The sequence below is a fragment of the Adiantum capillus-veneris genome, chromosome 27 (genome assembly GCF_014529385.1).
Source record: "Adiantum capillus-veneris isolate H3 chromosome 27, ASM1452938v2, whole genome shotgun sequence".
Taxonomy (NCBI): Eukaryota; Viridiplantae; Streptophyta; class Polypodiopsida; order Polypodiales; family Pteridaceae; genus Adiantum; species Adiantum capillus-veneris.
In genome coordinates, this window is record NC_140957.1 from 64,182,035 (window position 1) to 64,254,123 (window position 72,089).

At 42.6% G+C, this 72,089-nt stretch overlaps 2 protein-coding genes and 1 pseudogene across 2 annotated transcripts; all 3 read right to left on the reverse strand.

Moving 5' to 3' along the window:
* Nucleotides 1-5,437: 5,437 nt before the first annotated feature.
* LOC147422105 (uncharacterized) lies at nucleotides 5,438-30,601 on the reverse strand. The gene is made up of 5 exons (XM_086503252.1): nucleotides 30,470-30,601; nucleotides 30,181-30,382; nucleotides 29,254-29,402; nucleotides 28,939-29,113; nucleotides 5,438-5,831 (listed from the first exon to the last, which is right to left on the reverse strand). Exons 2-5 carry the CDS (start codon nucleotides 30,347-30,349, stop codon nucleotides 5,584-5,586), a joined length of 741 nt encoding a protein of 246 aa, XP_086359378.1. The 5' UTR covers nucleotides 30,350-30,382; nucleotides 30,470-30,601; the 3' UTR covers nucleotides 5,438-5,583.
* On the reverse strand, nucleotides 13,035-16,136 carry LOC147422106 (uncharacterized). The gene has a single exon (XM_086503199.1). The coding sequence runs from the start codon at nucleotides 15,578-15,580 to the stop codon at nucleotides 13,343-13,345; it is 2,238 nt and encodes a 745-aa protein (XP_086359325.1). The 5' UTR covers nucleotides 15,581-16,136; the 3' UTR covers nucleotides 13,035-13,342.
* Nucleotides 30,602-44,231: 13,630 nt separating the features above from the next.
* On the reverse strand, nucleotides 44,232-45,558 carry LOC147422107 (uncharacterized; annotated as a pseudogene).
* Nucleotides 45,559-72,089: the final 26,531 nt, after the last annotated feature.

The window sequence follows — 72,089 nt, forward strand, 5'->3', positions numbered from 1 at the left end:
ATTTTGACAATACTTAATTTCATGTGAGATTTCATAAATTTAGTAAAAATTATAACTTTAATTGGCTAGATTCTAAATCACACCCTAACAACCGCTTCAAAGCATTCTCAAGTACACTCTTACATTGGGTACTCAAACACTACTTCCTAACTAGTGCGTTGTTTATAAACTACATTGAATCTTTCCAACTTGTACTTAGCATTGCCATTTCCTCTAGATCTAAAAACATACACATAATTCTTGAACCATCCAAATGAAAGCTAATGCACTTTTAACAATCTCCATTGGTACAACAAATGTTTGAGAATAGCCTCATCAACAACTGCTAGTGTTGGACTACGAGTCCTTTCTTTGGAGGACTAAAAATACATCTAGTATCAATCATAATAACATCCTTCCCAACTCCAAAATAGATGCTCTTGAAGTCTTTGCAGAGCCTATAAGGCACATGGATGATAACAGCCTTTTGGCTTCTTGAAATATCACCTTGCACCTGCAAGCAATTTTAAGAGGCAAGATGGGAGCACCAAAGGAAGGTGGTGGAAGGATCAAGGGATGGCATGGGAAAGGCATTTGAGGACCTCAAGGACGTCCGCAACATTTGCGTAGGTGTTTGACAGCAAAGCATTGCCAACATTTGGCTTCGGCTACTACGCATGAAGGAGGAGGAGGCGGAGGAAGTGATAGTTGCTAGGGGGACGAGGAAGAGTGCTAACACCCACTAGGAAAATCTGTACACCATCTAGTAGAGATGGAGGTGATCATGATGTAGATGTGTCATATCTCTTAACATTTTATAATGTGCTCATGAGTATTGGTATAAAGGTGAGCGAGAGTGCTGCGAGACCTCTTGCTCAATTTTCTAGGGGTGAATGGTAACCTTACATAATGTAACTTGATCGCCTCTAGGCCTCCGCTTGACTCTTCATGCATATTGTCTCTCTCTACTTCTCTCCCTTCTGTGCAAGGTCCACTAGAAAGCAAAGTTACAAGATTGGGCTATGGTCACACTAGGCTTAGTTATCATTAATCTTGGCATATAACTAAGACTCATTCATGGTCATGAGAGGGAATGGAAGGGGTAAAGTAGAACTATGATGCCTGATGCTTCGTAACTATGCCAATTTTGGCATAGTTGCAACTGAGTAACCTATTAGGAGCATTCAATGATTGGAAAAAAAAAACTCAAAAATTTTAAAAAGTTGCTCGCCCAAAAGATGAATTCAATCATGCCACGTGTTGCGTGATGATGGCCCCTAGTTGTCGATAGTTTGCTCCCTCCCAAGATCGACAACCTACTATCAATCGACAATATCCATCCCCACTCATAGCAAGCCTCCGTTGCCGATCGTCCAATATCCATCCCCCACTCGTAGTGAACCGCCAGTTGTAGGTCGTCACCACTAACAATGTCCCAAGTAACCATGCAAAGGACTTTTGCTACCCTCCATTAATGAGGAAAGGCTTAGTAATGCATAGTTATCTCAATTGATAAGTATGCCTAGCATGACCATAGCGTTATATATGTAATCTTTTGAGAAGCCATGACCCCTCAAATCAGTCCGGGGTGACGCTGATTGATTTGGGGGGTTTTTTAAAAACAATTTTGAGCAAGTAGTATGTCCCTACGATTTTGGAAAAGGAAATTGGAGGAGAATCTTGGGAGATCCGCACGCTAAACTGCATGTAGAACTCTCTCTCTCTCTCTCTCTCTCTCTCTCTCTCTCTCTCTATGCAAGGGGTCTGTCTTTCTTCGTAGGGCTCTGCACGCTGAGGTCATGTGTAGCAGTGGGGTGGAGATGGGCTGTGATGGGCAGGGCTTGGCATGGTCAAGTTCGATCTCATGGGATTACCATTGCATAACCAAGCTGCCCAACAGGCGCAGAGGTGCAAATAGTTGGCCGTGCAGGAGCACACACATGAGACAAAGGGCTTCAACCTAGAAATTGTGGGGTGCAACAGGGTTGGGCAACACAGGGCAGATTGAGAACAAGGGCAACGCAACGCACGATAGATAGAGGGCAATGGCAAGTGTAGGGAAAGAGCAGTTCGAGGGAGACAAAGATCACACCAACGCAGGTCGAGGGAGACAAAGATCACACCAACGCACGCCAGCGGAGCAGTGGTAGAAGAAAAGTGAGGGGAAGAGAATTATTAGATTTTTTAAAGAGTGAGCCAGTCTGTCCCAAGTATATATGTCCCAAATATATGGCAAATTCTTTTTATTGTTGTTTTGAACAGAATCGAGGGCGATCTTAGTGCAAGCATCAGAGACTCTCTGCAATTGTAGCCTGCGTGCGTCTCTCTCTCTCTCTCTCTCTCTCTCTCTCTCTCTCTCTCTCTCTCTCTCACACACACACACACACACATCGATATTACCCCCATGCATGGACCCACAAAAAACAGAGGGTGTTGCACTTCTGGCTGGCGTTGGCCTCGCTATCTCTGGTCTTGCAAAGCTCTCTCTCTCTCTCTCTCTCTCTCTCTCTACACACACATATACACACACACACACACACACACACAAAGCTTGCACCTAATTAGAGTTGAAGAAACGGGGGGGACCCTCCATATGCATGCAGATGCAGGTGAAGAAGAACCGTGCTCTCTCTCTCTCTCTCTCTCTCTCTCTCTCTCTCTCTTTATTGAGAAAAAGAGGTTATTCGCTTCCATTGCAGCTAGTCAAGAAATGCGCATACCCCTCCCATTGTAGGAGCGCCATGCTCTCTGAGCGACAAATCACAGAGATGTTGTGCGGCTGTTACTGGACAGAAGCACTAGCAGTGTTCGGGAAAAATGTGTGTCAGCATAATATCGTGCCGTTTTCGATTTCAAAAATGCCGCAAAAGGAGAAATTTTGCCCTAGCATAGAGAAAAATAGTGTAAAAACAGAAAAAATAACCTAACTTTTAAAAAATTTCTCTTGGCAAATTCAAAAAAAAGGAAATTTGTATGGTTAAAAAAATGGTTTTTCTCGACCATCATCGCAAAGAGCAGAGGCAGAGAGAGAGAGAGAGAGAGAGAGAGAGAGAGAGAGAGAGTGCATGCGGCTTGCCAGGGGCTGGCCTTGCACAGTGCACCCCTCGTCTAGCTGACGCAATGCACACTGTGCAAAAAAATCCACCGCCCTCTCGTTTGGCCCACGTGCCATGTTCTTTGAAGGTGAGAAAATCTCAACCTTTTTTAAACAATAGTGTAAGTTGATGTAAAAACCTTCAAATTTAGTCAATTACCTCTCTTGTTTCTCATACGTAGATTTGCCAAGTTTCTGAAAAAAGTATTTTTTTTAAGCATTGGTGCCATGTCCAGTGGTGCCCATGTCTCTAGAAGACAGAGCATCACCTAATATTCAACCTCAAGTCAATATCCACTTTTGCTATTCCACTCACTTTTTGCTCTAGAAGACAAAGCATCTCTTAAGATTCTCATTAATCGACCTCAATCCAAAATGCACTCTCCACCTTTCACCATGTCCTACTAAATTGACACAAAGCTAGCATCTATCTTGTGATCCCCCCGCCTCCCCCTTCCCCGTTGCTCATCTCCACATCTGCTATTGAAGCAGCTCTCCTCCCCCCAGGTTTGTCCTACGTACAACATTTGCTATATATCAAGCAAGACAGAGATAGCACTGCTCACTTCATGAGATGGTGGGACAAAGACCACCCAATACACATCACGATGTCATCCGTCCCCCCTCTCGATGTCTGTTAGTGCAACGGATAGTGATTATTTCGTTGCTACTCTCATTATCAACCACACAATGGATTTGTCAAGTGCGACATGTAAACCGCCTCTTCTGTCGTCTACAAACCTGAGAGAGAGAGAGAGAGAGAGAGAGAGAGAGAGAGAGAGAGAGAGAGAGAGAGTACAACAATAAGAAGAGTTGACATAGACCAAGACCCAATATCTTCCCACATGTGAAAGACCAAGGTAGGTGGACACGTCTAAATACCTCTAGAATTTGTGAACGAGTTTCCCGAGCAAGGATGGAAAGTTTAGTTTCACGAGAGGAAATGGAAGAGGTAAAGTAGAACTATGCTCGCCCAATGGTCGCATGCTCATTCATACAGGGGTCTTGCTCTTGTTTTTTACTCGCTCGAGAAACCTTGCTCGGTTAATGGTAAGACTCGAATGGAGGAGTTTACATTAAGCAAAGGATGCACTTCATTTTTTGAGTTCTCACAGAGTTGTTATGATGTTCACATCCAAGAAGAGCCTAATTGCATATGTCCTGATTTTTTATAATAACTATTTTGTTAGTGTTGTTTATGTAATCTTTTTGGATATGGTAATTATTGCCCTTTTGATAGGTCCACCACCTACGCTTTGGTCATTGGCCACCCACAACATTACCTTGAATTTAGCTTCAAAAATTTATTTGTTAGGACTATCACAAGAGCATGATAGTTCTGTTTTGAGGTTGGCCCTCGTATTAGTGCCCTTTATGTAATCTTTTTGGATATTGTATTAGTTGTTAGTAGGTTTCCGTACACTATGGCATTATGCAACTTTGTCCACTATCCACTTCATCTTCACTCATACGTCCATTTCTTAGTAAGTGTTAGTTGTTGTGACTCAACCTAAATATCAATGTATAACTTTGACAAAAATATAGGAGTGGCAAAATACTCAAAAAAAAAAAAAAAAACAGTTTCCATTGCAAAAGCACGGAAACAAAAGCTCACAAATAAAATGCACTCTTATGCTAGCAGCTTGTTGAGAATCATGCAATCTCTAACCAACTCACATGGATGACTTCATATACATATAGTTGAAAGCCATGGAGTGTTCGTACAGTAGAAACATACAATCTTTCCTCTTGAGGTTGTGCATGGACAATCTCTTTAGAGCCATATGCCCCATTCTTGGCTAATTACTCTACGGATAGTACCTTGTTTGTTTGGTGCCAAAAAACTTGAGTTGATCCTCAATGTCTTTTATAATTATTCTTTTGACTTGTTTGAAAGTCTGTAGGAGCCAGTAAACTAATATCACCAAGCTCCTTCACACTCAATATGATAGATCATGTCTTGACTTTTTGGTGGCTTGCGTAGCATAAGCTCCACAAAAAAGTAATTTTCGCACTAAAGGTGTGCACTTGACTTCTAAGTGATGTGAGCAAGATGACATGTAAAGGAAATTGTGAGTAAGAATAGCACCTTGCGGTGGTAGATGGTGGGGGGTTCACAATAAAAAGCTTTGTCGGATTCATAAAGGCCTTCAATTCAACCAAAATGAGGGATTATTCTCCAATTCATGTGAATTCTTTGATTACATTTACCTCCAATGTTTGAGAAAAATCATTTTCATAACCATACACAATTCCTTTTCATGCTTTTTTAAAGAGGAAATTTTAGAATTTTGAGCTATCATCTCACTGTTATACTATTGTCCTTGAATTTCAAGCAACACATTTCTTAAATTTGAGCTAATTTCTCACATTTTTACACTATTTTTCTCAAATTTTCCTTTTCCTCTTGCTCTTGACCAAAATTATGAATTTCCAAACGGCACGTTTGTAAGATGACACACTTATCCGGAACATTACTTTACCTTGATTCCAATGTGTTAGCCAAGTTTTCAACCTTGACCTTCAACTTTTGCAATGGAAGCATTAATGATATCATTAGCCAAAGAGCTGGAATTTTTCACCTCCAAGAAAGGTAATTCATGACTAGTTTCTTTATCCACCTTGGTATAAGTTCCACAAAATGGTAAATTGGCATGCCAAAGACCCTCATACCTAGAACACTTATCACTATAAAAGAGAGTACCCTTTCCCTCTTTCATGTCATCCTTGAAGGAACCTTCATAACGGTCCCTATTAACTGCAAAAACAATGAAGGAATAATGTAGACATAGCATAAGCTGCCTAAGAGTATTAGCTAGCGCTCTCTCTCTCTCTCTCTCTCAAAAAAAGTGGTGGTAATACTGTGACAAAGAGACCTCTTGGGATGCTCAAAGGCCTATCACCCAAAGGATGTACAAAACAGGAGTATAATGTGAGTGCTATGTATAGTGGCATGTATGAAGAATGAAAAATAAACCACTAGGAAGGTGCGCAATGCCATGTGATGTGCCCATAATCTCTCTCTCTCTCTCTCTCTCTCTCTCTCAGTCATAGACACACACACACACACTATTTAAGTGATTCAACAATTTAAGTCAGAAAAGTCTTTGAAGCTGGCTCCCTTTTTTCAAGTTACTTTTTAAGTTTTCACAAAGTACCCAAAGTGGATTGTAAACCCGGATGTATCTCAACGGTCCTACAGTCAAATTTTGCCTCTACAGGACATTCATATGGCTCTCTCTCTCTCTCTCTCTCTCTCTCTCTCTCTCTCTCTCTCGTAATTCAAGCTAGATTGTGAATCGACATATTTGATTGGTCTTTACGGTTGTTAGGCCTCTACAGGACGGTTCATATGACTCTCTCTCTCTCTCTCTCTCTCTCTCTCTCTCTCTCTCTCTCTCTAGGGCTTGCACCTAAACTTTAAAGAAAAATGCCGGTTCCAAAATACAGTCGAAGCAAAACTACAAACAAAACATGAACCCTTAAGATAAACACGAGGAACATAGCTAAGGGGGAAAAACCTAAGGACCAGTACAAGAATGAGGAATATATGTACACAGGGCTGAGGCAGGAAGCCGAGAGAGGAAATTTAAAATAGCAGCACAAAAACCTGCCCGGACAACTTCAGCCACTAAGTGGTGGGGTAAAGAGTAACAACAACAATACTCCCACGAGGGTCCGGGCCATGAGTAAAAACAACACTTTTCAAACTTTCAATACTCCCCCTGCAAATAACCACGAGGGTCCGGGCCATGAGTATGAATGAGCAAGCATTCTCAAACATCATTTCTCAGTACTCCACCCGGGAGTAAAATCACCAATCATTGAAACCAGTACTAAAACCAGAGTCGAGCATTTCAAATCGGCACCAAGACGGGTTTAAAACAGATACCAAACAAGTTCTCTAACAGATTCTCAGACAAAATTTAAACTTAAAAAGCAATCTCGACATCAATCGAGCTCGAAAAGTCGACTGACTTCCCATCCTAAAACCTGCACCACAAATTAGGGTTAAGTTCCTTCCATAAGGTCGTAGCCGCCCGCAGCATGATCCACAAACTCTTTGAATAGTGGAAACAAGCTTCGACAAGCAATGTTCCTGTGGCGGTGATGGTAGTCCCAAGACCTGGCAATCACACTGGACCTCCAAGGTTTTTAGCTAGAAAAGAGACACCTACTGAGAGATGTCGAGAAATTTCAAGTTATAATCTGCTAGGGTTTCGATGGCAAGCATTTCAGGATACCCCACTATGCCAGAAGTTGCACTCCGAAGGAAGATGTCAGAACCAAATAACTTCGGGCAAATATTTTCTTGAAAGCTTGCCAAGTCCTTGGAGTGTGCGGCTTGGTAGCTAAAGACTTCCACCACTGCATGGCACTGCCTCTGAGAAAAACAGCAACTCCAAATAAATCTTGGATCCTTCTCTTGCAAGTGAACTTTTTGGCTTATGCCCTATAAGACATGAGCGATGACGATGCGCGATGAAGTAAGGGTGGGAGTGGCTAATAAGTCCGGGGTCGGGGCCCAAAGATACTTCAAATAAAATTCCAATAGTCTCTGGTTTGCTCTGTCTGCTCTTTTGTAGGACCGGTATGCTTTCAAAAAGGCACACGCTTGATGCTCTGATACCACTATCACAAGACGGGCACCACGTGCCAACAGAAAAGAACAGATTGAACAGATTTTTAGCACTTCAATAACAACTGAACTAAAAGAGAGAGACGACACGCGATACGGAGTGGCGAAATTCCATCTTTAGAGAGTATTGGCCCCAAACCTTGGCGCCCCTTTCGGTATTTCTTTATATTGCATCATCAAAGTACAAGCCCGGACTCCATCCTCTACACCTTCGTCCAGAAGCATACCAAAGAATGAGCCCATGGCCTCATATTTAAAGGCCTTAGGCCCAAAAGCAATTTACATGAAAAGCTTCAAACTCAAAAGCAATTGGTCCAAAAACATGAGCTCAAAAAGCTACCAACATAAATCACGGAAATCCGTACAACTACCACATCAGCAATCAACGCAAAACGCGGAAATCCGTACAATTTGCCACTTCATCATGTCAACGCAAATTGCGGAGATCCATATAGTCTGCCACGTCAGCAAGCTAGCGTGATCTAGGCTTTCTGTACAGGTCTGCCACATCATCAACTGCCTGCTTCTGCTTCTTAGGGTTTAGGCCCTTTGGGCAGGACCTACAAGTTGGCTCCATTCTTCAGAGCTTGCCACGTCAGCAGTTGTGACAAAAACACCCTACTGTCTAGAAAATTCAGAATTGCATGTATACAATAACACTCCAAAATTCACTGTTTCAATGGGCAAAAGTGCTCTGGCACTATACACAATATGCATAAGTGATAGTACCAAAAAAGAGAAGTCAAAAATTTGCTAAGAACTTGGCAAAATTGTGATGACCAAGCTGATTTAGATGCACAATCAGCAAAGCAAATGTGTCCAGAAACTCTCACTACCCTTTGTATCACCGAAGCACTACATGCATCCACCGAGAGTAAAATACTATGCTCTCAGCAATACACTGCAAAAAATTCACCAATGCAGTAATAAGTGTTCTGGGAGTCGTAAAGTACACTGCAGGAGCGATTACATATAAAATCCTCGCTTAGGAGTACTCCCATTTGATGGAGGAATATAATCTGCCAGAGCCTACTGTAATACTCGTTATATGGCTGAAAACTGTCACAACAACAAAAACTTGTTGCAACGTGTCTTTGACTTCTAGGAAAACCCTAATGCCCACAAGTGATGAGGAACACCTCCAAGCTGAAAAATACAGCATGGAAGAACCTGCTGCAGCAATTCCAGCCAACTTTGTCGCGAGAAATTTCGCTTTGAAACCGGTTGAAAGGGCGGAAACGCATGCAAAACACCTACCACAAGGTGTGGAGGTTGGAGGATATGAAGGAGGTAAGAAGGAGCACACATGCACAAGAGAAGTTGAAAGTGTACTTCTTTTGAACACCCAAACTTTAAGATGTCCTTCATATATTTTAAGTTAGAGTACAGTGTGTACACATTGTGTCGGGCATATTAACACGGAACGGGTGGAACGGCCCCTTCCCGTATTGAAACGGCGTTCCAACCAGCTCAGGGTGCCGAAACGGTGCCAAGAACAGAAAAACGTTCCAGAACCAGAACGTAACAGCGGAACGGCCGGAATGGGCAGCCAGAACGACTGGAACGGGCGGGCAGATTAAAAAAAAGTAGCCTTTTTTCAATTTTGAATTTTCAGCCGTTTCCGATCGTGAGAGAGAGTGAGAGAGGTGGCCGTTTGGGGGAGGTTTCAAACCTCTCAAGAGTCACACTTTTTCTTTGAAAGCTATCCATATGGCTCAAGCGGAATGGGCAGCCATCAATATGGCACAACTTACAAGCTTCATTGGGGGGAAGGTGGGTATCCTTCCCATCCTCTCCTAGATAATCCAAACCCTCTCCCTCAAGGTTCCAGCACCCGTTCCCAGTCCCCTTTTCCGGGGTCCCCCTCGTTTTGAAAACGTTCCCGAGGCCCCCGTTCCGTTTAACTTTGGTGACAAGCCATTTAATGGTCAAACACACAAATAATGAATAAATAAGCCTATACACTAGTCTAGACTATGGGATATAGTACAGGAGAGCCAGTAGGCCTTTATCCCCAACCGTATGGTCTCCCAATGTAGCCATGCTAGTCAGCAAGAATAGCCTCATCAATATCTCTCTCTCTCTCTCTCTCTCTCTAGAAAAGCAACTCCCTTCCCTCTGTCTGGTTCCTCTTTGCTATTTCAATGATTACTGTGAAAAAGCGGCTCTATTCTTGCTGTTAGCTTGACTGTGCAGATGCTACATGCTATAAAAGCAAACCCACTTCAAGGTCAATCTTTGATAGCCGAGTCCTTGAGGAGAATCAAGATGCTGCAACAGATTTCAGCCGAGAAGAAGTTGATCCCAAGTCCACATATGGCTGCACCAAGTGTACCCGATGTTGCCATGATCAAGTAGAAAAGTTGTGTCGTTAAGAAGAGTCTACGAGAATCGAATCCATCACACCAAGTGGCTTTTTCTCTGTTTTCAGCCAAAGACATTGTAGAAAGAGCTGATTTAGGAGAAGGATCTTGCAAACAGTGACCACGCCTTTCCGGTGTGTAGGATCGGAGGAGAAGATTCTCTCTACATAGTTCTCGTTCAAACAAATTCTTTCCAAGTTCTTATTTGTTTGCATGTGTTCTCCCTTTGCACGAGGGAGGAGCAAAAGTAGGCAAGAGCCTCCGCTCAAGAAAAGCGCTCTAAGGGAACAGAGCTAGATCAGCCCAAAGGCTTGCCTTACCCTAAAGACTCAAACATGCTGTACGCTCTCAAGTTCAGAAATGGAATAAAGATTCCCGAGGATGGACTTCATGCACAAGACAAAAGAGTAGAGGCTATGGTCTCTGCCAGAGAGGACTCTTGAGTATACAGTTGAGATAGAACTATAGGGTTGCCTTGCACCAAGACTTGATTTAGCTATCAACGCTTAAGAGCATCCGCTTTCGAGCATTCGGAGCAAAGAACGGAGGTCCTCAGATTATAAAACAAAGGCTTCAGAGATCATCGAGTAGAGAGATCAGAATGGAGTGTGAGAATCATCCTCCACCTCTCGATTCATGTATTTGTATAGACCTTTTATAAAAATATAAAAAAAAGGAGTGGGGCTTGGTACCCTTTCGTAATACATAATCAAAAATACAAGCCCAAAGGCATTATATCAACCCGTAGGCATGCAAGGATAACTAATCTGATAATGAAAAAACCCATCGATATTCAATGATTACAAACCATAGGGGAAAAAACTACCAGTGTTGCTAAGTTACAAAAGATGGCTGATACAACAAAAGCTAGGAGCAGGGGAGTAAGGGAAGAAAGTAGAAGAGAGCTTGTATAGACCTTCTCCCCATTAATGAAAGATACTTGCAAGTGGGAGGAACCAATGGTCAAGTACAATGTCAATCTTCTCTCTCTCTCTCTCTCTCTCTCTCTCTCTCTCTCTCTCTCTCTCTCTCTCTCTATCTTCCTATTCTAATTTGGCTTCATGATAAAGTCTATTTGTGTGAGTTTATTGATATTGTTATCTGCACCCGTTTCTGAGCATATGTAACAATCTGCTATTGTGGCAAAGTATCAAGTGCAACGGAATTGAATGGTGAAGATCTAGGGTTTACACTTCCACAAATTTTTACTTCTTTCCTTGAGTTAATGACTGCAACTTAGCATGATGATGGTTCATTTTCTTTACTTAAAGAGAGGGAATGAGAGAGAGAGGTAGAGATGTAGAGAGAGAGAGAGAGAGAGAGAGAGAGAGAGAGAGAGGAGAATGACACCCCGGGGGTCCCAACCAACCTTCTCAAGGGCCCCCCACACCGTTGTCGATATGGTATTTGCTTTTGATTGCGTAAATGTAATGTACACACGTGCAATACCTCAAGTGTGCACACCTATTGGTCAAACGGGAAATGTCGCCATTGTAACTCTGCAAGATGAAGCGCTGATTTGATGCACATTTGGATCCGTCTCGATAAGGGGTTGTTGATTGCCACCAAGGGGTAGATCTGGGGTTGTTTTGCACTCTCGATGAGAGAGGAATGAAGGGCTGAAAGCTGGTTGCAAAAACGCAGCCAATCTGTCACGGAAAGCAAGGCTACACAGATCTTGATGATGCCAATGATCAAGAGCAATGGGAGCACTCGATGAGGCGAGGGAATGGCTGAGAAGAGGCTCAATAGGCTGCCGAAGTACTGGACCGCATCTGGATGGTTGCGTTACTAGATCTCACGCATCTCCGGCGAGGAAATGGGCTGAAAAATGAAAACGCTGGCTGATCTTCCAGGATTTGGGATCGCTAGGCTGATCTGCAGCTTGAAAATCGCCAGGGCTCAAGGGCTGATCTACTCCCAAAACGTTAGGCTGCTAGTTGCAAAAACACTAGGCTGGTCTGCTCTCTGCAAAATGCTTGGGCTAATTTGGGCGCTACTACAACCAAATGAGATCGCTAGCTCTGCTCCTCCCATCATAGGTAAGCTTTACTGGTTATAAACTCCTTAAGCCTTAGCTAGGGAAACTCCCAGGCAAATCTGAGAGAAGAGAGACCCCAGTTACATATTTGAAGGCCCATGGCCTCCCCAAAAGCAGTACATGAAAAGCTTCAGTTCTAAAAGCATCCAAGCCCAAAGGCTAGCGCTGCCCAGCAGCCAGTGCAATTTACCGAAAATCCGCACGCTGCCATATGAGCAGTCAGCGCAATTCGCGGGTTGTCCGTACAGCACTACCACGTCAGCATCCCTTTGCAATCTCTTTTTTTTATTATGTTTATGTGTCTCCAAGGCCCCATCGGACAGGTACCCTATAAGTTGGAACAACTTATAATCTTTTAAATCTGTCAGATTCCAGGTGGACATGCAACGTCATCGTTTTCTGACATACTCCCCTCTTGAAAAAATAGTAATCGCCCTCGATTACGCCTACAAAATCAAACATAAGACAAAAACCAGTTTAGTAGACACTGACTCTAGACAAACACATATCCAACACTTGCACAAAGACGACAGTCACTGAACATTCAAATCAAATCACATAAAGTCCATCCAGATATCGTATCATGATCTATTTGCAACGTGTTTAGCAATCGCATCTAGATCTATCCCAGATCTCAATGATGTTTGACTCAAAGTTACTTGGAACGGGAACGGGGAACGGGAACGGGGGGCTTCGAAACGGTACCGGAACGTATAGGCGGGGACCAGAACGGGAACGCCGGAACGGTCCACCAAAAAACGCTGAAATTAGCCTCAAAACAGCCTATAAGTTAGGAAACAACTATAAGCCAAGCTTCTAACACCTACTTGGACAATTAGAATCATGTTCAAGCATGTTTTAAGTTTCAACATGTTGCTTGTGCGCGATGCGCGTTAGTGGTTGCGGATGTAAATTCAATTTACCGGGGTTGTAGACACCTCATAACATACTAAGTGCATCACAAATAACATTATCTAGGAAGTGCAAAGATTGAAGAGCTCAATAAAGTTGAATAGACAGAAAGACGGATTAAAAACTTAAAAGACTATGACTATATAGTATAAATTCAAGTGTGGCTTATAAGGCCAGCCAAGGCACTACAAAAAGGTAAGCACTGAGAAAAGATAAGAGTCGAGGCTCAAGAGTAAAGACTAGCCACTATGGACTCAAGAGCTCAATACATAGATGCCAAAATGCCATAATGGAAACATGTCAAGGGCCAAGGCTCAAGGACCAGTGGCAGAAGAGCCAGCCTGCCAATCTGTAGTGGTGTCATGGAGATCATGGATGTCATCCCAATCCTCATCCCCAACAGGCTCGTCCGCATCATCCACTTCATGTAAAACCTCTGTAGATCCACCCTCCCCAAGTATCTCCGCCTCTGCCTCCATCTCCCACTCTAGAAAGGGATCTGATACTTTGGATGCCGACTTGCAAAGCATACGCAAGTTTGCACTCACAAATACAAGATCATTTGCTTTCTCCACTGCAAGTCGGTTTCTCTTCCTGGATGCAACGTGGCTATAAACACTCCACAATTGCTCCAAGCAAGAGGAGCTAACCGCTTGGCTGAGGATGCGGATAGCTAGTCTCTGAAGCTCTGGCCCATCTGAGCCATAGTCCTGCCACCACAAAACTGAGGAGATCTTGGTGCGATCAACTTGGGCATCGGCAAGCCCAAATGATCCTCGCATATCCCTGTACATAGCAAGTTGATCCTTGATTTTGCGGCGCTCTTCTCGATCAGGGTGAAACATGGTCAAGATCTCGTTCCATTGCTTGGTCACCTCCCCATCATGCTCCTGTCCTGCACCTTGAAACTCTGGATCCAGCACAAAAGCCGCACCATGGAAAGGGGAAGCATAGGCGTCCCATCTGCTCTGACAAAGCAAGCTAATCTCCTCAAACCTATCTGCATTTGGCTCAAGTGTTTGGAGGGCCTCCACCATGCGATCCATGGCCTCATAAACCTTGCCAATGCAAGGTTGCATGCCATCAACTACTCGAAGCAAGTGGAGTACCGGATGTACCATTTGGTCTATAGTCTTCAGTGACTCCCAAAACTGGGGATCCTCTGACTTGCTTGCACATAAGATCCCTGCGACTGAACCTGCGTAGGATGAGGAAGTATACTCCGTACTGATGAGGGTCTGCCGCACTGCACTCTGACATTCGCATAGGCGATGAACCATTAGGTAGTTGTAGGCAAAGCGGGTCTCGCAATACTTCAAGAGAACCTTACCTCCTGACCGCTTCAAGAATGCAGCACGAAGGAGATTGTGATTGTTGATGAAGGACACTATCTTGGACGCACTTGTAATGAGAGGCTCAATCCAAGGTAGGCGCCCTATATCCTTTAAAAGGTTATTGAGACAATGTGCCATACAAAATGACACTTTGATGCGGGGATACATGCCCTCCAAAATGGCGCCGGCTGCCCTGTTTGATGCCTCCCCATCCGTGACAAGCTGCAACACCATCTCTGGGCCAATGATCTCTATGGCAGACGCCCACTCTCCAGCAAGCACATCGGCGGATTTCCCTGTTTCTGTGGCGTCATGTGAGTGGGCAAAATACATCTCTCCCTTGCAATAAGCCACAAGCCCATGAATGGATCTCCTCCTTGTGTCGCTCCATCCATCTGCAATGAGTGTCACTCCATACTTGGCCCATTGTCGCTTCATGTTTACGGCTGCCATCTCCACAACGGCCTTCTCTCTATCAAGAAGAGTAGTACGGAGGGCCTCTGAAGTGGGTGGCACGTAGCGTGGCCCGTAATCCCCAATCCTTGTGCACATTGCCTTGAAGTAGTCCGACCTATACAATGTACATGTCACAAAGGTCAAAAGAGAAGACAATGTAGATTGAAAAACAAACATACTAGTTATGGTCATGATATGAAAGAGCATTGAGAACTTGGAACTTATCGAGCCTTTATGAAAGGGATATGATCGTGATAAAAAAAAGCGGGCAACAGCGGCATCCACATCCTCCTTCTTTTTGGGATCCCATGACGAATCTAGAGTTTGTTGACGATGGGTGGGATGAGAGGGAGTGCTCGTTTGAAATGATGATTGAGCCGCCGCACTACTACCTCCAACGGAAGCGTGCGAATGAGTGGTAGAAGAAGGAAAAACCAAGTGATTGGGGTCAATGGCTTTCCGCTTGGGTCGATCATTTGCTTTGGCTCTTATGATGGCATCCTTGATCTCAAGCTCCTTCTTCTTCTCGGCCGTCACATTAATGCAAAGTTTCACTTGCTCCCCCACTATGTGAAGGAGATGTGCTCGAACCTTGCTTGTCCCGGATTTGCGTTGAAATCCACATAGTTTGCACGTCCATGATCTTGCACCGCCTTCTTTGCCCAAGACTTCGGAGTGCACCTCATCCCACCATGAAGGCTCATCCTTCTTTCCTCTCTTACCAACCGAGGGACCTTCATTTGATGCGGAAGCTTGTGCCATGTTGATGGCGCTTGAGACTTGAGGCTTGAAACTCAAGAGAGAGATGGAGGGATGGAGCTTGAAAGTTGAGAGAGGGATGGAGCTTGAGAGAGGGATGCAATGAAGGAAATTGGAATGGAGCTTGCAAGTTGCGAGAGGGATGAAGCTTCAACCTTGAGAGCTTGTGGCTTCGAGCTTGAGAGAGAGGGTGAGAGAGGCTTGAAGCTTCAAGCTTGAGAGAGGGTGTGAGAGAGTGGCTTCAAGCTTCAAGCTTGAGAGGGAGGGTGAGAGGGAGAGAGTGGCGCTTCAAGACTCAAGTAGCAATGCGGGAGAGTGAGGGCTATGAAATTGTGAGGGGTGTGCATTAGCTTTTATAGGAGAAAATAGTGAAGACCCCCCCCCCCCAAACACACACACACCTCTAGTGTGAACCATCCCATGAGTGGGCGCTCCAAAAACTGCCGCCTGTTTTTGAAATTTAAAAACTGCCACCCAAATTTGAATTTTAAAAACTGCCGCCAGACGTTCCGTCCCGTTCCGCCCTGCTGGAACGCCGTTCCGCTGTTACGTTCCGGAACCGGAACGTCCGCCCGTTCCTGTAGCCGTTTCTCCGGCCGGCCTTGCTCGGAACGCCGTTATGGAACGAAATGCCCCCGTTCCGCCCGTTCCGTGTTACTGTGGTTTGACTGATTCTTATTACTTTATGTCCATCCATCTGGAATCACAAGACCGAAATGTTGTCACTGACGGACACCCCAAGCAAAGAATCCGACACAACACACGAGAGAATCACTGGAAATACTTCACAACTTTATCACACTTTAGTATTTATTCGACACGGCCTAGCGTAGTTCCGTGCCCAAAGGTATTGGCCCCAAAACCTGGCACCCCTTTCGGTATTTCTTTATTATGTTGATGCTTGAGCAAAGTACAACTCCCGAAGGCGTCCTCTGCTCTCAGACGATGTGTCCAAATGCTCTACAGAGTGAGGCCCCTAAGGGTCCTTTTATTCTTACAAGGGATGCCAAAAGTAGAGCCCCAAAAGCTTAAACTCAAAAACAAACTGTCCCAAAAGCATTTGGTCCAAAAAGCATCAGCGCCATTTGCGAAATTCCGTACAATCTGCCACATCAACAACCTGTCAGTATGTCATGCGGAGGTCCGTACTGCCACATCAGCAGCTTCTCAATGCGATATGCGAGCGGTCCATACAATCACGCCAGCAGCCTGTCAGTGCAATATGCGGGAAGTCCATACAACTATTCGTACAATCTCTGCCACGTCATCACACCTGTCCGCGGGTGGTCATGCCACATCACCATTTTGTGACATACCCCCCTCTTGAAAGAATTGTTATCGCCCTCGATTATGCCTGCAAAAATCAAACATAAGCCATAAATGTTCGGTGCAGCGGAATGAATGTTTGAACTTTGCTCAAGATGAGTGCTCCAAACTGTGCTCAAGGTTCCTTTTTGTTCTTATGGAAGGGAGAGCCTTCCGTTCTTAATGAGAGAGTGCAATGATCACAAACAAAGTGAATGGACACTGTGCGTGCAAGTGTATGAGACTGAGAGATAGAGAGAGAAGAGAATACGACACCAGAGACGTAAAACCCTCCTCCGAAGGCCCCACTCTCGTTGGCGAGAGGGGTCTACTATTGATTACACAAACTGGTACAAAGTGGATGCATGTGACTGATGCAAGTCTAGGCTAGGTCGATGACGACGACAGGGATGGTGAGACCGATCTAAGGGCTGAAAACTGATGCTCTTGTACTGCTGTCCAAAAATGCTACTGGCTGAAATCTGAGGCAAATCTCCTGCTGTCCCAAAAACGCTAATGGCTGAAAATGGCTGGAACCAAAAGCGCTGATGTGGGCTGATCTCTGCTGGCTGGAATCTGCTGGTTCTTAGGCTTGTCAGAGGCTGAAATTCTGCTGCTATGCTCTGCTGAAAACGCCAGGATTGGGGCGATCATGGTATGCTGAAAACGCCAGCAAGGGGGGTGATCTATGGCAATGATTTCTTGGAGGAAAAACGCTAGGGCTGAGAGGAATTGCAATGAAGCTATGAAGAAAAACGCTAGGGCTGAGAGGGACTTGCTTGGAGGGAAAACGCCATGGGCTGAAATCGCCAAGGGTTGGTTTTGCTGAGAAGTGTCTCCAGAGGGCTTGTTGCACGTAAATGCCTGATGCTCTCCTTCTTCTGCCAATTAGTGCTAGCCTTGATTTGCTTATATATTATCTTATCCAATTTGCCCTACCTACTTTCCAACAAAAGTCACTTAAATTAATAAGTGAAAAATGTCAAAAATAGGAAAAATAGGTCAAATACACTGGAAAATTCCCCTGAAGGATTCTGATGAGAATGCTTATGATCATGCTGTGTGCAACCAGAGGATATGCATCTATACTAAGTGTCTAGACATGCACGGTCTGCGAACAGATTCACAAAAGTGCCAGATCACTTCCTATTCTAGACTGACTTGATTGAACTGAACCTTGATCGTGCTGTAGCTTGTCCACGGACACATAGGGTCAGATGTGTCACGTGACAATAAACCAGTTCAGTAGACATTGACTCTTAAGTACCGACGCACTAGACGACACAAATCCAACACTTGTACAAAGACAACAGTCACATCACATCACATTTAGATCACAGTTAGATCACATCACATAGAATCTAGACTTGATTCCTGGCGACGTATTTAGCATTCGCATCTAGATCCGCACCAGACTTCATTGATATCGATTAACTAATCCCATCTTGCAATCACGTCCAAGGATTCCGTTCTAATCTAAGAGCATGATTCTTGGCAACGTATTTAGCAAACCCATCTAGTTCTATCCTAGATCTCACTTATGTTGAATTGACTAATCCCAAAATGCGATCATGTCCATAGATTTCTGCACTCGAGCACTGTCATATGGGAGTGATCATTCCATCTGCACGCAAGCATTGTCATGTGTGAGTAATCATTTTCCGAGGATCCCAATCCATCACTAAGTTTATACTGAACAGAGTGGTCCAATCATTCAATTCTAGTTGTGTGGCCATCTCATCCCGCAGGAACTCTTGATGCGCGCACAAGAGTTCCATTGAATCATTTGTGATTCAAAATTCATGATTCGATATCAAGTTCATTTGTCACTGCTCCAAAGTCATCATCATCTCATTCTTAATCCTCTTATCTGTTCACAAATAGCAGGTTCTTCCATAAACAATAGTTTCATACTTAAATCAAAATCATCTTCAAAAAGTTCTATCTTATTCATAAAGCAAAATAATGTTAGTTCATCCATAATTTTCTACCTAATATCTATTCTGGAGCGAGTATCTCCTCACCCTATTCTATTTTCGATCTATCAACCATTTTCATTCTTGTGCCTTCTTGGGGCACCGTGCAGAGATATGTCCTTGTTCTCCACATTCAAAACATTTTCCTGCTTTGAAAAATTCATCTCTATTCTTCCATTAGTCGAGATTGTGTATCTCTTTGTTCTTCTGTCAGTCCAGATTGTGTACCTCTCTATCGTTTATTTTTGTTCTGACTTGTTAAAGGTTCATCTGGTGGGTAAGTCAAGTTACCCGAATGTAAAGAAAAGCCCCCCTTTGCATGTCCCATCAACTGTTGTATGGACTCTGACTTCTTTTCAAGACAATAGTCCCGGATTTCTTTAGAAAGCCCACATCAAAACCGTTCAATTTGCTCCTTAATTCTCATCTTAAAGAATGAAGCAAGTAGGAAGACATCCCAAAATCTCTCGCAATAAGTATCCAAAGATTCTGCTTTGCCCATCCAAACATGGTTCCACTGAGTAATCACATCTCGTTCGTATTCTTGTGTGAGCCATGAAGAAATAAAGAGTTTCTTAAATTTCAGCCACTTTGTCGGTGCTTCTTTTCTTAACAAGAGAGTGGACCACCATGTCCGTGCATTACCTTTCAAAAAGGATGTTGCCCGTCTAATCTTGGAGTGCTCTGTATAGCGGGGCCTCCTAAAAATGCTATGTCAAACTGTTGGATAAAGTCTAAAGCTTTAGGAGCATCACGGAACCCTGAAAAGTACTCAAACTTTACTACTTGTCCTCCCTCTTTGAATTCCTTGGCCTTTTTGCCCTTGTCGTCGAGAAAATCATATTGACTGGCTTTGTAAAAGTGCTTCCTTTTTTAATTAAATGTATGGTACTTTCGTGTCCTCATCACTCAAGTCAGAAGAAGATGAGGACGAACAAGACAATCCTTCGAAGCATACACGCTTCTTCTATTTTCTTGCGTTCTCAAAAGAGGATTTTCGGCCCAAGTAACCAGGAAAGTCAGTTCCCTTGTTACGTTTCTTCAATTCCTCCTCCTTTACCCCAACAGGTAGTTGACTCGTCTTTCAACCACGTCCTCCAGTTCATCTTCAGTAAACATCCGTGAAACAGGAGGTTGCTTGAGGGCTGACTTGATTGGTGTATCAATGGCTTGTTGTCAATGCGTATGCACCTCGTCAATTAGGTGGCGGGTCAAATTTTTTGCATATTCTGAATCCTTTGCAAACTTGAGCATCTGCTTTGCGCACTCATCAACTTGCTCTTGGCGCTGCATCTTTATCAGCTGATACTGCGTAAGCCGGTAGAAGAGAAATCGGTCGTGCTCTGATACCATTGTCACTGACTTGGACACCAGCAGAGAGTCCAACACGACACATGAGAGAATCACTGAAAATACTTCACAACTTTATCACACTTTAGAATTTAGTCAACACGGCCCAACGTAGTTTCGTGCCCAAAGGTATTGGCCCCAAAACCTGGCGCCTCTTTCGGTATTTCTTTATTATATTAATGCTTTAGCAAAGTACGACTCCCGAAGGGGTCCTCTGCTCTCAGAATCTGCGTCCAGATGCTTTGAATAGTGAGGCCCCTAAGGATTATTCTATTCTTACAAGGGATGCCAAAAGCAAAGCCCCAAAAGCTTAAACTCAAAAACAAACTGTCCCAAAAGCCTCTGGTCCAAAAAGCATTAGCGCAATTTGCGGAATACCGTACAATCTGCCACGTCAGCAACCTGTCAGCGCGTTATTCAAAGGTCCGTACTGCTATGTCAGCAGCCTATCAGCGCGATATGGAGGCAATCCGTACAGTCACGTCAACAGCCTGTCAGTGCGATATGCGGACAGTTCGTACAATCAGCATATCAGCACATTTCACCAACAGTCCATAGAGTTGTCTGTACAATCTCTGCCACATCATCACACCTGCTCGCAAGTGGTCATGCCATGTCACCATTTTGTGACAAATGTTGTAGTCATTTCATCGCAATATCCCTAAAATCCAAAAAAAAATCAATGACTTTATTCCATCTGGGTAACCTGTGACAAAGGAGCGGAGTAACTCTCCACTTGAGCAGTCCTGTCAGCATCAAATTCAACCCTGCTGACCTCCGAGCTCTCTCGGAATAGTTGAAGCTAGATCGAAAGCCTCAAGGTAAAGTTCCACAATCTAAGGAGTATCTGTCAGGTCCTCCTCCTCCATCCACTTCGCATCCAATGCCTGATAGTTCTTGAATTTAACTAAGAACCGCCGCATCACTTTACCTTTCACTTTCCTTTCCTTGTGAGTCATTATCTGCTCTCATACCACTGTCAGACTTGGGAGGCACGACACACAAGAAACTATTTAAAAATCACTTCACAAACTTTATCACACTTCAATAAAGAGACGACACGGCCCGACATAGTTCCATGCCCAGAGGTATTGGGCCCAAAGTCTGGCGCCCCTTTCGGTATTTACTTTATATTAATGCTGGAGCAAAGTACAAAGTCCAAGGGTCCTCTCTGCTCAGTGCTCCCAAGCAAATAAGAGAGAAGCGAGACCCCAGTTACATATTTAAAGACCCATGACCTTCCCAAAAGCAGTACATAAAAAGCTTCAGTTCTCAAAGCATCCAAGCCCAAAAGCTACCACTGCCCAGCAGCCAGCGCAATTCACGGGAAATGGGTACGCTGCCTCGTCAGCATCCCTTTGCGATCTCTTTTTCTAATTATGTCTGTGTCCCCAAGGGCCCCATCAGACGGGTACCCTATAAGTTGGAACAACTTATAATCTTTTGAATTTGTCAGTTTTCGGGTGGACATGCCACATCATCATTTTGTGACAGAGAATGTCATTAAAAAAAAAAAAACATGCACTTACCGACCAAGTCAATGAAGATACGCATCATACGATCAAACGTACCACGCGCACTCGTCAGACCAAACGGTATAACCATGAACACATAATGTCCGCACTCGGTCCTAAAGGCGGTCTTGTAGATGTTTCGCTTTGTGATTCTTACTTGGTAGTAGCCACTCTTCAAGTCGATCTTGGAAAACATGATAGCCCCATTGAGACGCTCGAAAATGTACTCAATGCGAGACATACAAAACTTGTTCTAGACCATCATCTTATTGAGGGCCTTATAATCCACACATATCCGCGATGAGCTATCTTTCTTACGAAAAAAAGATTTGAAGGAGCAAAAGGACTTACACTAGGACGTATAAAACCCCTAGCTCCTTGATGTGGGCTTGACATAGATGACCATCGCTTGGGCTCTTCGACGTAGCTCTCTTTTAGTATGGACATGAGAGATGATAGCGGGAGAGGAAATACTGCTCTTGCCTCGCATGAGAACGGACTGAGACACATTATCATTGATGAGAAGCGTAAACTTCTCCCTATTGACAATGGGCTTGAACCTGCGAAACCACTTAATGCCCAAAATGATGACACATCCTACAAGTTTAGAGACACAAAACGACGAGTGGATTGGGTTTGTTGAATGACCAATTTGACATCATCACATTCTTGAGAGATCGAAGCGTCCATGCCTTCAAAGAACCCGTGCACTAGGAGGATGAAAATAGGAGAAATCTGAAGACGTGCACATTTCACAAAAGATTTACTTATGACATTTCACAAGAGATTCACTTATGACATCATGAGAACTTCCAGAATCAAATAACACAATGACTCATTGACCATAAACATATCCATAGTATTTTATGAGTTCATCCTCTTCGAATGTCACGTGCGCACTTCACTTGCGCTACGTGGACATGCTTCTGCTACAATCTAGCATGAGTCTTAGCTTAGGACCTAGCCTCGTACTTTGTGAGCCTCTAGCAGGACGTGCATGTCCAGGCCAACCATAGTTGCATACCCTTTCTTGCACAGGACCGCATTTTAGCACTTCAGCATTTACTGCACATGAACGACCTCTTAATAGCATTTTATTAATAAATTGGCTTTTCATTTACCCTTGTTGGAATGTAGGTAGGGCAAATGACTAAAGGATCTATAAAAGAAACCCATTGGGCGCTAGTTGAAGGCAGAAGAGGCAACAGAGAAAGAACATTTCAGACACCATAATCAGAATTTTCAACCAGCATGATCGCATCATATTTCAGCCCTTAGCATCGTCATGGTTGCAGTTCCTAGCCATTGCCATCGCTAGCAATTCCGGCATTCAACCATAGCGTCATCGTCGTCGACACAAAACCCATCAGAACCTCTGTCGACATCATCGTCGTCGACATAGACCCCATTAGTACCTTGTCGTCCACATCATCGTCGTCGACATAGAACCCATCAGTACCTCGTCGTACATCATCGTCGTCGACATAGAACCCATCAATACCTCATCGTCATCGACATAGAACCCATCAATACCTCCGTCGACATCATCCAACATCGTCATCGACTTAGGCCCCATCAGTACTTCATCGTTGACAGCATCGGCGTCGACATAGACCCATCAGTGCCTCGTCGTTGTCATCATCCTCGTTGACATAGAACCTCTCGGTACCTCGGTACCTTGCAGTACTATCAGTACCCAGTACCCACCATCAGTAGCATCGGTGCCCATTAGCATCAGCATCTCAACACTTAGACATTGTATGAGCATTGTGCAAGAATAAAGAAAGTACTTGCTCTGGCAACAGAGCAAGGGGGTCCTTGAGGGTTTGGGACCCGACATTCAATGTCGTCTCTCTTCTCTCTCTCTCTCTCTCTCTCTCTCTCTCTCTCTCTCTCTCTCTCTCTCTCTCTCATTCAATTCAGTTTAGTTCTTTCAAGTGAAGTAAAGTGTCCCTTGTGTTTGTGCGGAGTACTAGATCCAAGCTAAATCCAAACACACTTTCGATGTCAGGACACACTTCCGCTACACCTGACATTGAAAGTCCCCTCCTACTTAGCTTCTTGCTCTTACCACAGTAATAGCATTCACTTGATGTCACGTGACACATCCAACCCTATGTGTCCGTAGACAAGCTACTTCATAACAAGGGTTCCGTCGTCCAGTCAGTCTAGATTAGAAGTGTTCTGGCAACAGACCGTGCATGCCTAGGCACTTAGTGTAGATGCATATCCTCTGGTTGCACACAGCATGATCATAAGCATTCCCATCAAAATCCTTCAAGGGAATTTTCCAGTGCATTTAACCTATTTTTCCTATTTTTGACATTTTTCACTTATTAATTTAAGTGACTTTTGTTGGAAAGTAGGTAGGGAAAATTGAGTAAGTTTGTATATAAGCAAACCTAGGCTAGCACTAATTGGGAGAAGAGAAGGAGAACACAGGCCTCAGGCAGCAGGTTCCCCCTCTCTCTCTCAGCAAGACCAACCCTTGGTGATATTTTTCCTCCAAGCAAGAACCTCAGCATCCTAGCATTTTTCATCAAGTCATCCTCGCCATCAGCCCCAGCCACCTGGCGTTTTCAGCCATAGCCTCATCGCCAAGATCTCCCTGCATCCAGCGTTTTTCATCAAGAAGCCTCATCGCCATAGCTCACCCCCTTGCTGGAAATTTTCAGTAGACCATGATCGCCCACATCCCCGGCATTTTCAGCAGTGCATAGCATCAGAATATCAGCGTTTTTGTCAGCTTAAACCAGCGTTTTCAGCCAACAGAAATCAGCCCCAAACCAACGTTTTGGTTTTCAACAATTTTCAGCCATTGGCATTTTTGGACAGCAGATAGAGTGCATCAGTTTTCAGCCTTCATGTCGGTCTCGTCATCCCCGTCGTTGACATCGACCTAGCCTAGACTTGCATCAGTCACATGCATCCACTTTGTACCAGTTTGTGCAATCAATAGTAGACCACTCTCGCCAACGAGAGTGGGGCCTTCGGAGGAGGGTTTTACATCTCTGGTGTCGTATTCTCTTCTCTCTCTATCTCTCAGTCTCATACACTTTCACGCACAGTGTCCATTCACTTGTTTGTTATCATTGCACTCTCTCATTAAGAACGGAAGGCTCTCCCTTCCATAAGAACAAAAGGAACCTTGAGCACAGTACGGAGCACTCATCTTGAGAAAAGTTCAACATTCATCCGCTGCACCTAACACTTGAGGGGTAGAGTCCAAAGTTGACGTAGTAATGTGTTCCAATTTAGATTCTTTCTTAGAAAAATCCTTTTTCATGTGGCCTACTACGTGACAATGGAAGCGCCTACGTTCCTTTTGCATACAATGCCGGTTCTTCTCTCCTTTATTTACCACCTACAATTCCTTGAGCAATTTTTTCATCAGGTGTGAGTTAAGGTTTATTAGATTTTCCTTTACCCTTATCCTCAAATTTATCGCTCTTAGATTGAGATGTAGATGGAAAATTAGATTGAGATGAAGAATTTCGAGAGTTCTTTTCATTGTTACCATTCCCATTAGAATTTTTTCCTTGTCTTTAGAAAAGTCCTGAGAGGAAGAGTTACCATTATCGTAGGCCGTCTTGAGCTTACCCTTGTTGTGCTTCATCTCTTGGAGTTGAGCCAAGCGTATCGACTCTTGTAATGTCTTCGAATCACCGGCTTCCACGTCAAACTTGATCAAGTGATCCAATCCAAAGAGAAAGACCTCCGAACTTTCCTCATCCGATTTCCTCGATTGTCCACCTTACTTATTAGATTTTCCTTTACCCTTATCCTAAGATTTATCGCTCTTAGATTGAGATGTAGATGGAAAATTAGATTGAGACGAAGAATTTCGAGAGTTCTTTTTATTGTTACCATTCCCATGAGAATTTTTTCCTTGTCTTTAGAAAAGTCCTGAGAGGAAGAGAGACCATTATCGTAGGCCATCTTGAGCTTACCCTTGTCGTGCTTCATCTCTTGGAGTTGAGCCAATCGTATCGCCTCTTGTAATGTCTTTGAATCACCGGCTTCCACGTCAAACTTGATGGAGTGATCCAATCCAAAGAGAAAGACCTCCCACCTTTCCTCATCCGATTTCCTCAATTGTCCACCTTATTGGGACACACGGTTAGCATACGACATCACACGTTTACCTTGTTGAAGATAAGCCCGAATATTCTCCAATCGCTTCAAATATTGTGGAGGCAAGAAGCAAGTCCTCCTCGAACTCCTTCCAACTAAGCTCGAGAGGGAAAACGGAGAGACCCGGAATAGGCCGCCTTGTGGACTTTCTCTTTCTTCTCCATCCACTCATCCTTCCAGATGATTGCATCACCAGTGAGATGCATGGAAACCAAGAGAACTTTGTCATTATCGGACTTTTTAACAACTGCAAAATAGGATGTAGATTGATGCAACCAAGAATAAATGACAATAGCATCCACCTTACCGTCATACTTATTGAACGTAATCTTTTCAAGAATTGGTTCGTTAATCAACCATGTAGCATTGGTCGCCTCTGCGATGGTCTTGGAAAGCTTTTCATGATCCGGCTCCGAGGATGGGGTATCCGGTTGGACCGCCAGAGAGTGATAAGATCACGCTTGGCTACCCTCTCCATCCTATGAGCCTCGGCTTCAGCCACCAATCGACGTTCCTCTCGCTCAGTCGCTTCCACACGCTCTTGTCGACGTGCTTCTTATTGCCCCACCATCATCTCCATCATCATCCGCATCATGGCATCCATGGGATTTGATGGCAAGCAGACAGGGGTAGGGGGAGGACTCATGGGAGGATCCGAAGGTGGAACTTCCTCACCTTGTGAATTAGTGGAGGTCGCCATACCACTATGTCTTGACCATGCAAGAATTTCCGCCTCTTGGTTCAAGGAAGGTCATAGACTGACCTTCGAGAGACTATCTACCCTCTCAGGCCCGCTTGTGAATTAGTGGTCGCCATTTCACTACGAGTCTTGACCATGCAAGGATTTCCACTCTTGGTTCAAGGAAGGTCACAGACTAATCTTCGAGAGACTATCTACCCTCTCAGGCCCGCTATTCCAAGAGTGGAAGGAGTATCTTGAAGGGCTGAAAATACAATCGAAAACACAAGAGAGGAAAACAAACTTTTTGGAGATTAGCGGATTAGTGCAAAATCTTGAAAGCTCTGATACCAATGTCGGGTACATTGGAATTGAAATGGTGAAGATCTAGGTTTTACACTTCCACAAAACTTTACCTCTTTCCTTGCGTTAATGATTGCAACTTAGCTTGATGATGGTTCCTTTTATTTCCATGAAGAGAGGGAATGAGAGAGAGAGAGAGAGAGGAGAATGACACTTGATGGGGTCCCAACCAACCCTCTCAAGGGCCCCCCACACTGTTACGGATGTGGTATTTACTTTTGATTGCGTAAATTTCATTTACACACATGCAATACCTCAAGTGCACACTCTATTGATTCGAATGGGGAATACCGTTGCGGTAACTCTTCAAGCTGAAGCATCTCCGCAAGGGAATTGAAATGGTGAAGATCTAGGTTTTGCACTTCCACAATCTTTACTTCTTTCCTTGTGTTAATGACTGCAACTTAGCATGATGATGGTTCCTTTTACTTCATTGAAGAGAGGGAATGAGAGAGAGAGAGAGAGAGAGAGAGAGAGAGAGGAGAATGACACCCGGGATAGTCCCAACCAACCCTCTCAAGGGCCCCCCACACCGTTACCGATGTGGTATTTGCTTTTGAATGCGTAAATGAAATGTACACATGCAATACCTCAAGTGCACACTCTACTAATTCGAAAGGAAAATGTCGCCACTGTAACTCTTCAAAATGAAGCACCTCCGGGGCTGATTTGATGCACATTTGGATCCATCTCGATGAGGGGTTATTGATGGCCACCAAGGGGTAGATCTGGGGTTGTTTTACACTCCCTATGTGAGAGGTATGAAGGGCTGAAAGGTGGTTGCAAAAACGCAGCCAATCTATCACGTAAAGCAAGGCTACACAGATCTTGATGATGCCAATGATGGACAACAATGGGAGCACTCGATGAGGCGAGGGAATGGCCAAGAAGAGGCTCAATGGGCTGCCGAAGTATTGGACTGCATCTAGATGGCTGGCGTTAGTAGATCTCACACAACTCCGGCGAGGAAATGGGCTGAAAATGAAAACGTTAGCTAATCTACTGGGATTTGGGGTTGCTAGGCTGATCTGCAACTTGCAAAACTTTTGGGCTGATCTACTCCCAAAACGTTAGGCTGTTGGTTGCAAAAACGCTAAGGCTAGTCTGCTCTCTGCAAAACGTTGGGGCTGATCTGGACGCTATAGCAATTGGATGAGATCGCTAGCTTTGCTCCTCCCTATATAGGTGTGTTTTGCTAATTATAAACTTCTTAAAGCTTAGGTAGGACAAAACCTTTATCAAATTCTTATAAAATAAATCATCAAAATGATAAATTAATAAGTTTGACCTGGGCTAAGTTTCTTGGTGAAACTATCGCACTTCTGCCCATCCACGAATCCGATTGATGCGGGGAATGGCTCATTGGATTTTTATAGCCTAAAACTACATGCAAGTCCTACCAGATGGCCACCGTAGTGTAACAACACCTATCAAGCACTTGTACAATCCATTTATGCAAGAGGGTTCCAGAATGGAAAACCTAATCTAACGGACTCGTACGGACATGCAGGTCCTACAAGCAGACTCACAAAATTGCCAGTACTAATCCTCCTAGGATTCTAGTCACTCCTATCTAGGGATAGATAGAAAACTGTCTTTGAAAGTCGATGAAGCATGTCCACATGGCACACAGAGCCATGTGCACGTGACACAAAGCCGCTCACACAATTGCCAGTACTAATCCTCCTAGGATTATGGACACTTCTATCTAGGGATAGGTGGAAAACTGACTGTCCACGTGGCACACAGAGCCATGTGCACGTAACACAAAGCCACAAACGAACATATTAAGGACAGCGAGAGCAAAGCGCTCCAATCCATCGCCCAAATACGAGTCCGGAATCCACCGCAATTTGCAGGTTGTATGGATGCAGCTAACGTGGCAGGTGTACAGATTTTGATGGCATGGCAATAGATGCTTTTTTCATTCTAAAAGTAAACCCTTCAAGCTCTTACTTTGGAATTGGCAACACAAGGAACGTTATAGACAGCAAACAACATAGTTATAATTGCACTCCGCATTCAATGAAAGTTACCTACCCATGTAGAGAATACCACTACCATCACGTTTATTGTGCGACCACTGTCCAACATAAACTTCATAGACATTGGAATCTTGGCACAAATATGTTTGTTTTCCAGTTCCACAACGTTCTCCATTTTCAAAATCACCTTCATATGTCTCACCCCTTTCACCATATATAGTACCTTTTCCCTGTTAAAGCATACCACATTTATTTCACATAGACCTTTAGCACAATTTTTGAATAGCTGAAAAACATATTTAAAGTATCTTCTTTGTTAAAGCTTATCTCAGATTGACCTATAGTATAATTTAATGTAAAGGAAACATACATGCCGTTTTCCACTTTTCCAAGCTCCTCTATATACAGCTTTATATTTTCCATCAACAGCTACCCAAAAGGTGCCTTGCCCTTCTTTCTTGCCATTCCTCCATTCTCCTTCATATCTATCTCCACTTCTATATGTATGTATGCCATTACCTTCATGGACAATCCTTGATCAGTTCTTATCTTTGTACAATACTGCAAGATAAAAGATAGTCTGATTTTGCAGAAGCATGGATAAACTCGGTATGTTTTGGTATCCCTTTTAATGGAACGTCCCCTAGGGATCTTTCCATGTATGGAGTTGCACAAAGAAGGTAGACTTAGGAGTTAGAATCATGAACAAGTATATGTGACACTTTTAGGCACAACTTCTAAGAATCCCGTATAAGCTCTTGAAAGTGTATCTCAGGCAGATGTCCATTTGCTTATGGTTTCCAGCCGACTCTTGAAAAACAAAAGATTTCAAAAAATGTGCCAAAGGTGCCTATGATTTAGGGAAAAGTAAAAATCGTTTGCACCATTGGAAGATGCCAAGAAAAGGATTGGTTGAATGGTGTTCATAATGGATAATAGAAAGCCATAAAACGTCGATAGCCAAAACTCCCTTTGACACTATTGAAAGTCGTATTCTAGCATTGCGTGTGTGTAAGCAACATGCTATACTAATACTGAATAACCATTAGACATTCCATAATGCTGAAAGGAAATTAAACAAAACTTTGATTCGAAAGGTGTAATACAACTGGTTTAAATCAAAGGCTAGGCTAATCAAGGGGGTAGTGTGTGTGTGTGTGTGTGTGTGTGTGTGTGTGTGTGAAGTATTTCATTTTAATGGGAGCCATTTAAGACATATGGAATTTTATATTATTCAGGTACGGAGAAAAATATATATGCAATGCTGAACAATTATGCAAGTGTGATAGGTGTTTACCTTCTCTCTTGTTATGGCTCCAGTAACCACGGTATAAGTCTCCTGTAACCCAATATACATTATGTCGGAAACCTTCCTTGTCTGCTAGGTGATCATTCACTTTCCAGGCCAGCTCCCTGCAAGGGCTAGAATAGTCCTGAGAATCGGACACTGCAGAGCTAGAAGTCATGTTTAATATTTGGGCGCTCTTGAAACTGGAAATCTGCAAAATGCGAGTCTGGCTTAAGGGCAGAAGTCATCGACTTGAACATTGAGAGACATCGGGTGCAATGGCGATAGAGAAGCTTACCTCCAAAGCGGATGATTACGCGAAGCACGCCCACAATGCTTTTCACGAAACGCGGTCTGCTTCCTGCTCTATGCAGGAAATGACCTTTCACAACGATCGCGCCATGTGTCAAAGGTTCAAAACCGACTCAGTGTCTTCACTTTATATAGAGCCATGCAGTAGAGCCTGTTCACATATCGGGCTGGTTGCGAACATGTTGGCAACCAGTAACTAACCCTATTTGAGTTCTCGTGGGCATTCTGAATTTCATGCCCAGCTTGTCTTTTTTAACAGGGTTTATGTGCGCAACACTATTTTTGAGTGCCGGTGGCACCGGTGGTAGTGAATGCCAAGAATCGTGCTGCAAAAGTGAAGTTGTGCTTGTCTTTTTCTGCAGTTGCCGTATTGCTCCTGCCCCATTGCATGGAGCGAGCTCATAACCAGTACGCAACCAATACGTAGAAATTTTGTGTAAACTTAAATAATTTGCAATTGATTGCGAACATGTTTGCAACCAGATCCATGTGAACTCGCTCTTACATACTAACATATTGATTCATAGTGCCATCTCCTATGCAGTATATGGTTTCTCTCTTTTGGGCTTTGATGTATCATGCTATTGCCCGGGGTCGGCACTAACTCCCATGTGTGCAGAGGTGGTTAGTGGTAGCACCCTTCTAGCTCGGTCTTTTCTGGGTGTTGTAACAGGTGATAGGCTTCCCTATAAAAAGCCTGATTGTATGAACTCTTATCAGCTTTGGTCATTTCATTTCCCTAGTGTTTGTTTGATGCCCTGGCTCTGTCTTACTAGGCATGTGCTTGTAATTCTTTTTTAGCTTCAATGTATCATCACTAACAGTGTGTGATATTGCAAAAAAAAAAGAAACTCAATACCATCGAATATTCCCTCCCACTTCACTTGCGAGCGCTTTCCTAGGCCTCCTCCTGAGCCTTCTGTGCTCCTGGAATCACCTCGCCACCTCCTACCCTCCTCTGCCTATGCTTAGTGTATTTATGAGACAAACTTATAATTAGAATGGAAGCCAACAACATAGATGAAACTCAAGACTAACGTAGGTCAAAAAGATGTTGATAGTTCACCTTTGAAAGGTGACGTGTGTACCAACATCTCTCTCTCTCTCTCTCTCTCTCTCTCTCTCTCTCTCTCTCTCTCTCTCTCTCTCTCTCTCTCTCTCTCTCTCTCTCTCTCTCTCTCTCACACACACACACACACACACACATCAAGTAGCTCACGCCTCTTGGATAGCGTGGAATTATGCGATCCACTTTCACTCCATCTTCCTCTCATCGTACTTGTGCTATGCTATCAGGCCCCCTTTGTCATGAAAAAACGATCATCCTTCAAACATCATAGTTGCAACTTGCATTTAGTGATTTTAATCAAAGTTGTTATACAATATTTATGGGATGCCACCATCTTAGGCCAAATCTACCAACCATTTTCATAATCCCTTGAGACAGGGCACATATTTGCTAATAATAGGTTGCCTTGACAAAATATTCTCTTGTAGATCAAATTGTTTCCACACCATCTCATTGAGAATTTAAGAGTTAGAAAATGCTAATAATAATAACACTTTGAAAAGGTTTTTAAAAGAATATATGGAATGCATTATGTGCACACATGTTGTCCAATCAAGAAAAGAAAATACCATGTATATGTGAGATGTCGTTGTATGTTATGTGTTTGAATGACCTTTATTTTGTAAGATGTTGTTGATTGATTGATACCAATTATGTTTCAAGTAGTATTCATATTAAAAAACAATTTCAAAAATTAAAGTATCAATGTACCTTTTTTATTAGATTGTAGCTAGCTCTCAAAGCTTTGTAGTAGCTCTTCTTGAAGTTGCTCCCAAACATCCATGACCTCACCACACAATTGAAATTTGGAGTTAGCCAATGTATTAAGAAAAATAATTTCGATTGTAACTCTCCAAGATGCAGAGAGGTATTTTATGTGCATAGCATGGGTGGAAGATCTAAAAAAGAGGAAGGCCATTGCAAAGGAGCACCACTCTCTTATGCTTGGGGAAAGGTAAGAGAGCATGATGCTTTCATACTGTTTGTTGATCCTAGCTCCACCCACAACTTTATTTCTATTGAGCTAGCTATTAAGCTAGGAATTTGTGACTTCAAGATGGGGGATGTGGTAAAGCAGATGTAGCTTTCAAAGGGCAAGAGGCCTCAATCACTAGAAGTTAAGGCTCCATGTGCAAAACTATATCGACAACTCATTGACAAAGAATATTTCTTCATCTCTCCACTCAAGCATGGAGTTGTTATCCTAGGGGCACCATGGTTTGATTGCATGACTACCACTATGAAGTTTCCTGAGAGAAAAGTCCTCTTTTCCTATAGAGGCAAGGATATTGTACTTGATGTAAATATTGCAGGCAACGCTATACCACTTGTACAGACTCAAACTTTACATGGATTTTGTCAAGGAGTCTAAGAATGATGCGCGTGTTTCTAATGAAGTCAAAAATGAAACTAAAGAGGTGTTAGAATTCTCTAATTTCCTAAATGAGTTTTAAGATGTGTTTCTAGGGAGCTACTTCCCACAATACGATAAAGATGATCATTCCATAGAATTTCTACCTCATAGTTCACTTCCTTATCGAGTCTCACTGGCTCAACAAGAGGAGATTATGAGGCAACTGAATGAGCTTGTGGGAAAACGGATGGTCGGGCCTAGGTCATCTCCATTTTGTTCACCAATTTTACTAGTACAAAAGAAAGATGGTAATTATAGAATGTGTGTGGACTATGGGACCCTTAATTGGATAACTATAAAGAATAGATTTTGGCTCCTAGGATAGTATATCTATTCAGTAAGCTACAAGGGTCCACCTACTTTAGTAGAATATATCTCAAAAGTGATTATCACTGATAAGGATTGTGCTTGAAGATATTAAAAAGACGGCCTTTTGTACAACCTTTGGCCTATATGAATTCTTGGTACTCTGTTTTGGGCTTACCAATGTGCTAGTTACCTTTAATTGAATGATGGAGAGGCTCTAGTTTAGATCTCATCAAAGCTTCATGGGAGTGTTCTTTGACGACGTTATCATCTACTCCAAGTCTATTGAGGAACATAAGTAGCATCTTCAGGTAATATTTCACATTTTGAGAGATAATAAGCCTCTAATAAGCTTTATATTAGTCAAAAGAAAAGTGAGTTTTTCTTGATGGAGATTCAATATAGGTCATATTATCTCCCAAGTAGGGATCTAAATGGACTTTGAAAAGGTGGAGGTGCTTAAAGGCTGGCCTATATCAACGAATATACGTGAATTAGAAGCTTTTATAGGAATGTGTGCATACTACAAATGCTTCATAGAAAAATTGTCATGTCGTTCATAACAAGGCCATTGTATGATTCCACTAAAAAGAACGTTAAATTTGTCCACCTCATTTGTAGACAAACTAAATTAAGTGATAAATAAATGAGGTGGGCAAACTCACAATTTAACTTTCATATTGCTCACATAGTTGGTAAGCACAATCAAGTGGAATGATGCTCTTTCACAAAGACCAAGGGTGAATGTTGTATCAATAGCTACTCACAATGATCTATCATGTATGATAAATGAGTATGCTACAAATCTAGACCTCAAAGATATAATGTTTGTTATTGCATTGGGGATGAAAGAGGAACCATACAATGTGCAAGATGGTTATCTGCTCTATGGAAATATGTTATGTGTTACACATAGCTTACTAAAAGCGTGTACAAAAATCTCATGTTCCACGTGATGCGGGACCTAGTGAGAGTGCGTGGTGCGCAGAATGCATGTGTGCATGGTGAGGTGCGGGAGAGGGGAGAGGAGAAGCGTGCTATGTGGGTGGAGCAACCTCCAAGGAGTGGGGATCTCCTTCTTATTTGGTATATAAAGAATAAGGTTAGTGCGGTTAGTGGGCAGCCAGACATCGAGCGTCCAGCCCCAAGAAAAGGCACAATGTGTAGAGTTCGCAACGAAAGGCAACGTCTTTTCACATAGACATAACAATGAAGAGCATGCGCAGAGAAGAGAAGAGAGAGAGAGGGGATAATACACGAGTGGAGCAAATGAAAGAGAGTTATCATCATCATTTCATGAGCCTTATAAAGGCAATTACAACAATAGGTTCACACCTAGGTGCCCAAGTTGGGTTGACGCAACAATCGCTCTCTTCAACCAAACTTGGAAAAGTCTTTATTATAACGCCCCCTAGAACTAGACACACTCTCATGACACACAGAGTTTTAGGTTTACTCTCAACCACGAGTTTTTGGTATACCCATAAATCATGAGTTTAGGTTTTCTCACAGTCTAGTGCTACTACTGAGCTACCATCATGCAACGTTTATGGTTTACGCCCAAACCCTAAAGTTTTTGGTATACTCTAGCTAACCTCGCGTTTAGGTTTACCCATTAACCGCATGAGTAGTGATGTACAAAGAATGGGACTTTTCACAAATAGTGAGGGAAGGTCTTACCATCGGCGTCATCATACTCATTGAGGCAATGTCTACTCCCTTTACAAAAGATTCATTGAGAGACATCTAGACAAAAATTTTCATCATAATTATGGAGATGACTCATAGGGTTTTATCCATATTGTTTGACATATTGTAGTTTTTTTGTGTGTGGTTACAAATAGTCCTTGCATCAATAAGCTTGAAAACCACTAAGTCCATTGCATATGAACGTTAGATCTGTTTGCAAAATAGAGAAAGCAAGTGAACAAACTCTAAGGGAAAACACAAATATATGTAACTCAAAGGAGCAACTAATTCTATTGTAGTGGAATAGTACAAATGAGATATTCCTACTAAGGCTATCAAACTCCTCCTTTGTGTATTCATCGAGCTTTGTGTGGCACTTGGGAATGACTTCAAAGAAAACAAACCTATTGATCTTGCTCACGGGAGCCCATTTGGCAAGGATGACGGGGTCAACCACCTAACATCAAATCTCCTCATCACGGCCATTGTTGCTCTTGGAAGACCTGATGTGCTTCTTGTATTTCAGGTGAGTGTAGAGGCGAATTACCTCCACAAAAGTTGTCTTGTCATTTGAAGAGCACACCACTTTGCCTTTGATTCTTTTCATGGCCTTGACTTGCAATTTTTTAGGAGAAACCCTGAAGGGTAATCCAAAACCTTGCATTTTGGTGAGAAGAGAAGGTCCTGCAAATGAGCTTGTGCCCAGCTTCTCTCCTCAGAATCTCATCTATAGCATGGACATTCTTGAACGTGAGGTCATGCATGCCCTCGCCATTGCTGCCAGCCCCGGGGCGGTCACTTTTTAGAATGTGTATGATATCACGTGAGTTAACCGGAGAGGATTATTAAAAGACCAAAATGTATAAAATTGTATACATACAGAGGGGGGTGGGGGTTTTTTAAATAGGCTCACAGTGTAAGTATAGTATGTATATTGGGGTATTATTAATTACCTCTTAAACGCACGTGATATAGGGGTCTTTTGATAAGTGACTGCCCCGGGCTGCCAGCTTCCGCCGCACTACTTTGATAACCTTCAATGCTTCCCATGAGTAGTCCTATGGCCCATGCTCAGTGCTATTAGCTCTGATACCACCTATAGATCTTGCAGCGGAAGGCAAAGGCTTCTCGCACAGACATGACAATGGAGTGCATGTGCAGAGAAGAGAAGAGAAGAGAGAGAGAGAGAGAGAGAGAGAGAGAGAGAGAGAGAGAGAGAGAGAGAGAGAGAGAGAGAGAGAGAGAGAGAGAGAGAGAGAGAGAGAGAGAGGATAACACAGGAGTGGAGCAAATGAAACAGAGCTATCATTATCATTTCATGAGCCTCATAAAGGAAATTACAACAATAGGTTCACACCTAGGTGCCCGAGTGGGGTTGACCCCAACACAATGCCTTTACCCTAACTATCTCCCACTGAAAGGCGAATGTGTCAATAAGTGGGTCCTACTAGCTAAAGTACTAGTATGTACAAGAAAACAAGTGAGAGACTCTCTCAACCTACGCCCTCTGGCTCGCTCATTCGATCTACATGCAGTCCTATTGGCTCTAGTGATAGACGAGCGTGCGTATCCATGCTAGAGACTACATGAAAATCCCGCAAACAACTCCATATGGTCTACATAGCTCCACAATACATCATGCTAGTGTTATTCACCATATGAAAAATAATCCCTATTGCAAATGCTCCCAGTGCAGCTTCTCTAACAAGTCAAACATGAGATGCCCGAATGCTAGACGAAATCTGCGCAACCTGGTTGTGCTAGCCTTCTCTACGCTATGTGCATGCAGTGCATCATCATGACTACTCATCACATATGGATGTGTTATTGCCGACACTGGGATCGCTATGTCCCTCTTATCCATAGGCAAAATGGTGTGTCATGGCATCAACTCATCAGCCTCTAGCATGAGCACATCAAAGAACTGGACGTCTGTCATCTTTGCTTGTGTCTTTAGGGAGCAGACCTGTTCTACCTCTGCCTGCATAGACTTTGACAACACATGTGTCTCACTAGATGAGTGCCACCCTGCCTCTATCTTTATAGTCTACTAGCATGTCTTGCACAGCTAAATTGTCTGTCTCGTGAGCATACTAGAGCTCACTCGTGAAGGCAACACGTCTTGTCTCTTGCTCAATGCATGCCAGCAACAAAATCAAGACTATGTCTTTTTAGACCTTAGATACATGCATAGGATATACCAAGCTAGTGAAAGCTCCCTTGGCAATCACTAGTGATCCACAATGCATTTGGAAAGACTTCTCTCTAAGTAGTGTTGTCTCAGTGAGATCAAGCTCTATCTCAACTGAGGAACATAGCGCACATGTTATAGGATATAGGATGCACCTCTGGGCAATGACAAGAAAACATCCCCTGCAATGTCAAATGTTGAACCATTCACCGAGTGTACACAACCAAAGCTCCCAATAGAAAAAGTGATAGAACAATCACGATGTGGTGTGACGTGAAAAATTGCATCCTCATTTAGCAAACCAGTGAGGAGAAGTGCCACCTCTCGAAGACATGTAAGCAGGAGGAACACTAAGGGTAAATGTGACATCAACGTCATTGGCATATGAAGCTACTGCTCTAGCATGTGTTAAAACATCATCTGCATCACACATACATCTCCGTTTTTGCCTCATACATCTGAAACAATGGCACCTAATGTGCCTTGTCTGACCACAATGCTAACATCGCATATGTCGGCAAGTGCGAGACCACCATCTCTCATGAGTCATGACAATTGACTCTGAACTATCACACATGTCTACAAAATATAGGTGCCAAGAAATCAAAACTATGGCGAGCACTCTTGGGAGAAAATAGACAGAGTTTCCCTTGTAAATTGAGAAAAAACTCAACCATAAACCGTTCCAAACTGGCAACAAAGTGGAGATCACTCGACCACTACACAATCATGAAAACCATTATCAATCACATCAAAACCAATGCTCGCATATGCAAAAAATAGCTCTACAATCTGCAATAAACAACATCACTAAACCAAGTGAATCAAATATGGGACAAACAGATCAACCAACATAAAGTGCATAACCATATATGCAAGTAGTGAGAAAACACACTCAAAACACATCCCATAAGAAAATTGCTTGCAAAGATCTGCAAAAACCTGTAAGGTGTAACATTTAATGGTCTAGTAACTTGTGTGTAGCGGAAAATAGCATGAACATAGTGAGCATTTCATTAGAATAGATTCCTAATGAGAATAACAAGAGTGCTTGGCTGGAGAGAGCAACAAAAAGTATAACACCTAGTTAGATAGCATGAACAATACTTCAAAAGAGAGAGAAATTAAGCAATTGACAACAGTTGAGGACCAGATTTGCATGGAGCCGGTCCCCCTTCCAAAAGGCTTTGTATTATGGTTTCTCCCATCAAGAGAGACATTTTACAATACAATTCTTTGTGTTCCTTCAATACTAGCCAGTGCTATGAAGATGGAAACTTCAAGCACTAAGCACAACACTTATTAAACACAACATCAATTCCCTCACGGTCTCAGACCCAAGACCTCACACACCTTCGAAGATGGTGAGAGCTAGCGGGGTATGAGAGTAGATTGAGAGGAAGAAGGAGTATTCTTACGAGATATACATCTCCTCACATAATCACTCATATTAGCATAGCTTAGCTTAGTAATTAGCATGGTAGAGGAGATGAGCATGCATTGAAGCTTGGCACTTGGTTGGATTTGCATCACAAAGCCAAGAGTTGTTGGTGTAGGCCTCCCTTCTCACAAGCTTGGAGTAGGTGGTAAGCTTTCCGTTAAAGTTTGAGAAGGGGAGGAGAGTCTTCTTGCTTCACACATGATCGTGTGAGTGTGTAAGTGAATAATGCCTTGAGAAAATCAGCCCCCCCTCTCTCTCTTGGTCGACCCCCCTTGCTGATTGCTCATGCTACAGCCCTATTGGACCTCCCCAGGCCTCGCCAATGGAAATTAAGCAGCATAAGTGATAGCCTTCAGACATGTGTCCCCCTTTCCCCTTTTGTGAGATCTTTCGCTAATTAAGTAATGCAACTAAACTCTCATTGGACCCCTTTGTCTCTTGGCCAATAGGAATCAGGCAAGCCATTGGGATGCTGAATGTTCATTGGACCCCTTGGAACTATGTCCAATAGTCTTCTAGCGAGCTTAATTCCTATTGGTTCTTTTATTAAGTGTTTTTAAGTTAATTAAACTAGACTTACTCTAGCCTAATTCTCATTGGTCCACCTCCAAGGCCATCCAATAGGATTTGAGTACACCTTGTGGGCATTTGGGCTAGGGAGCTGACATGTGTCCCTCTTTCCCCTTGTGTACAAAGGAAGCTTGTGTGTGTGTGTGTGTGTGTGTGTGTGTGTGTGTGTGTGTGTGTGTGTGAGTTTCTCTCTCATCCCCTACTTCTTGGGCTCACCCCCTCCTTTGTAGGCTTTGAGAAATACTTTTGGGACACACACAAAGCATCCAATTTCCCTAGGCTTTTGACCTTTGGACACAACCTTTGAATTTTGGAACCTTAGCATTTTGGAAGTCTTAATGGGCTGAACCTTAGAGTATTTTAAGCCCATTATTGCACATTGCTCTTTTGCAGATGCCCCCCCTTTGGATCCCTATTTTCCCTCCTTTGGATCCCTACTGTGGCCGGTCTTCTAGCTTAACCAATATTCTAGCTTTTTCTCCCCTGGCACTTCCCCATATTAAATGATCACTTTAACATGAGAAAATCATTTAGGAGAATTAGATATTGATTATTATGACATTACCTCTCTCTTGAAATCATAGTCGTCCTTGACTATGGGGTAGAGAAGATAAAGCATATTCATTAGTCCTTTTCCTAGCGGGTAGAGGATCCCTATTTTACCCTACGACATCGTTCCAGAATCGATGACTAGTCCATTTGGCGCTTGAGAGCCTAAGCTGCCGCAAGCATTTTTGCACATTAGTCCTATTGATCTTCCATAGTAGAGTGATAAGCTCTACTTGGAGTTTGGGAGACGTCGTCTCCCCAAACTTGATCTAAGCATGCATACTACTTCATTTTTGTGCACAATAAAGAAAAAGAGAGTCTTACAAGACCAAAAAAACCTTGTTCATTTTTAGCATTTGTACATTTTCTTACTCTTGGGAAGCATTGTAAGAATTAACAAAGTTTAGGTTATCCTTTAGTTGTATGGCTTGCATCCATCTAGCATCTTCAAAAGGATAATTCTTAAAACGTAATAAGAGATCGTCAGATAGTTTTACTGCCTCTTAGTACCTTGTCTTCATGTTGGAGAATGGACTCGTGCTGCAGCACCTCTTCTTGGTCCTCGATCTCCGGTGGGTCTTCAATAGTAGGTTCTTGAGGTGGCTCTCCTTTGTAAGGCTTTAATAGGCTCACATGAAAAGCATTGTGTATGAGCCAATGGCTGGGCAACTTGAGTTGATAGGCCATCTCATTGATTGGCCTAAGAATCTGGAAGGGACCATAGTATCTTTTTGCTAACTTAGCATAGTACTTTTGGTGTCCCATAGTATTCTTGCCTGTTGTGTGCCTTAATCGAGCCTTGGGACAAGCGCGATATGCATGCCCTTGCCCGTCGCACTTGAAACAACGGTTATCCTTGCGATAACGCTCAAGATCTTCAGGAGAGAGTTTATTTTTGCCTTTGTAAACTCCCTTCTCTTTAGCTTTGTTGGAATTGCCCTTAGGAGACTTTTGGACATTGTACTTCCCCTTAGGCTCATTGGAACCCTTGTTTTCCGTGGGCTTAGAATTTCTTTTAGCCCTTGTTTGGAAATTGATTCTAGAAGCCACCATAGTATGGTGTATAGCCGCTGATATGGTGTGTGGCCTTTGGAAGTTGACATACTCCGCCATTCCCTCAGTTAAGCCCACACAAAATTGTTGCTTTTGCTCTCCAAAATCCAACTTCTTGAAGACAGTGGCTTTGAGTTGTAAGTCCCAAACCTTGTCTACATATTTGTGAATGGATTCGTAGGGAGAGAGCTTCAAGCTTCGCCATTCGGTGAGTACTTTGTCTTTCGCATCAGTGGCCAAAAACTGCTTCATAATGGAAGCTCTTAAAGCTTTCATGTTCGTGGAGCTTCACCGTTGGCCCGTAGGCTAGACCACCATTGCCTGGTGGTCTTTTGAAAGTGCATAGCTACATGGTGTAGTTTAGAGGACTCCGTAAAGCCCTCATCTCCAAACGCCACATCGAACTGTTGGATAAAAGCCAAGACTTTGTCCGTAGCACCAAAGGTGCCATCGTAGGTAAGGAAAGAGATGCTCTTCCCTCCCTCTTTGAACTTCTTGAGCTTGGACGACCTCTTCCACGTGGCATAGGATTTCCTATGGCCTCTTCTTTTTGATGGTTCAAAGGTTGCACCATCACTTTCTTTAGAAGGTGAAGAATTTGAGGAAGATGGAGAAGAGGGTGACCTATTTCTCGCCTTAATCTTCTTTTCCTTCACCGTCACTTTCATAAGAGGAAGAGGATGAAGAATATGGAGAAGAGGGTGTCCTCTTTCTCGCCTTTTTCTTCTCTTGCTTTTTGTCATCCCTATTTGAAGTATGGTGTGGAGAAGTATGCGATGGTCTTCTCCGTTTTGGAGGTGATGGAAAGCGTTTAGCCCACCGTCTTTGTGGAGCCATCTCCGCCGAGGTGGCAGGAGACTCACTTATTTCTCGTTCCTTCGATGGGGGCTCTTGAATTCTCCTTTGAGAAGGAGATGTGTCATCAAGGAGAAAATTTCTGAGCCCTTCATATGGATCCTCTTCTTCTTCCCGAATCGGAGAGAGGCCTCTTTTGGAAGTCTTGCAAGGAGGCTTCTTAGGTACTCTCTCGTCATGGTAGGGAGCTTGGAGAATCCCATGAGCATGAAGCTGCCGTTGCACTTCACTTTGGAGGGATGGATTGCCTATGGCTTGTTGAAGCCTAGAAACAAGATAGTTAACAAGCATCAGGCATCATCAGTAGCTTGCTCATTAGCAAAATCAAAGTTATCAACATTAATTTCACTCTCTTTATTATTGTCAGCGATTCTAACAACTTTTAGGTGTAAACTTTTTAGGTGTACTTTGGCACTTCAAGCCCTAGTTGCTACTCCTCTTTACCCCTTTAGAAAAAGCACTCAAGCTACTGTACCCGTGGATCGAATACCATTAATTGCAAGGAATAGAAGAGAGGGTTGTTCAACACCAAAACAACACCGGCTCTTGTCAAGCTTCTAATAGCTCAATAGTGGTTAAGCCGTAGGCAAGCCAGGACACCACTATTAAGACCATAGCTGTTATGGAATTGATATCTTATTATTTATTGCAGCTGTGACAGGTGGAAAAGGCTTGATCGAGCTAAACTATTGCAAAAGGATATCATATTTTATGTACATTTTATTATTCAAGTGCTCTTTATGAGCTTTGGCCATTTATGACCGGCCGGCCAGTTTGTACTCACTTTGACCATTCAAGAAATCTATAAATGAAATACGTGCAAGAGGGAAATGGTCACTCTTGCACGGGGGGAGATTGCACCCAGTGTGTGTGTAGTTCTTCTCTCCTCTCTTCTCTTCTCTCTTGTCGTGCCAGGCGTAGCACTCCGCTCTTGGAGGTGCGCCTGCTCATGTTCTCTTTCTCTCTCTCGCACTCTGTCTCTCTCTGTTCGTGTATCTCGCAATTAGGCATCTATGTGGTTGCCAGGTATACATTTTTGTCGATTTATGGCTTGCTATGTGCTATTTCGAGTATTTTGCAGGGAACTCCACGCCTCCGGTTGTAGTAGTGGTATCAGAGCGAGGTGCTACGCTCCATGACTACATATTTTGACAAGTTGCAGCTAAGTATTTTGCTCTCCTATGCTTGTAGATTTTGTTAATCGCTTCAATTTGCAGTAATTATTGTTGATTGCATGATGTAAATAGTGATTTCTAGAATTAAAGAGAGCCCCTTCTTTGTTTTCATGATATAGCAATTGTTAGTATAATTATGTTGATTAAACATAATAATATAATGGATTAAACTAAATTATAAGGAGATACTCAATGAAAAAAAAAAACAACGCATTAATTCCTTTAGATTAGATGGAGAAGATGACTAAAATTAACAGAAGAAGGAGAGGAAGAGTCACCCGAGAATTTTGGCATCATAGGAGCCTCAAAGAGATCTTGCAGAATCTCGATCATATCCTTATGACATAGGGAAAGGGATTGTAGAGTGAGCTTGAATATGAGACTAAACTTGAAAGAAGAGTAGCTTGTAGTGGGAACCAACCCCCACAAACTTTCACAAGTTGCAAAACCGGTGTGTTTTTTTAATACTTAGGGGCAACGTAGACCAGCCTGCTGTCGCGAGTCCTCCTCAACTTAAGAAGCACGCTTAATTGAGGACATGAGCGCAAGGCGAGCGATAGCTGCCACAGTAACTACTGGAAATGACGGCTTGTCGTCCGACAACTTCAACCATCTGCAGGTGTACCGCATGCACGGGTGATTTCCCACTCTCACTTGCACTGCAACGCCTGCCAACCCCTTGTCATGCAGTGCCCACCAGTCCTTTACATGCGGTACTTCTACCCCAAATTTTTTATCACCAACCTCAGAAACACTACGGTCCACAGTGCCAAACGGTGGTGCTACACACTGCTTGGCTCGCTCTATTTCTATCTCTCTCAGTTCTCAGCTATCATGCAACCCCACAGCCCAACCCTCCCTCCACCGATGGCGTCACACTCCACTAGCGCATCCACTAACCTAATAAAAGTGGTGTTCTCCCCACCAACTCTGCATGCGCATATTGAACCCAAAAGGCGGCCGTTTAGATCACCACTAACTCTCTCTCTGTCTGTGGCCGCTCGACCAACCACCCATGCAGTGGTTTTCCCACTATTGCTCTCTCTTTCAGTCGTAGTTTTCCAGCCACTCCCTCCGTCAAGCCGCCATGCAGCCCTCATCAGATTGACAGCACTTTGTCTCTCCCTCTCCAACTGCTTTTCTTTCTCTCTCTCTCTCTCTCTCTCTCTCTCTGTGCGCATGCTAACACACACTTTCTTGCTTTAGATGGCAGCCACACCAGTGGCTTCACACACACATACACTCAGGCTGGAGACTTTTGTTTTTTAGAGTATAATTTTTCAATAAGACAGTCGCTTGCGAGAACTTTTCCCATCTCAGAAAAGCAATGTCAATTTCACCTTCAGTATCTACTGCTTTTAGAGCTGCTTCATCTCCAGAAAACTGATCGAAAACTACTAAGGCACTCTTATACAACATTATAGCTCCTCAAAATATTATAGAGCTGCTTCAGCATTCTGACCTGGTTCTTGGAAAGCTTCAGCTGCTTGAATGTGCAAGGCTTGGATCATCTTGAGCGACTAGTCTTTCCTTCAACTTGACATACTTGACAAAATAAGCGAGTGCTTCTTCAGCCTGTCATCCAAGAGACATTTGAACTGCATCTAATCAAAACAACTTGGCTTGCAAACTTTAACTACGGGCAGTCTTCCCTAAGTGTCGTAAAATCAGTTTGAGGTGTTCTGCTTGCTTCAAAGACTTCTCAAACTCGCCTTTATTGGATGCTGCTATTTCATACAGGCAACGGCATCCTGTAAACTTTGCGATTGTATCTTTGATGCGTCTGAGTATTTCAAATCCTTTTTGTACATATAACAAAGGCTTTGTTGACTCCTTGCGCCACTCTGCTAGTGTGGCACATGCTCCACCTATTCTCTATTATTCTTCAAGAGTCGTAGATGAGCGAGCAAAGTCTCAAGTGTTTGCAAGGTTTTTGGGTCTGCATTCTTGTCAAAAGCTAGCTTTAATTAGTTTATTTACTATATCCTTGAATTCTTGCAAAGCCTCTTCAGTTTTGGAACAAGAATCTTGAGTTGTTTCAGCTGGACTTTTTGGATGTGAAGCTACCAAGGCATCTGGCTTGGATAGCACGTGTTTTTCTAGACCGTGGATGTGGAAGCATCAGTAACTGTTGGTGTGGGTACCAAGCTTGTATATGCTGTGAGTGCCTAGGTACCCCAACGTGGCTGCCATAATGGTATGGAAATGTGTGGGCTTTGAAAAGGCACGATTGCCCATCCTGTAATCCTAGAAAACTACAAAGCTCTTCTCGTTCGTTCATGGTCTCCCTGCGCCTTGCGCGCTTCTGAGCAGACTCGAAGAGCTATAACAAATCCACGAACCACTAGTAGATTTTTGCTCAATGAATTAAGGCATACTATATGAATAGCGTGCCAAGATAGAATTGTTTTCAATACTCATGAAAAATTTAATTGCTTCTTGTCTGAGAAGCATAAACTAGGTCAAGTTCGTATTTGTATAGAAAGAACAAAGACTCGTGGACATAGGAGGTACTATTTGACACTAATCATAATATAATTTACAGTAGCTATCTTGTATAACTTAGACCATTCAGTTTCTTCATCATTTGTGTACATTTAGCCTTAGCAATCTTACACATTATATATATATATATATATATATATATATATATATATATATATAAGGGTGCATTGTACATATGTGCTCAAGTTGGGGTCAAGCTTGATCACCTTAGCACCTACCTGAGATTCTATCTCCCGGACAACGCTCGTTGCTGAGCATTCTCACGCATTGGTGATGGTGATAGTGATTTTCATCACAATATTAGGCTCTAGGTTTTATGCTTTCAATGGTACTTCAATTTGTTTTATTTTTATTTGTACCCAGGCATCAGAATAGATACACAAAGATTGTTCTCCCACTTAATTTTTACATTTTTAAGACGGTTAATATAACATTTCATTTTCTTTTCTCTCTCTTTTCCCCCCATAACCAAAGTGCGGGCCCTACCTTTGTATTCAATTGTCCACAACCGCGCAAGTCAATTTGAATGATATACATCCAAACACACACACACACACATACTCACCTGTCAATTTGAATGATATACATCCAAACACACACACACATAGTGTACATGTTCTATATGGTCTTTCATAGCTTGAAGCTAATGTTCATGGCTACGCGGTGTGAGATTTGTGTGTCTATATTTAAGGTGGCGATAAGCGCTGCTATGTCTCTTGGTATTTTTGTGTTTGTTGTATCCATTCAAAAATGACCATCGAAAGTAGTTCCTACGAAATTTTTCCTGAGAAATTCTCTTTGGACCAGAGTATTCATAGCAATATTTGTGATCGAGTTAGGGCTTGCCAAAAACAATTTTTCTAACTAAAGACAATAAGGGCACACCTAAAGCTTTTTTTGTTTTTAGGTCACAACTCAAAGATTTTCAAGTATTCACAAAACTTTGCCGATTTACGTGAAGAAAAGCATGGAATCTAGCCGATGTTTTGGTATTTTAACTACTTTCAATAACACTGGTGAAATTTTACTAATTTTCTTGCGACAACAATCAATGGGTTTATATATATATATATATATATATATATATATATATATATAAAATTAAAAAATATATATATATATATAAAAACTTACTCACATATACAGTCCACCTCACCGATATATGACACCCATCTGCACGACTTGAACTTTATGGCATCTGTACTTTGGTTTGTTCTACCTTGCATGACATTACTCAAATGATGAATTTTATTGTTGCCCTTTATTTTCAAGAACTTGTTTAAGCATTTGACGATTTGGATACTAGTCACTTCTTCAAACCGCCTCCAGGTACGTAATTTTATGTTGTTAATTAAGTATGCTAACTCTCTTGTCTACAACTCTCGATGTCTTTGTTGCCCCCATTCCAAAAGAGAACAACACAGTTACAACCCTCTCCAGCTTGTACGAGCATTCTATTTTTTTGCGACCCCCTAATCCGAATGGTCATTCTTTCAATTATAGCTCTCTATGCACGCACACACTGCTTCGGATTTTATTTCTCACTAATTTAAAGGATTTTTCATTATGATCATTTCTCATTAAGCTATACAGCTACTCATGTGAGCTAAGGTGCCCTAGGACAGTGAACAACAATTTGTAAGTATCCTCCAAATTTGTCTCACACATGTGATAAATGTTATATGCCTAGCCTAGTCCATTGGTCACAACCACACAGATTCGCCGATTTAGGCAGTGTGTATATACTCATCCTGGTGCAGATCCGTCGATTTAGGCAGTGTGTAAATGCTCACCTTGGTGTAGATTCGCCGATTTAGGAAACACCAGTTATCTGTGCAGATCCGTCGATTTAGACAGCACACTGACAACTTGCAAATTCACAATGGTAAATGCAGATCCGCCAATATAGGCAGCATTAGTGCAGACTTGCCGATCTAGGCAGCACGTTTAATTGGTGTAGATTCACCGGTTGAGGCAACAACGATCACAAAATCATGCTGCAGTGGCTGGCCACCACTGTAACTGGTACGATTTTGTTACCCGGGAACACAATGAAAGTAATTTGGATTTGGACTTATATTGTGGAATTGGATTGGGATTTGGTATCTGGTGATTATTATGGCAGTGTTTATGTGATGAGACTTGACATTATGAGATTAATGATAAGTGTGACCAATGATATCCTGATTCATCAGGGTATGACATATACTGCTTATTCTAGTGGTATGGGACACTAGAATAGGTAGTATGTAGATGACGGCAGGCATAAGCTAATGTTGTTTAGTTTCATAAGTTTTTCTTTTATTATGTGATTTTTTTGACACAACATACTAATCACTGTTTTTGACAAGTATTGTTTGCAGATTTTTATCTTCGCAACTGAGGACAGTTCCTTTCCAACGGAGAGGTATGTTATGGAATTGATATCTTATTATTTATTGCAGCTGTGACAGGTGGAAAAGGCTTGATCGAGCTAAACTATTGCAAAAGGATATCATATTTTATGTACATTTTATTATTCAAGTGCTCTTTATGAGCTTTGGCCATTTATGACCGCCGGCCAGTTTGCACTCACTTTGACCATTCAAGAAATCTATAAATGAAATACGTGCAAGAGGGAAATGGTCACTCTTGCACGGGGGGAGATTGCACCCAGTGTTTGTGTATTCTTCTCTCTTCTCCTCTCCTCTCTTCTCTTCTCTCTCGCTGTGCCAGGCGTAGCACTCCGCTCTAGGAGGTGCGCTTGCACATGTTCTCTCGCTCTCTCTTTGTTCGTGTACGATTTGATTATACGCTCACAGGTTTCGTCAGGTATGCATATTTGCGGTGTTTTGTTGTTTCTATCATGCTATTTGAGGTATTTTGCAGGGGCGCCATGCCTTCCATTTGTAGCAATAGCTCTCAACGGTGATGCCCTGTTAACTGCACAAAGACAAGCGCACTACAAGACTGAAAAATCCCTATTCTACTTACTCACATGCAATTAATAATACCAACCATTTATAGCTAGCTTGGTTTAGGAAATTGTACTACAGGGTATGATGCTTTCTATCGGAAGCCAAACTACGGGGGATATACCATCCTTTGAGAATGTGTTAACCCTCACGGCTCACGGACACCCCATCACCTACGACGGACGTGTATTATGTATTTGGTAGAGTCAGGTACCAGGCTTGTTGGACCAATAGGAAAAGGGTAAGAGTGATCGTCGATGAGAGGCGCACTCTAACTGGGACATTCAAGGGATTAGTTGGCTAAGCATGGGCGCCCAAGTGTGAATGGGGTGAGCTCCTATAAAAGCCAACTAAACCTAATTTTTACTCATTCTCTCATTTGTGCAATAGAAGAGTGCTCTTGCTCCATCTCCATATTCTTCTTCTTCTTCACCTCCTCGTGTGTGTGTGTGTGTGTGTGTGTGTGTGAGAGAGAGAGAGAGAGAGAGAGAGAGAGAGAGAGAGAGAGAGGGGGGGAGAGTGTGTGTGCGATCGAGCATTACGAAGGCACGACGGCGGCGAAGCGGTTGAGCGCGGCACGACTGCAGCTTCTTCTTCATCGCGGTGAGGAATCCACCACGAAGGCGAGCGTAGAGCAGTGAGTGACACACCCTTTGCTTTCTTGAGCTTGCTAGTTTAGGCTTGTTGTGTGCTTGGAGCCGTTTGTGGCTCGCACACGGTGTATTGGCAAGTCCCTTGCTTCGACAGTGCGGCAAGGAGCGCACATTTTTGGCGCCGCTGCCGGGGATATGCCCTACACTAAGCTCGGTTAGCACTTTACGCTTTCTTGTGGTGTAATCTCTATCATAGGAAAGGCAAGCCCAAGCCCAAGCCCAAGCCCAAGCCCAAGCCCAGGCCTCAGTCCTCAGTCTTATGATATATACTAGACTCACTCTTATATATATACCCTACTCCCTCAAGAGAGAATGAGAGCATGTGGGACAAGTCCTCCACTCTCCTCCTTTCTCTTCCCACTTGCACCCTTAGACTTTCTAGTTTGGGCCTAGTTCCCTACTGGAAATTGACAGTTTTAGGGATTCCGAGGGCATAGAGTGACCAAACGGAGGGCTGTAAAGCACGGCACGACCCTCTGATCGATACGCTCGTTTCGAGCTATCACACGGCCCATTCCACAACACGCTCTAAAAAATCTAGCAAAAAAACAAACAAAAAACACGCTAAAAACTAGTCACAAGGCCTCCTAGAGCAGCTTTTTGACACCTTAGGGTATCAAAAGCACATGCACTTACGCTCTGGACGAGTGTTAGAACACGAGCATATTGAGGGTGCCTCTGTTCATACGGACACCCATTACCCATCCACGATAAGCTCTAGACCCTCAGCGGGGGCACAAGGTAGCACCACCCAAGACCCTAAAATAGCCGCTAGTGATTCCTCCTCCGACTCAGAAATCATGGAAGCATACCCTACCCAAAACACTGAGAGAGAAGGCCATGCACCTCCCGAAGCTCCATAGCCTAGTACTAGTATGTTTAGCCGTTTCATGGAAACATTAGGTAGAGCTACTCGCTCGGAACCTGATGCAAATGAAGCACACGAAGGGGGTGGGGAAGTGGAATCTCCTTTCACATCGCACGTGGACCCCACACCCCCAAAGAGTGTCCATGTGGATATCCTGCCAACTTCTTACCAAGAAGGCCCTGTTGAGCTGCCTCCTTCAGAAGTTCCCTCTAGAGTACCGTTGGTGACAAGTAAAACCACGGGGAGCAACATTGCTTCTACCTCACAAGAAACCGTTAACATGTCGACTCTAGAAGGATTGTTCATTAATGACCATTGGACATACGACCTCCACAGTGAGGTGTTGACGGATCTACACTCTGGCCACGCCTACCATGTAGGATGGATAGAGATTGTACAATCCACCTCTAGTGCCACGAGCATCGAAGATCAACAGAAAATGATCTGTAATGTTATCCATGGCATTATTCAATCAGAAAGGCAAAACCGAGGGGTAAATATACTCTCAACTGGCCCCATGAGATTTCTGGATACGAGCAAGGCTCAACAGCCTACTCTATCACAAATGGAGACTCCTCTAATGAGCCCCATGGACCCATCTTACGTCATTTCACCTGGGGTCTCTATGCAATCTGAGCCTCCGAGCGACAACTTTAGCTTCCCTAACTTGGCTCAACCCTCTATTAAGGAAAACACAGTGCTCACTCCAGGGATAAGCCTGACAGAGAATGTACCGATGACATCTACGGTTAGCGCAGTGCCACTACCTAGTGTCGTAATACCTGATATGGGGCCTCGACCATATGTGCCTCTATCCCCTTATGCACACATGGCCCCCACACCTCCAATTGTACCACTTGTTTATGCTCCTCGAGTGCCGCTCCCTAGCCCTTATCCGAGTGGACCTATGCCCGGTTATGTTCCATATCCTGCATCATCCACACATATGCCAAGACAGGCACCCGTCCCTCTCCCACATATGATTCCAAGAGTACCTCCACCGGCCTTGCCTCCTCACATAGGTGACTTGGAAGCGTTTGCTCAAACCATAGGTCGATCTATCGCGGAAAATATGCGTCATGCATCTGATAGAGAGCCTAGAAGTAAGGCAGTACAAATTGCCAAACTCACGCAAAAATTCAATGGGGACGAAGATGCTAGGAAACACATTGAAGTGTTTGAACAAGTATGTGATTCCTTAGGGGAACGCAACGAACTACATAAGTGCAATGCCTTAAGCTTGACATTAAGTGGGAAGGCTGGAGATTGGTATAGGACCCTAAGGGTGGACGAGAAAACAATCTACCCTACCCTTCGAAGGTTGTTTCTAAAGGAGTACATACGAGAAGGTGTGCTTTGGGGTGTAGCATCTCAGCTACAGAAGGCCGAACGTAAGGAAGGAGAGTCAGTAAGGGACTTCATTAGTCGTCTAAAGCACTTAAACTCTCGTTGCCCTATAAATGAGCGCTTCAACAATAACCAACTGCTTGATCGATTCATTCGAGGGTTGAGGAATGAAGGAATCTATAATGGACTAGTGATTAGAGGTATCACAACCTGGGAAGATGTCACTGCCAATGCAATCCAATTGGAAGACAACTTGATGATAGCAGGCATGAGGGTGTCTACTGACACGAGATCCACTAGCTCACAAGCCATTGAGTATGAACCCATGACTGCAAAGCCCATTGCCAATGAGCCAAAGGTATTTGAGACATTCTTGACAGACCTCACCAAGGCAATCCAAGAGTCTCTTAAGGATAATCGACCCCCTCAAAATAGTCACATGTATCCAAGAAGGGAGCAACAATGGTGTTCCATTTGCTTAGGTCCACATAGCACTAGTGAGTGCCCTACGTTTAGAGTAAAATTTAATGGAACTTGCAACGCATGTGGTAGGTATGGTCACCAAGCTAAGGATTGTTTAATGATCAAACGTATGATGGCAAATAGACCACCTGTAGCCTGGACGGATGCACCTCGAGCTCTTGTATTGATGCCTGCTCCACCTCTTGAGCAACTACCGCAACACATGGTCCCTAGATCTCAAAATGTTGTACAAGCTACACGGCTACCACCTCCTGTGCTAGGACCGCAGCCCCCGCATCCAAGAGTCGCCCCTATGAACCAAGTGGGTTGTGAGCCATCAAATGCTTATGCAGATGGCTGTGAGGAGGAAATAGACACTAGTATTGCCTACGGACTTGATACATTGGAAGAGTGTCCTATATACTACATGGAAGATTGTTGGGGGCAAGTCAAGCCGGTTTATCAAGCTCTGCTCTCGCATCCAGAGGTCAAAATATCAACACCCAGGCTAGGAGGCCACCTCTTCAATGCTACGAGTGTGGTGGACCACATCGAGCAGCGGAGTGCCCTATTAGGCTGCAAAAGAATGCTGCACAGATGCAAATGAATCAAGGGAGCACGTCTGCAATGCCAATACTCACATGTAATCGTTGTGGCATAGATCACTTGATTGCCCAATGCCCCTATAACCCAAATGCGCCTAAAATCACACCCCTAAATTTGGTCGAAATTGCTAGTGTGACATCGCCAATACCACCCGTCACACCCGCTTATGCGATTACATGGTCCATGCTTCAAGGGCCAGGCCATATCCTCGAAGAGAGAGATACCGCGTTAGTTATCCAAGCAAAGAAAAAGAAGACACGAAGGAAGAGGTCGGAGAATATGGGAAATTTAAAGCCAAGTTCCAAAACAAACATAGGAACAGGAGATGACCCCGTGTATATGAATGACCTCGAGGATGATTCAGATTCAGTCGAGACAATGGAGACTAGAACCAATACCACAAAGGGAAAGACCGACAAAGAAAACCGTAACATGGAACCAAATGAAAACCGAATAAGAGAAAACCATAAAGAGCCTCTGAAAACACCACAAGTGTTTCCAAATCCAATCCAAGACCCCAAAGATAAACCGCAGGGGCAAAAAGGGAAGAATCGAAAGAAGAAGATTGGGACGTACCCAAACCCAGTAGACGAGATTAAGCAGGTGAAACATCTAAGAGGTTTAGTGGAGGAGACTCAAAGGAAACTAAAACTAGAACCAGAACCCATGCATGTCAAAATTCATGACACAGTGTTTCCCACGCAAGTTCATCCACCCCACATGAACCATAGACCGTTAGCCATATTTAGTATCATCCAAGAAGGGAGTGAGGACGGGACATCAGAAAGTGAGCATACACCTTTCTTGTTGGAAAGGATGTTTAACGAAGGAATACCTGATCCCATTGAGGAATATGAGATTCCATCCTCACCAGTTCCTAGTCAAGGACCTACACCCTGCAAAACGCCAATGAATGTTGCCAAACTAGTGGACTTCATGTCTTCTGAGGTCCGAACCACGATCATAGCAAAGCTGTATGGAGATCCTGAGTTATTCCTTGCACTTCGAGCATTCCTTAACGAAGAGCTACGAACGGGATTACCGCAGTTTGCACAACCAAATAGGCCTGACTCGATTATGATTGATGAGGAAAATCATGTGCAATCACTTGACTTAGATGGACACGAGTCTGTGATCGAGGTACCCATTAACGAATTAGGGCAGTATTTTGAAGGCGACGAGTCTAATGCGACCCTACCCATCACTACCAAGGGATTAACTATAAAGGGAATTCTTGATGGTGGTGCGGGAGTTAGCATCGTTACAAAAGATTGTTGGGAATCCATGGGAAAACCCCGCCTCAGTGTTACTAACATTGTGGTAAAGATGGCAAATGGTACCATAGCCAAACCTATGGGGATGCTCAAGGATCTTAAGATCAAAGTTCTAGGACACAAGGTACGACATACGTTCATTGTAATGGATTTCTCTAAACACCTTATGTCATATGAAATGATTTTAGGACGACCATTCATGAGGGAAGCACAAATGGTTCATGATTGGTCTAAAAATCATGTCTATTTGCAATTCCAAGACTCTGTCCTTAGAGTGGATTTGGTGACTGGTAAGGTACACCCCTTAGGGAGTAAAACCATTATTGATCATCGCTCTGACACCACAGTTCACTCGGCCCCACTACAATATTGTTACACTTGTAAGAAGGATACAGACATTGGCCAAGATTCTCCTTATATGGATATCCTACATGGGATGACTGAGTCGGACAATGTGGATTGGGTCCACCTAGCATCAACCATAGACACTTGGGGAAATAGGGGGACGACCTGGGTAACACCTGAGGGGGATGAAATGCCTGTACCCTTAAATATGCTACAAGCAATGCATATCGCTTCCGACAAGACTCATCCTAATGTAACGAAGAAAACATACAAGTGGGTCCCTAAAGCTTCTTTAGTGACCATAGCTAGTGCTAAAAAACAGAAGCCTTGTAAGAAACGTACCACTCGCTCCAAGAAAAGTAAGAAAATGTTGCGATGGATCCCTAAACGACTATTGGAAGCCCAAGGCTACTATCAAGGAAATGATCAAATCTGGGTGCCAAAACGTAGATTGTGCTCTTACCTATCACCTGACCCAAGTGAGCCCAATCCTGTAGCTCCAAAACGAATCAATGATCGTGGAAAGAAAAAAATCACAGAATGCTACACACCCGCTCCCGAGCTAGTTTGGGTACCAAAGAAAGAACGATTTGTTCTACCTAGCTCAAGAAGGGGGGAGTCCCATGAAGATTCTAGCTCCTCATGTAATACATCCATAGAGGTAAAAGCCTCTACACAGCCTCCATCTATAGTAGTGGACCTCCATGAATCTACAAAAGAATCCACACCTCCCAGAGTTCAAGAATCACCTGATGAACCACTTCAAGTTCGATCCTGGGAGAGTACCTTACCACCCTTGCAGCTTGATGAGGCACCTAGGGTAATAAAAAACTACTGGCAAAGATCCTCACCTATTACCAACTGGAACAATTGGTTTCAAAGGGTGACAAGCTCATTTCAAACGGTATGATCTACCCAAGGAAGGGGGGAGTGTTTGTGGACATCCATCATTCACTTGTTTCCCTCTCAACCTTTTTCCCTGACCTCTCAATCACCAATCTTAGGGAATGTACATATAAAGCTTTATACTCACAAAAAACAAAAAAAATAAAGATCAAGAGCAATTAGCAAACGAGTATGCACATTAAAAGTCAAAACATTGACTCAGACCAACACATGTCACATCTGGTACAGTGAAACAGAAAACTATGCCATAAAACACCTTTGATCCTCATCACTTGAGTGATGGAGGGTAGGTAAGATTAGTACGATAGGAGTGTTTCTGTTTTAGAGTTGAGAGATTAGCGAAGTTCTCTTTTCCCACTAATGTGCCTCCTGGAGGTATTCCTTTTGTTTCCTAGTGTGTACAGGAGCGTGTTGCTGTGGTTAGGATTTGGACCTTCATGGAACCTTCAGATCAAGCGCGACCATCAACACAAACAGGTGTTTCTTGTCCATTAGCATTGCCCTTATCTTTTTGCATCCATGTTTGTCTGCCTTGATTGTGATTGGTAGCATAATATTCATCGCATTTGCTTAGTATCAAACATTTAATTCAATGTAATGTTTTGTCATAATCAGTTGTCTAGGTTTAAAAATCAAGCAGTCCGACTAGGCTAGTTTGACCAAGCTAGGTATTAGAAATCTTCTCTTAATACCATGGGGAATGCCTTCCTAATAAGCAATGGTTACTTAGGTTCTTAATCCGATTTAGGCAGCATTGTATGAAATGTACTAGGGCTTTCTAGTGGGCTTAACCCTATCGACCTTTAGCTTAAGTATTATAAAGGGAGTTTACTAATGTGATGAGCCTGGGGAGGGTAACAGTGTTATATGACCCCCCAAAGTTACAAAATTTAAATGCTGAAAATGAACAAGCAAAAAATCAAAGTGCCACAATGTAAAATTTTAAGCTGGAAGAGAAATCTCAGCTTGATTTGGTACTTCACTCACATGTATTGCCTATGGTACTTGAGCCCTAGAGGTTCCCAGTGTGGGCGCTTTTCCTTGAAAAGCAAAAAACCCAAGGCATACAAAATAAGCACACACATCATAATTGAATCAATGTGAAAAGACTTTGGGGGGTCAAAGAAAAGGTAATCAGTTAGGCGATGATTTCATGAGAAATTCCTTTTATGGTAGCTTAACTACAAGGTTTTCTAGATATAGCCTCTAGTCAGCCCTCGAACATGAATACTTGGCTCTCGCGATTAAACAACTTAATTGACCACTGAAAATTAAGAAGCTTACCCATGGTATTAATATTCGATCTCTAGTGCCTTTCGACCGTCAAATTAGCGACCCCAGACTTGTTTAATTTTCTACCTTTACATCTGTTTATGCATTTGATTACATTGCAATTTAATGTTCATTGCTAACAAATTGTTTGAAATTCTTTTACCAATCAATTTTTCTACCTAAAACTGCATATGCTTTTTAAGAGAATGCCATTACTGTGCCAATGTTGTTTGATTTTGCAGTGACTGAAGAAGGCTAAGGACATTCATCTCAAATGCTCTTCCACCTCGACGAACCAGCTTCAACTCAATAGCTTCCGAGGACGGAATCTACATCAGGAAGGGGGGCATGTTAACCCTCACGGCTCACGGACACCCCATCACCTAAGACGGACGTGTATTATGTATTTGGTAGAGTCAGGTACCGGGCTTGTTGGACCAATAGGAAAAGGGTAAGAGTGATCGTCGATGAGAGGCGCACTCTAACTGGGACATTCAAGGGATTAGTTGGCTAAGCATGGGCGCCCAAGTGTGAATGGGGTGAGCTCCTATAAAAGCCAACTAAACCTAATTTTTACTCATTCTCTCATTTGTGCAATAGAAGAGTGCTCTTGCTCCATCTCCATCTTCTTCTTCTTCTTCACCTCCTCGTGTGTGTGTGTGTGTGTGTGTGTGTGTGTGTGTGTGTGTGAGAGAGAGAGAGAGAGAGAGAGAGAGAGAGAGAGAGAGAGAGAGAGAGAGGGAGAGTGTGTGTGCGATCGAGCATTACGAAGGCACGACGGCGGTGAAGCGGTTGAGCGTGGCACGACTGCAGCTTCTTCTTCATCGCGGTGAGGAATCCAGCACGAAGGCGAGCGTAGAGCGGTGAGTGACACACCCTTTGCTTTCTTGAGCTTGCTAGTTTAGGCTTGTTGTGTGCTTGGAGCCGTTTGTGGCTCACACACGGTGTATTGGCAAGTCCCTTGCTTCGACAGTGCGGCAAGGAGCGCACAGAATGCGAGCCCTAAAACTCGCAAGAGATGTTACCTATCCAATGGAAAGCCACGTCCCTTCTCCATACATGATTTTTCAGAAGGATGCAAATCAGTTTTCTTCATCAAACCAGAAACAACTCTTGTACCAATTCAAACTATGGTAGAGGAAAATCTACCAAACAAACCTATTGTAGGAAATACCATTAAAAAACGGATCATACCCGATAGAGAAGCAAAGAAAGAACTCCCTCGAAATGCATATAAGGAGAGTGAAGGGGTTTAGGGCTATGGGCCAGCAATAACAAGTAGAATAGACTATTTGGATACTTGTCTTGCCATGAAGGTTGCCCATGTTCTAACTGCCTGCTTGTGTTGGATGGTGACATGTATAGGTCTATTCTTTCATGGGTTTCGAAGCTCAATTGTTCTCCTACCAGAACTTGTTGTACTAGCATAAAATACTGAATTTCGTCTTCTGTCTATTTTGTCTTTGTCTATTGTCTACTGTCTTTTATTTCTTGTATAATTTGGTCAAGTGTCAATATATGGTTCTCTAGGAGGGGAGATCAAATTTAATCTCTCTCTCTCTCTCTCTCTCTCTCTCTCCGTATCTATTTCCTTTCAACTAGTATCAGAGTGAGATTGTGATTGTGTTGTTGATGGAGCAAAGAGGTGCAGTGCTCAATGAAGAAGATCGAGCGATGTTCAACCGGGGAGTGCAGATTTGTGCTTGAATATGAATCTTGAGCTTATGTAGAGCTTAAAGAGTAAGCTCTTGGTTGAACTTTTCAGAGAAGTAGTATAGAAAAATAGATTTTAGCAGGTCATTTTGTCTATTTTTGTGCATCAAAATGCATCTCTCTCTCTCTCTCTCTCTCTCTCTCTCTCTCTCTCTCTCTCTCTCTCTCTCTCTCTCCCTGACTCAAATTTATGTGCACCTTTGGATACATAGTGCAATCAAATTTTTGAAAATATGTCATACGGAATTCTTTTTTGGCAAGTCTTCTTGTTTTTAGGTTCCAAAACACAACTTTTGGCATATGTCTCTCATACGGATTCAGATAGACATGATTCAAGAGCCTCGTTTGAGGTTTTGGCATGTATCAAATGTGTTAATAATATCATAATTTTAAAATTTTGTGCATAACTTTTTAGAAATAATCTATAACAAATATACAATTAGGAAATTTTGGACCTTTGCATGGGCCTTGTAAGGTTTTGGGGTTAAGGGCTAGTAGGGTGTTATTAAAGGGGACAAATGTAATGAGTATTCTTAACTTTCTAGCTTATTTATAGCCCTTTCCCCTCAAGAAAAGCTAGAACTAGGTCTAAAAGACTTTTGACTCTCTCTCTCTCTCTCTCTCTCTCTCTCTACCTTTTAAGCTTTTAGTAGAAATATGGCATATGGTTGATAACTACTCAACATCATTAGCTCGTGGGTCAAGGGACCCAAAAAATGAGTTTTTTTGAAAACTTTTTAGTATGGCCTATTTTTCTCTTAAAGTGACCCCCACTATATCCTTGTATAAAAATGTCACTTTTTAACTCTCTTTTCTAATCGATCATTGCCCTCACTTCAAAAAATTATCTACGTAGAGTTTTCTCCCCCAAAGTAATCTCCGACTTCATGCACTTGAAATCTCCCTCCAAAATTTCTCCTTAGCATTCTTAGCCCATTTCAAATCATCTATCTACCTTGATCTCCCCTATGATGCCTATTTCCATGGAACTTGAAGTAGCCAAAATATTTGCTTTAGGTTTCTCTTCTGCTAATTTTAGCTGCATTGATATGAAACTTGTAAGTGGACAAGGTAGACAAGGAGATTTTTTCACATTAAAATGAAAACAAAAATTGAGAAGCAAGCCAAGGATGCCGACACGTCTAGAATCTAAATTGCGTCAAGCATGCATTTGCCTATTAACAAGACCAGTCTTCTTGGCCCTATGTATGGCTGCCTCTTTCTCTCTATTGTTCTTACTTGCTCTCTTCCATAGTTCAATTTCCATATGATGGCAGTCCTCTTAGAGTTTTGGCCTCTCAAGTGAACTCTCCAATGTGATCCCACTATTTAGTTTAGTTTTTTGGTCTTTATTTTACTTATTTGTCAAAGTCTGGGTAGGGAAATTTACTGAGGTTGCTATATAAGCAACCCCTTGCCTCCTTTGTATACACATTAAATTATTCATTGCCAAAGGTTGGTTGGTTCAAGAAAGTCTCTCTCTCTCTCTCTCTCTCTCTCTCTGCTCACTCTCCTTAGTCTCTACGCTTTCACATCATCAACTTTGACATGGCAAGGAGAAGCAGAAGAGCCTGTGGGATCACCTTGTCATTGGCATCCTGCTTCTCAACCTCTGCACATAGTGTTTGAAAACATAAAGCCATTACTCTCTCCCGATGCCGTGTGGCATTCCGCACCCCCACTAGTCTCCAAGCATTATAAGACGTTGTGGTGCTATCCCTTGCTTACGGCCAGTGTTGAAGCCTTTGCAAGTGCTCTAGAGTCGGCACCAAAAACAAAACCCCCCTTCCTGCTAGGCGTTTCAATACGCTGCCCTTGCAGCCACCTGCTGATGGCATTGCACCCAACCCTTGGTGCATTTGCAATTTAAAACGCTTAATCTCCCCTCTTGTTGGTGGTGCCTTGGCCACTGTGTTTTGACTCCTTGATGATGGCGGCCTCCTTGCTAGTGCCCCAAGATTTTTTTTTTACAACAACGTTTCAAAATGCTATTCTTGAGGGCACCTTGAGGTAGTGGAGGATCCCCACTGAGACTGTCTTGGTGATTAGGAGGGATTCTTGTGCACCTTATGTAGAAGGTTCTGAGAATACAAAGGGGCTGTGTTGAGCCTTGAAGGAGCGGCTTCATGCCAACCTTGTGGCCATTGTTGAAGGGTTTTGTGGCAAATCAAGAGAAGTGCAGTGTGGAGCTCAAGAGAAGGATAGCAGACTTTGAAAAGCTTTGTGGATTGGTCTGGGAGACAAAGAAGAGGGCATGATCGACCTGGGATCGATTTGGTTCTATTTTCAGCTTGTTTGTGTAGCTAGCATTGGAGTGCGAGAAGGTTTTCCCGATTCCAGATCTTGCAACTTCACCATGGCCCCCCTTGCTTGAAAGCCGACTACATCGACCAAAACCAACAAGTGGCTATGGGTAGTAGATACACCATCTAGTTAGCGGCCTATGCATTGACATAGTTCTCAAGGAAACCAGAAAATTGTTTGGCTCAAGATTGTGAAGCCAAAAGCAAATGGACGAGTTTTCTACAGGACACAAACACAGACAAGCTTGACAAGATGGCAGTAACTGTACTTAGTTAGCTGCCTCGATACCCACGAGGTCTGACAACTCTTGCTATAAATGTGACACGATGCTTTCTTTTGGCTTGGGAGTTTGAAGCCAAAGGCAAAAGCAGGAATTCGTAGATAGATAAAGACAAAAGACAAGCTAGACAGAGTTAACGATAATAAAAATTTGACAAAGGAGATTGGCATGGCACACATGCAGTGACTAGAGTGGCCTTGACGTCAGATTTCTAGTCAGAGAGTAGCTGTCACCACTAGCTTCATCCAGCGAGAGTCTTGTGAGTGGCAAGGAGGGGCAAGGGGTGCTCCATTTTAATTTGGGCCCTTGTGTTGGAGTTCAAGTTATCGGTGTTTGGACCAATAGGTTGGAATTCAAGGCACGTGCATCTAGCAGGGAACCAATCAAACATATCTAAAACACTATGGATGAGTGCACCAATCCATTGTTGTTGGTCGGTGGACCATAGATAGGATGTGTTCCACATTTTATTATCTTGGAGTATTATTCTTTGGATGTGATGTGTTCATAGTTCACAAATGGGGATTCTTGGATGTAGTGTGGCCTACAATTCAAAGTCTCTACAAAAGATACTGATGCTCAAGATGGCATTCTTAGGTACAAAGTTGAGGGAAGAAAATCCGAGGTGTATCTAGCATTATTGGTGTTGCTGGGGTGTCCATGGTAGCTTCTTGATCAACTTGGTCTCACTATTGATTTCCACTATGAGCTATAGAGAGGGTGTTAGAGTTTTGGCATCTGAAGTGAACTACCCAATAATGTGATCCCATTATTCACTTTGGCTTTTAGGTATTTATTTTACTTATGTGTCAAAGTCTAGGTAGGGTTACTGAGGTTTCTATATAAGCACCCCTTCCCTCCCTTGTATACAAATTCAGTTATTTATTGCCATGGTTGATTGGTTTGGGAGACTCTCTCTCTCTCTCTCTCTCTCTCTCTCTCTCTCTCTCTCTCTCTCTCTCTCTCTCGTGCTCACTCTCCTTGGTCTCTACACTTTTTCATCACCGACTTTGACAAGTCCAACCCAAAACATTGGTGTTGGGAACTAGCTCATGGCATGGGATAGTAGGATGGTCGAGTGGAGATGCAGATACCCAATTTTAATGCTTTAAGACTCATTAGTTTGTGTATATGATTCATAGAAAGGTCTCCAACTATATTGAAGGGCCAAAATTTTAACATCATTTCCACATGACTAGAATGGGATTATTAATTTTCATGATGTGAAATGCAATAAAAAAACATAAGGAAGAAAATATGATGGGCGAGATTTGAATAATTAATAGATTGGTAGTGAATGCCAAGCATACTAAGGCATGGACCATGATAGCTCAAGGGATTTCTTAAGAGTGATGAGATGAATGAGAGCACCACTTGAGAAACGCGAGTCCCAACAAGTGGGCATGGTGGATCACTTTGGTGAAGGCAGCCATGTCTTTCTTGCATGGCAAGCAAAGCACTCTCACACATTTAATCTTGGGAGGGCTAGAAGGGTTCTAACCTAAGATGTTGAGAGTTACCCCTCCCCAGGGGTCTATGCACAGAATATACAATTTACACTTTTATATAACTTCAATATACATCAGAGTTGCGGAAGCATTTGTATAGGGGAGGAGTTCTCAGCGCCTGACCAAGCATGGAGTTTAGGCCCAGATTGCATCCAGAGGTACCTAGCGACTAGTGCTACCCCTAAAGGGGTGTTATGAATGAAAGTGTACTAAAAAAAAATAATAACATTGTGGAGGGTGAATACATGTGTACACCGCATTGCGGGAAGAGAATAGTGGAGGGTGAAATAGAGTGCATAGAGACATGAGAAATTGACAACAGAGAATCTTTAAATGACCATCTAAATGGAACAGGCAACCATGTATTAATGCAATGACAAAACCTGGGTATACCATAACATCAAAAAGTTTATGACAAAACAACTAGCAGAGCACCGGATCCTGTGTAGGGATCGATCAGTCCACCCATCCACTTCCGCTCTACTACGAACATAGAGAATTTCACTTCGTCGGGAGCGAGCCAGAACACCTCCATCCTACCTGATCCAGATATAGGTGAGGCCGCTTGGCTTCCCTCCATGAACAGAGCTCTGAAAGGATCCCAAATACCAGCAGGTGGTAGGGTATGAACACTAACCATACCAGTTTAGGCGCCACATGTCTTCGATGAAAGGCAAGATCCGCGAAGCGTTACCCGTGTAGGTCATTCAACCCCCGACGCACTAACCGTGTAGATGAGCCTAACAAAAGAAGAAGACCTAGGCAACACCCTCGATCTAGTAATGCCCCAGGTCAGCGACCCTTTAGTCTAAGGTTAAGCGATGTAGATGATCCTAGTCTTGTAGCAACGCTGCCATTAGAAACATAACACATGAGTCCAATCACAATAACACTTCCGAAATGCACAAACAATTCCTTTTCCAAACAGTTAGATTGTACAGGGTCTCTACCCTTACACGTCTACAATAAACCATCTTGATCACTTCATGATCCAATCCAAAAACCATAAACCATAATCCAATCACATCACAACGGTGAGCTCTCTACCCTACTTGGGTGAGGCACGACCAATCCTGCATAACCACTTTAGAACATAACACGGCTGCAAAAATTTCGGCAGCATAACTCAATCCAAAAAAAAAAACCATAAGCCACACCGGCTTCCACCATAAAATATCAACCATAATCCATGAGGGAATCTCAACCCTTAACCATAAATCATAATCACACTGAACCAACTCCCACACTTGGAGTTTGACATATCCCCTGCAATGAATCGGAGTCTACACACATGTGACCCTTAAGATGTGATTGTTACATGCATAAAATTAGTCCGACCAGCGACTAATCATGATATAAAAATCCAATTTTGACAACATCCAACCATGCAAAGTTGATGCATCACATCTGCACTTCATTATTCTAGCACATAGAGCTAGTTTTAACCTAGAAAGGTGGAAAGCAATCATAACCATGCATATGAGGCATCCACATCAATCCATGAGTTCCCATACATCATATGATAACATTCCAACACCATAAACATGATGCAAAACCACTCCGACCTTTAGGTCAACTATAAACCATAACTTCACATATATGCAAAAATAACTTTCTGACATTTTTGGAAGCATGCAAAACATACAAATGAAAGAGTTTGACCTCAAACCAATGCATCAAGTTCAGCTCCATGATATAGACTATCACTCCATCACGTCACTTTGACCATATGATACTCACATAACAAACGCTAACCCCCAAAGAAAGTCACTTTATTCATATCTGCCTATGCGGTTCGGAATGTTTAACCATATACTCTCATGTAAGTTTAGGGCCATCTAATAATTGAAATCAACTCACCAAAACAAACCATAGAACATATCAAAACGGCTCGGTTAACTCACGACGTCATATGGTATTCCCCTTTGATAGCACTCCTACGTGTGTAGGTAAAATTGATAATAGAGTGATTAATAACTCGCATTTTTGAAGTGATAATGGAGACTTAAATTCATTTATCATCGAATTTTATGAAGCTTTTCAATTGGTTAAGTGGGTTTGTCCATTCGGTGAATCTATATAGTAGTTCTCCAAGGAGCCTGGAGTCAAAAATTTTGGTTTAGTGGACAACAATCTGTTTTTTTTTACCATATCCCCTATTTCGTGCGTGTTTTTCACATGACACATAAAAGATAAAATGTTATAAATAATGTGTTTTATCTATGGTATAAAGGGTTCGGGTGATTCATAACGGTTTGTGATTTATGACCAAAACAGTATTCCTACCGCTTCTATGACGTGAAACGAAAAGTGCTTCTTTATGCACGTGCGTGACCATAACGCATCATGTGCATAAATAAACATGTAAAACATGATGAAACAATCATGAGACAACCTCGTATGTACTTGGTTAATCCATACATGCACTCGTATACGAAAAAACAATCACTGAGAGGGTGACTACGTAGAAAAAACGACATAGAGAGAGAGAGAGAGATGATGACTATGGAGTTTATGATTTTTCACCATATTTTTGAAGTGAGTTGGGGTTGTTGAAAGGCTTCTTGCTTTGACGCAAGAGAGCGGTGATGAGAGCTACGTAGAGATATCTGCCACGAAAACTTCCAGAGAGCACGTACACTGTGAAACGAGAGAGAAGAAAATAAGCAAATAGAGAGAGAGTATCCTTCTTCTTCTTCTTAACGAGAGAGAAGAGTTTATAGAGATGGTGATGAAGAACTTGCACCACTAGATAAATAATTCTGACGTCGAGGCAAGAGAGCTTTCGCGTCTGAGAGTGTATCTATCCTTCTCAAGTGAAAGAAGAGAGGTATTTATATAGGCTCTCAAGGCCAAAAGCACTAGCTAAGAATAGAGTGAGGCAAGGAGAGACAAGTTCGCACACGTTCGTAGCTTTTCAAATTTTTTTCTTTCTGAGGACATGGATTTCGACGCACGATTTAGAGACTCTAAGAAGAAGGTTGGCTTCCAAGAAAAGAGTCCTAAACTAAGCTCCTCCTCCCTTTTTAAAAAAAGACTCTTTCTTTCTTAAAAACAAGCCTTTGCTTTTTTGGTGGTCAACTCTCCTACTTACCATTCAATTTTTACATTAAGTTTGACCATCCAAATGGTATCTAACCAACTAATGAAAACCGTAGCTAAACTACGCCACACCGTAACATCCCGACATAATTAGGACATTCCAATATTGTCAACCAAAATTCGACGAAATAGATACTGAAAGTTATTTTTCTTATATTCAAAATAGACCCAAAAATTGGAGATCTTACATCCTCCCACACTTGAAAAATTCGATGTGTCCTCACTTCGACATGAATAACAAATGAGTAAGCCAAAAACCTTCTATACCTATATGCTAAATTGACTATCTATCTCTCAATCATTGGCATTAGAAGGAACTCCATTTCCTCTAGGAGGCATGATGTATTTCTGCATCATGTAAAATTCAAAATCTAATTAACAATAGATTATATTAATTTTCCTGCATTATGAGCCCATTATGAGTCAAAAAGGGTGGGCGGGAAGGAAAATTTTCTTAAGGATAATTTTCTAAGGAATGGGTAGTCATTTACACCCCATTGAAAGACAAGTTACGAGATGTTAGAAGTCACCCGCAAAGATCATTACTAAAACAAACATTCAAAGAAATTCTTGATACACTTGTTCAACACTTCAATCACTTTATCATAACTCAAATCAAACACTTCCACTAAAGAAGACAAGCCAAACAAGTGCCACCAACCAATGTCACTTATAGATGCATCATGAATACAATATCCTTTCTCAACCAGCATGCATGAATGCGTGCATGATGCATAACTAACCCGACTAGTATCAGGCTTTAGGCTATCCCTATAACCTTAAGCATTGGCTCTGATACCAGGTGAGAGATACCCCTCCCCAGGGGTGTATGCACAGAATATACAATTTACACTTTTATACAATTTCAATATACATCAGAGTTGCGGAAGCATTTATATAGGGGAGGAGTTCTCAGCGCCCGACCAAGCATGGAGTTTAGGCTATGAGCCGAACTGCATCCAGAGGTACCTAGCGACTAGTGCTACCCCTGAATGGGTGTTATGAATGAAAGCATACTCAAGAAAAAATATAACATTGTGGAGGGTGAATACATGTGTACACCGCGTTGCAGGAAGAGAGAGAGAATATAGTGGAGGGTGAAATAGAGTGCCCATAGACATGAGAAATTGACAATAGAGAATCTTTAAATGCCCATCTAAATGGAACAAGCAACCATGTATTAATGCAATGACAAAACCTGGGTATACCATAACATCAAAATTTTTATGACAAAACAACTAGTAGAGCACCGGACCCTGTGTAGGGATTGACCGGTCCACCCATCCACTTCTGCTCTACTACAGATAGAGAGAATTTCACTTCTTCGGGAGTGAGACAGAACACCTCCATCCTACCTGAGCTAGACATAGGTGAGGCCGCTTGGCCTCCCTTCATGAACCCGAGCTGTGAAAGGATCCCAAATACCAGCAGGTGGTACAGTATCAACACCAACCTTACCAGTTTAGGCACCACGTCTCTTCGATGCCCAACATCGGGTGTTTAGGCCATGCCAAGGCAAGATCCCCAACGCGTTAGTCGTGTAGGTCATTCAACCGCTGACGCACTAACCGTGTAGATGAGCCTAACAAAAAGAAGAATACCTAGGCACCACCCCCGATCTAGCAAAGCCCAGGTCAGCGACCATTTAGTCTAAGGCTAGGCGATGTAGGTGATCCTAGTCTTGTAGCGACGTTGCCATGAGAAACATAACACATGAGTCCAATCACAATAGCACTTCCCAGATGCACAAACAAAAAATCCTTTTCCAAACAGTTAGACTGTACAGGGTCTCTACCCTTACACGTCTAACTTAAACCATCTTGATCACTTCATGATCCAATCTAAAAACCATAAACCATAATCCAATCACATCACACGGGTGGGCTCTCCACCCTACTTGGGTGAGGCACGACGTATCCTACATAACCACTTTAGAACATAACATGGCTGCAAAAATTTCGGCAGCATAACTCAATCCAGAAAAAAAAACCATAAGCCACACCGGCTTCCACCATAAAATATCAACCATAATCCATGAGGGAATCTCAGCCCTTAACCATAAATCATAATCACACTGAACCAACTCCCACACTTGGAGTTTGACATATCCCCTGCAATGAATCGGAGTCTACACACATGTGACCAGCGACTAATCATGATATAAAAATCCAATTTTGACAACATCCAACCATGCAAAGTTGATGCATCACATCTGCACTTCATCACTCTAGCACATAGAGCTAGTTTTAACCTAGAAAGGTGGAAAGCAATCATAACCATGCATATGAGGCATCCACATCAATCCATGAGTTCCCATACATCATATGATAACATTCCAACACCATAAACATGATGCAAAAGCACTCCGACCTTTAGGTCAACCATAAACCATAACTTCACATATGCAAAAACAACTTTCTGACATTTTCGGGAGCATGCAAAACATGCAAATGAAAGTGTTTGACCTCAAACCCAATCATCAAGTTCAGCTCCGTGATATAGACTATTACTCCATCACGTCACTTTGACAATATGATACTCACACAACAAATGGTAACCCCCAAAGAAAGTCACTTTATTCATATCTGCCTATGCGGTTCTGAATGTTTAGCCATATACTCTCATGTAAGTTTAGGGCCATATAATAATTCAAATCAACTCACCAAAACAAACCATAGAACATATCAAAACAACTCGGTTAACTCACGACGTCATATGGTATCCCGCTTTGATAGCAGTCCTACGCGTGTAGTAAAATTGATAATACAGTCTCGCATTCCTGAAGTGATAACAGAGACCTAAAGTCATTTATCATCGAGTTTTATCAAGATTTTCAATTGGTTAAGTGGGTTTGCCCATCCGGTGAATCTATATAGTAGTTCTCCAAGGAGGCCTGAGTCAAAAATTTTGGTTGTGTAGTGGGCAGCAATCTGTTTTTTTACCATATCCCTTAACGCGTGCGTGTTTTTCACATGACACATACGAGAGAAAATGATGTGTTTTATCTATGGTATAAAGGGTTCAGGCTGATTCATAATGATTTGTGATTTATGACCAAAACAGTATTCCTACTGCTTCTATGACGTGAAATGAAAAGCGCTTCTTTATGCACGTGTGTGACCATAACGCATCATGTGCATAAATCAACGTGTAAAACATGATGAAAAAATCATGAGACAACCTCGTATGTACTTGGTTAATCCATACATGCACTCATATACGAAAAAACAATCACCGAGAGGGTGACTACGCAGAAAAAACGACATAGAGAGAGAGAGAGAGAGACGATGACTATGGAGTTTATGGTTTCTCACCGTAGTTTCGAAGTGATTTGGGGTTGTTGAAAGGCTTCTTGCTTTGCCACAAGAGAGCGGCGATGAGAGCTACGTAGAGGTATCCACCACGAGAGAGAAGAGTTTGTGAAGATGGTGATGAAGAGCTTGAGCCACTCCGTATAATAGATAAGTAATTCTGACGTCGAGGCAAGAGAGCTTCCTCGTCTGAGAGTCTATCTATCCTTCTCAAGTGAAAGAAGAGAGGTCTTTATATAGGCTCTCAAGGCCAAAATGACTAGCTAAGAATAGACTGAGGCAAGGAGAGACAAGTTAGAGCACGTTCGTAGCTTTTCAAATTTTTATTATTTTTTATTTTCCTGAGGACACGGATTTCGACGCACGATTTAGAGATTCTAAGAAGAAGCTTGGCTTCCAAGAAAAGAGTCCTAAACTAAGCTCCTTCTCCCTTTTTAAAAAAAGACTCTTTCTTTCCTAAAAACAAGCCTTTGCTTTTTTGGTGGTCAACTCTCTCACTTACCATTCAATTTTTACATTAAATTTGACCATCCAAACGACATCTAACCAGCTAATGAGAACCGTAGCTAAACTACGCCACACCGTAACATCCCGACATAATTATGACATTTCAATATCGTCAACCAAAATTCAATGAAGTAGATATTGAAAGTTATTTTTCTTATTTTTAAAAGAGACCCAAAAATTGGGGATCTTATATCCTCCCAAACTTGAAAAATTCGAGGTGTCCTCACCTCGACATGGATAACAAATCAGTAAGCCTAAAACCTTCTATAATATATGCTAAATTGACTATCCTATCTCTCAATCATTGGCATTAGCAAGAACTCCAGTTCCTCTAGGAGGCATGATGTATTTCTACATCATGTCAAATCCAAAATCTAATTAACAATATATTATATTAATTTTTCGACATTATGAGTCAAAAAGGGTGGGCGGGAGGGAAAATTTTCTTAATGATAAATTTTTAAGGAATGGGTAGTCATTTACACCCCATTGAAAGACAAGTTACGAGATGTTAGAAGTCACCCGCAAAGATCATTACTAAAACAAACATGCAAAGAAATTCTTGATACACTTGTTCAACACTTCAATCACTTTATCATAACTCAAATCAAATACTTCCACTCAAGAAGACAAGCCAAACAAGTAACACCAACCAATGTCACTTATAGATGCATCATGAATACAATATCCTTTCTCAAACAACATGCATGAATGTGTGCATGATGCATAACTAACCCGACTAGTATCAGGCTTTAGGCTATCCCTATAACCTTAAGCATTGGCTCTGATACCAGGTGAGAGATACCCCTCCCCAGGGGTGTATCCACAGAATATACAATTTACACTTTTTTACAATTTCAATATACATCAGATTTGTGGAAGCATTTGTATAGGGGAGGAGTTCTCAGCACCCAACCAAGCATGGAGTTTAGGCCATGAGCCGGACTGCATCCAGAGGTACGTAGCGACTAGTGCTACCCCTGAATGGGTGTTATGAATGAAAGCGTACTCAAGAAAAAATATAACATTGTGGAGGGTGAATATATGTGTATACCGTGTTGCGGGAAGAGAGAGAGAATATAGTGGAGGGTGAAATAGAGTGCACAGAGACATGAGAAATTGACAACATAGAATTTTTAAATGACCATCTAAATGGAATAGGAAACCATGTATTAATGCAATGACAAAACCTGGGTATACCATAACATCAAAAAGTTTATGACAAAACAACTAGCAGAGCACCGGACCCGGTGTAGGGATCGACCGGTCCACCCATCCACTTCCACTCTACTACGGACAAAGAGAATTTCACTTCGTCAAGAGTGAGCCAGAACACCTTTATCCTACCTAAGCCAGACATAGGTGAGGCCGCTTGGCCTCCCTCCATGAACCCGAGCTCTAAAAGGATCCCAAATACTAGCAAGTGGTAGGGTATCAACACCAATCATACCAATTTAGGTGCCACGCCTCTTCGATGCCCAACATCGGGTGTTTAGGCCATGCCAAGGAAAGATCCCCAACGCGTTAGCCGTGTAGGTCATTCAACCCCCGACGCAATAACCGTGTAGATGAGCCTAACAAAAAGAAGAAGACCTAGGTAACACCCTCGATCCAGCAAAGCCCCAGGTCAGCGACCCTTTATCTAAGGCTAAGCGATGTAGGTGATCCTAGTCTTGTAGCGACGCTACCATGAGAAACATAACACATGAGTCCAATCACAGTAGCACTTCCCAGATACACAAACAATTCCTTTTCCAAACATTTAGACTGTATAGGGTCTCTACCCTTACTCGTCTACCATAAACCATCTTGATCACTTCATGATCCAATCCAAAAACCATAAACCATAAACCATAAACCATAATCCAATCACATCACACGGGTGAGCTCTCTACCCTACTTGGGTGAGGCATGACCAATCTTGCATAACCAATTTAGAACATAACATGGCTGCAAAAATTTCGGCAGCATAACTCAATCCAGAAAAAAAAACCATAAGCCACACCGGCTTCCACCATAAAATATCAACCATAATCCATGAGGGAATCTCAACCCTTAACCATAAATCATAATCACACTGAACCAACTCCCACACTTGGAGTTTGACATATCCCCTGCAATGAATCGGAGTCTACACACATGTGACCCTTAAGATGTGATTGTCACATGCATAAAATTAGTCCGACCAACGACTAATCATGATATAAAAATCCAATTTTGACAACATCCAACCATGCAAAGTTGAATGATCACATCTGCACTTCATTATTCTAGCACATAGAGCTAGTTTTAACCGAGAAAGGTGGAAAGCAATCATAACCATGCATATGAGGCATCCACATCAATCCATGAGTTCCCATACATCATATGATAACATTCCAACACCATAAACATGATGCAAAACCACTCCGACCTTTAGGTCAACCATAAACCATAACTTCACATATATGCAAAAATAACTTTCTGACATTTTTGGGAGCATGCAAAACATACAAATGAAAGAGTTTGACCTCAAACCAATGCATCAAGTTCAGCTCCATGATATAGAATATCACTCCATCACGTCACTTTGACCATATGATACTCACATAACAAACGCTAACCCCCAAAGAAAGTCACTTTATTCATATCTGCCTATGCGGTTCGGAATGTTTAACCATATACTCTCATGTAAGTTTAGGGCCATCTAATAATTGAAATCAACTCACCAAAACAAAACATAGAACATATCAAAACGGCTCGGTTAACTCACGACGTCATATGGTATTCCCCTTTGATAGCACTCCTACGTGTGTAGGTAAAATTGATAATAGAGTGATTAATAACTCGCATTTTTGAAGTGATAATGGAGACCTAAATTCATTTATCATCGAATTTTATGAAGCTTTTCAATTGGTTTAGTGGGTTTGCCCATCCGGTTAATCTATATAGTAGTTCTCCAAGGAGCCTGGAGTCAAAACTTTTGGTTGTGTAGTGGGCAACCATCTGCTTTTTTACCATATCCCTTAACTCGTGAGTGGTTTTCACATGACACATAAGAGAGAAAATGTTATAAATGATGTGTTCTATCTATGGTATAAAGGGTTCGGACTGATTCAGAACGGTTTGTGATTTATGACCAAAACAGTATTCCTACCGCTTTTATGAGTGAAACGAAAAGCGCTTCTTTATGCACGTGTGTGACCATAACGCATCATGTGTATAAATCAACGTGTAAACATGATGAAACAATCATGATGCAACCTCGTATGTACTTGGTTTATCCATACATGCACTCGTATACGAAAAAACAATCACCATGAGGGTGACTACGTAGAAAAAATGACAGAGAGAGAGAGAGAGAGAGAGAGAGAGAGAGAGAGAGAGAGAGAGAGAGA

Coding starts and splice junctions, on each gene's coding strand:
- LOC147422106 (XM_086503199.1), bottom strand. CDS start 15,580: ATGGCACAAGCTTCCGCATCAAATGAAGGTCCCTCGGTTGGTAAGAGA.
- LOC147422105 (XM_086503252.1), bottom strand. CDS start 30,349: ATGACTTCTAGCTCTGCAGTGTCCGATTCTCAGGACTATTCTAGCCCT. Junction 29,403..30,180: donor GAGCCATAACAAGAGAGAAG/GTAAACACCTAT, acceptor TTGTCCATGAAG/GTAATGGCATACATACATAT. Junction 29,114..29,253: donor GGAAAAGTGGAAAACGGCAT/GTATGTTTCCTT, acceptor ATGCTTTAACAG/GGAAAAGGTACTATATATGG.